At 28.8% G+C, this 57,357-nt stretch overlaps 1 protein-coding gene and 1 long non-coding RNA gene across 2 annotated transcripts; one reads left to right on the forward strand and one right to left on the reverse strand.

Annotated features, from left to right (window-relative positions):
* Positions 1-23,281: 23,281 nt before the first annotated feature.
* On the forward strand, positions 23,282-28,289 carry LOC129977482 (uncharacterized). Its single transcript, XR_008785216.1, has 3 exons — positions 23,282-23,431; positions 25,512-25,738; positions 28,097-28,289. It is a non-coding gene; the product is annotated as an uncharacterized LOC129977482 (long non-coding RNA).
* Positions 28,290-35,948: 7,659 nt separating this feature from the next.
* On the reverse strand, positions 35,949-45,339 carry LOC129966755 (barrier-to-autointegration factor-like). The gene is made up of 3 exons (XM_056081317.1): positions 45,245-45,339; positions 39,300-39,440; positions 35,949-37,686 (listed from the first exon to the last, which is right to left on the reverse strand). Exons 2-3 carry the CDS (start codon positions 39,423-39,425, stop codon positions 37,540-37,542), a joined length of 273 nt encoding a protein of 90 aa, XP_055937292.1. The 5' UTR covers positions 39,426-39,440; positions 45,245-45,339; the 3' UTR covers positions 35,949-37,539.
* Positions 45,340-57,357: the final 12,018 nt, after the last annotated feature.

Genomic DNA, 57,357 nt, shown 5'->3' on the forward strand with positions numbered 1-57,357 from the left:
GCACATTAACAATAAAGCTTTTTAAAGCTATAAAACAATTAAATAAAATGCCGTTTTATTTTTCTGGCACAAAATTCTGGAAGGGAATCAGCTACTAGAGAAACCGAGAAATAAATGCCTGAACGTACTAGCATTTAAAAGTTATTGCTTTAGCTAAAGAAAAATAAACTGGCAACAATGTCACTGAGACGAATTTTAAAAGGGAGAAAATCCCCAAATAAAAACTAAAAATTAGAGAAAAACGTCTTTCAATGACATGAAATAAGCATATTAAGATCTTAACCTATAAATTGAACAAACAAAAAATATTTCAGCCGATGTCTATTAAAGCCTATATAATCTTTAAAAATGTTTTGAACACTGTGTGCCCCCTTAATAAATTGGAGATAACTGTGAGCGCATTGAATTTAAATTCAATATACAAACAAATTAAAACGGCATCACAACATGCATTAATTTAGAAACCCACAGTCAAAGTTGTTTTTATCCAAATTTGGTTTCAAAAAATTACTTGTATATTCAACGTAAAAATGGAAAGTTTGAAGGAAGTAATGCTGCGAGTTTAGCTTGATTAAATAGCGTAATATGCAGAAAAAAATATTGGTCTTCTTACAAAAAGGTTTTATCGCTAAATCTTTAAATTATATTTTTTCCCCATCAAAAAATATAGCAGAAGTAATTCTCTTACGTACAGTATCAACAATAAGATAATACTATTACGCATTCTCTCAATATACTGATTCCTTCCACGATCCAAGTTTTTGTATTACTTCATTCAACTCACGATTATAACATTTTAATTTAAAATACCTTTAATAGGTATCCCGCACTCTCCAAACTACAGCGTTCCTTTTCTTTTCATTTAATATATACCTTCTATTCAAAAGAAAGATCATAAGGGCACCTTTTTCTTCTCGCCATCACAATTTACTCACTTCCCACACACACACACCTTACCACAGAAAACAAGCCACACTCTCACACTCCTTTCCCACACACACACACCCCTTACCACAGAAAACAAGCCACATTCTCACACTCCTTTCCCACACACACACACCCCTTACCACAGAAAACAAGCCACATTCTCACACTCCTTTCCCACACACACACACCCCTTACCACAGAAAACAAGCCACACTCTCACACTCCTTTCCCACACACACACCCCTTACCACAGAAAACAAGCCACACTCTCACACTCCTTTCCCACACACACACCTTACCACAGAAAACAAGCCACACTCTCACACTCCTTTCCCACACACACACCCCTTACCACAGAAAACAAGCCACACTCTCACACTCCTTTCCCACACACACACACCCCTTACCACAGAAAACAAGCCACACTCACACTCCTTTCCCACACACACACACCCCTTACCACAGAAAACAAGCCACACTCTCACACTCCTTTCCCACACACACACCCCTTACCACAGAAAACAAGCCACACTCTCACACTCCTTTCCCACACACACACCCCTTACCACAGAAAACAAGCCACACTCACACTCCTTTCCCACACACACCCCTTACCACAGAAAACAAGCCACACTCACACTCCTTTCCCACACACACCCCTTACCACAGAAAACAAGCCACACTCACACTCCTTTCCCACACACACCCCTTACCACAGAAAACAAGCCACACTCACACTCCTTTCCCACACACACACCCCTTACCACAGAAAACAAGCCACACTCACACTCCTTTCCCACACACCCCTTACCACAGAAAACAAGCCACACTCACACTCCTTTCCCACACACACCCCTTACCACAGAAAACAAGCCACACTCGCACTCCTTTCCCACACACACCCCTTACCACAGAAAACAAGCCACACTCGCACTCCTTTCCCACACACACACCCCTTACCACAGAAAACAAGCCACACTCGCACTCCTTTCCCACACACACACCTAACCACAGAAAACAAGCCACACTCGCACTCCTTTCCCACACACACTTTCCCCTTACCACAGAAAACAAGCCACACTCTCACACTCCTTTCCCACACACACACCCCTTACCACAGAAAACAAGCCACACTCTCACACTCCTTTCCCACACACACACCCCTTACCACAGAAAACAAGCCACACTCTCACACTCCTTTCCCACACACACCCCTTACCACAGAAAACAAGCCACACTCACACTCCTTTCCCACACACACCTTACCACAGAAACCAAGCCCCACACTCACACTCCTTTCCCACACACCCCTTACCACAGAAAACAAGCCACACTCACACTCCTTTCCCACACACCCCTTACCACAGAAAACAAGCCACACACTCACACTCGTTTCCCGCACCAGCATCACGACAACAAATCACTCATTTCCCACCACGACAAAAAAAAGCCAAAATCCTCATATTCATTTCCCACCACGACAAAAACAAAGCCAAAATCCTCACATTCATTTCCCACCACGACAAAAACAAAGCCAAAATCCTCACATTCATTTCCCACCACGACAAAAACAAAGCCAAAATCCTCACATTCATTTCCCACCACGACAAAAACAAAGCCAAAATCCTCACATTCATTTCCCACCACGACAAAAACAAAGCCAAAATCCTCACATTCATTTCCCATCACGACAAAAACAAAGCCAAAATCCTCACATTCATTTCCCATCACGACAAAAAAAGCCAAAATCCTCACATTCATTTCCCATCACGACAAAAACAAAGCCAAAATCCTCACATTCATTTCCCATCACGACAAAAAAAGCCAAAATCCTCACATTCATTTCCCATCACGACAAAAAAAGCCAAAATCCTCACATTCATTTCCCATCACGACAAAAAAAGCCAAAATCCTCACATTCATTTCCCATCACGACAAAAAAAAGCCAAAAGCGTCACTCATTTCCCAACTTTTCGCACACATTTCCTATCACCAGAAATTCATTATTGTAACACTTATATTACTAGTCGTGTTATCCCCCACAACCATGCCTATCCCTCAGGATTTTAATTCCTAACATTCATCATTCTTGCTTGTCAAAGTCTTCCTTCTCTCCAAACATTACAATTTTCCCACTTTCCAGTATTTTCTCTCTACCACATTATCCGTACTATAGATTTAGGTTTTATTGATATTTTCCAATCAAATCCTTGCGTAAAGTGGAACAACAGAGTTTTATGCATACATAATAAAGTTAGAATTTTGCCATATAAAGCAGTTCATACTTCAGCAAGATCAATGGGAGGCATTTCATTGCGCGTAGATTAGAAGTCGTCTTAGACAGCAAATATTTCATAATGAAATGAACAATCAAATAGGGAAAAGAAAGTATTATGAGGCCAGGATTATTTATTACTATTTTGACACCCTTCAACAGTTAGCTTTCCATATATCATGACTAGTACAACATCCAATGATTTAGCAATTTAAAACTCGATTTTTCCCAGATTTCATTACCAAACCAACAAGTTCCAAAATCATTTCATTGTCTGAAACTACTCGTTCAGCTTTGGTATATACACTGATTTATGCGATTCATCAATTATTAATGGATTAAATGCTGAAAAGAATAATTGCATCAAATAATGAGTACGCAATTTCATTTCAATAAATTTGAAAATCTATTTCGGATAAATATATTCAAGATTGCATCAAGATTTCTTCTAGAGAAGGATTTCCCAATTACACTAAACTTTCTTATGGTTTGGAATTTTAAAGCCTTGATTCTTTTTTCTTGGCCTTGTGGATTGTCAAATGGATAATACACAAAAAAAATTTTTACTGAGTTGTAAACATTGAAATTTAAGGGCAACCGAGTTCAAAATTTAACTCAAAGAAAAATTAATATACAATTACATGGAACTTTTCGATAAATGATTTCATTTGTCACAAAATCAGACTTTCAAGTTAATTTATGTTCTTTAAAGTCCTTAATGATTATAGTTGATTAAACTATGAATAATAATGAATTATTGCTTTTAAGTTAAAAGGATTTTCTGACTACCCCCCCCCAAAAAATAAGGCGTGCAGATGCCAGTCATAATTAAGATTTAGTACGAATATATTTATGGGAACACGAATAAAATATTTTGGTTTCCTAAATCTTAAGTAGAAACGACTCTTGTAGGCATTATGGAAATGAAATATTTCAACCTTGAAAATCTAAACTGAATTTAAGTGTTAAGCTTTTGAATGTGAAACCTTGAAAATGGCAATTTTGAAATTCTTAGATGAATGCAAAACCAAATAATTTTGTTTAAATTTCAAATTATGAAAAAAGAAATTTAAAGGCAATTTATGAAAGAATTTCAAACTAAAAATTATCTAAGAAATATACAGAAAACTTAAATTTCAAATAATAAAGGATTCTTTGATATAGAACTACAGTCAAATCCATCTACTCAAGTGTATAATTGCTGCACAAAGTAATATCATTAACGTGCAATTATAATAAGTTATTATATCTTTTGAAAGACATCGCATTTCATTAAGAATACTATAATATGCATAAATAAGCGAAATTCTTTACTTAGCAAAATTATCATGGTCAAAATACGCAAAATTTTATCCAATATGAAATTTGGTGGTAAATATTTAGAATTCCATAGAATGGTTAGTAATTTTTAAAACTTCCATAATTCCTTCTATCTTAATACGAATCCAACCCAATGAAATGCAGCATTGGAAAATGTGATTCATTTCAGTATGCGTGTAATCCAACTTCAAATTATCTGAAAATCAATGAATACGGATTTAACTTTTTAAACTCATAGTTACAGGTACGTTTGTTTAAAATTCCAATCTACTATGAGCATTTTAGCAAGATAATCGAACATTTTACAGTCGGTTTATTCTCTTTTTATAGTCTAGAATTTTATTTTTTAATCTATAAAGCAAAATTTAGATACTAGTAATTATAGGAATTTAGAACTAAGCCTATCTCGTGTAAAGAAACTATCTTTTATAACATGGGAAATCCGACCTCACGCAACATTAGTTGAGCATAAATATAATCTATATTTGAATATACGAGGTGATGCATATACCGTTTTCAGTAGGGAAGCTGAGCTTACTCGGAGATTCAATCTCACTCATAATTAGATAAAAGCTTCTAAAATATTTACGCTATAGACTGGGATTCGTCAAATATTAACTTGGATGTACAAGAATCAATGGCTTAAATTTAAAATATCAAATTTCTATCATATTTGAAAGAACTAAACATGACAGCATAGTTAGGAAGAAGTTTAAGAAATTGCAAATGCATTGGAAGGAACGTTCAAGATGGTTATAAGTATCCCGAAAAGAAATTTCACTTGACCTTAAAAAAACGATTTAGATAAAACTAATTATTCGATGAACTTATTCAACTCAAAAATTAGCAGCGACTTCCGTGACATCCAGAAATAAAATTGAAAAACACATCTTTATTTTAAAGTTAATTAATATTTAATTTATAAAATTATAAATGATTCGAATAAAATCAACAGATATTTAAATTTTTCTTTTCAGCTACAGCGGATTGAAAGGAATATTTCTTAATTTAAAAAATTCATTTAAATAAATGAAATCGATTTCTTTAAAAGCGTACCTCATTGAAAAGCTACTAAAATGCATTTGAATCTGAAACACTAGTTTCCAAATGAATACTGAAGAAATATTCATGATCTACGAACATTACAGATCTATGGCTATTGAGTGGCAAAAAAAGTTGAACTTTTATGAACGAACCTGTGCTAGTCCAACATGACAAAAGAAAACATCAAAAGATTGTCTTGCTTTCTGTCCAATAAATGGCCATCTTTTAGTGGTATAGAAAAGTTGATATTTTAAGACAATTTGCGTCTAGTACTGTACGTTGCATCGAAAGTTTGAGATTTTTTTCTTTTGAAGGCTTGAAATTGCATACTTAAAGGAGTATTGGACACAAGGATACTTTTCTAACCTTGCATTCCATATTGTTCTCCTGCGAAATGGAAAGAAAAATTTGATTTATTACAGCTCATATAAAAAGTGATTTGTTGCACATTTTCAGCTCCTAATTATGCAATAATCTTACAAAAAGCGAAGCAATTTGCATAACATAGATAACATATATAAGAATCTGTACTAGTTTTAGCCGCATTTTCAGTCGCAATGCACTTTTGTCTTAGTTAGGCAATTGGTATTTTAAAGCTAGAGAATGACATTTCAATCTTTTAATCCTTTAACCTTCCTATCATTTTTACAGTTGCAAGATTCTGAAAATCATTTTACACTGGCTTTGTAAACTTACAATGTATTGTTTTAAATAAAATCTCGAAGTGTATTTCGTAAACATGAGTACCTCCAAACTTTCATGTACTTATTTCTGTATTATACAACGGAAGGACTTACAAATTGGGACACCAAATTATAATTCACACAGACTACAAGGAATTTTTTTTCAGTAGTTTAAGTTTTTAAGAAAGTCTTTTATAGTTGAAAGTTGGATAATATGACTTGAAATCAAGTACCTTCTTTACATGATTGTGTACGCCATTAAACATATTCAGCAAATAACTGGAATAACTGTACTGGAATTACTGAAAAATTAGCTACTAGAATTACTAGATTAAGCGCAGTCATTTCCATAAACCTTCCCTTTCCTTTCTGAACACGCAGCTAAATAAACGTGCTAAAAATGAGAGTTTTATAAAACTTGATTTTTAATTCAAATTAAATGCAAATTGATGTTTTTCCTTATTAACATTAGTGATATTGCCTCCCTCCTCCCAAAAACGCATTTGTGCAGTACATTAAAATTCAAAAATTAACCTATATTGATACCAATTCAGAGACAGCTTTCATTTCCATAATTTTTTTTAATTAGTTGCAGACAATTTTAAGATACATTTTTAATATAATTGCTTGCAACGAAATAGAAAGATTTACAATAAATAGTGTTACTTTATTAGCCTTCTTGCGACTAAGCAAAAATAAATTTTCACTTAATTCTTTTATGTATTTCAAAATACTGGATATATTTAACATATATAAAATCGACATTCTGTGAATTGCACGATGCATCATTTGCTTCGCACAAAATGCTACGGCTGATACAATCAGGCTTAAGGAAGTCAGGAGATTCAAACTTGAAATATCAAGCTATAATGTTTGGAACTAGATTTGAAACTCCTGTGCATTTATGTGGCTTCAATCTATTTATTATCTGTTAATAAACGTAATATTTTTTTCTCAATGTCATGACTATTTGCGAACTTTTAGATCAACGATATGGAGATACTGTTTTGAGCTAGCAACTTAATAAGTAGGAACTGAAAGAATGACATTTGAAATCCCGACAAATAAACATTTGAAATCCAGTTTGGCTTAAATATCATATTAGTTAAATATTGCACATTAAAAATTAATTTTAATCTAAATCATAAAAAAGTCGCTTCTGTATACAAACTGAAATGCCTGTCAAAGATTCAATTAAAAAATATGAAAAATAGTTATCAAAAAAAGAAATAAAAATGAATTCTATATGCATTCAGATATTTTCAATGATTCATTGAGCGATAAATGAAGAACTCCGTTTAGGATTTCGGTTAATGAGGATTTTAGATTATCGGGCCTTTGAAAAACATTCCAAATTAAATTTCACGAGTAATATTTGGAAACTTTCATTTTCAAATTTCTAACCCTTATATCCTTCGAAACTCCTTACTTAACATATACTTTTACAGTCAGAATGGCTGATATTCTAGTCAATTAAATATAGATGTCTTAAGAAACAAAATTTTATCATGGTTTAGGCACTTATATGCAGATGAATTTCTTCAAATAAAAATATATAGTGTCGCGGAAGACACTTTGATAAAAACAGAAGTAAACAGTTTCGGAAAGTACTTGGAGAAATTAATGGTTTCGTTGTTAGTTCTGTAAAATATTCGTTCGAATAAAAGAAATTAATATTTAGTTATTAAAATAGGGCAAATTAATATTCAAACAAAAACATAACTTACATCAATCTAATTTTCTCTAATTTCTAATCAAATTTCCGTTAAAAGGAAGGTCCAAAATTAATTCTTTTCATAATTTATACCAATTGAATACATCCCTTAAATTCTTTTTTTAGTGACTCTTTTATTTGAATTAAAATTATACAAATCAAAACTGAAAAAAATAGAGTAGTTTTGCCTCTTTGAATTTATGACGCATTCTTCCAAAGCAAGCTTTACATGAAGTAGAAATGGTTTGAAGATATAATATTAAATTATAACCTTAATCCATTATTAATTCAACCATTTATAAAAGTATCCGCGAAATTATGATATTTGCATTTTTAAAGCAACTGAAATTTCCGTAACGATCAATTTCCTATTTCGGAAATGGTTCATTCAAACTTCTAGTAAGTGGGAAATATATATATTTTGCTAATGTTTTGCTCTCTAATAATCATACATAAAAGCAAAGAAATACGTTGTGTTTCTGAAGATGCATGCCGTCTAATATATTTTAAAGTACAATAACATTTTCAGACAAAAAGATTTATTGTTAAATATTTTATATGGCTAAATTGGTCATAATCTTTAAGAGATGAAAAAGGAATAAACTAATCAAAGTTAATCACTAAATTTATACAAACAAAATTATTTAATAACCAGTTATAAATGCTTACCAGTTCTTCATCTGTTTTCATGGATATCCAAAAACAAAACGGATATAATTTTGATGTACTAAATAACTTATCAGAAGCCAAAAAGTATAAAGTTAAGGCATATTCAAAGCAATGCAAAAAATCTTGCAAATCCTACAAAAAACTACGAAATGAAACGAGACTAAGATATGATTCTATCAAAATGTAAGGAACTGGAATTTTCTAGCAGATTGTTCTCTTCTTCAAAAGACTTTCAGCTGGCGCCACCTCAGTAGGCGGAAAAAATTTAAATTATATATTACACCATCACTTATACAGAATTTGAAGCCATAAATAACATACCAGAGCATGTACAACAATATTTAGGGCGAGAAATTTTAAAAATAAGGCTGATAGATATCGCAGAAAGCTAAAAATAATGGTCGGAAAATAAGCTCCTTTATTGAGTAAATGTAGTAAAAAAACCTGTACATTATCTCTGGGTACTTTTTATTTTTTTCTAAGAATTGGCAAGTAATGGTCCAACAACATAGAAGTTAATGAAGAAATACAATGAGAAAATTTGGATTCGATTCTTGACTAACCTTTGCTGGAACACATTATAATTTTGTTAGGCATTAATAAGAAAATAAGTAATGTAATTATCAATTTAATTTATTTTTATAATTATCACATACCCGTTTTCACTTTCTCGTCTACGTAGTATAAAAAACTGTATAGTAATCGTCAAAAAATTTAAACTCGAAATTTTGACGAATCACCACATTTTAGATCTCCCCAGAGTTCGAAAACACACTTTTGGGAAATCTAAGTCTGTGACGAAGATAACTCAAAAAGGCTTTGAGCTAGATAGTTGAAATTTGGCATACAATCTTTACACTAAATTTGTAGATTTCTATCAAATTTTGAGTAAAATGTATTCAAAGGCAATCCGCCTGTCGAGTTGTTCGAATATAAATTAACACGATAATTACTAAGCGAAGAGAGTTAGATATATAATATTCGGTGCACAGATTTAACATGCCAGGGATTAATCGCCAATTAACCCATCAATGATCAGACGATAAATTGAGCCAAAATGCAAAATCTGCACCAAAAGTGAGTATTTCGCAACTATTGTACGTCAATGCCATGCAAAGCGTTCTCAGGCATGACATATTAAAGAGTATGCGAGAAAAATTGGGGTTTGTTAACTTGCTTGTATACTTCTTTAATGAATGGCTTCGTAAGATCCTTGGCTTTTGAGATGAATGCCATTAATGACTTTTATATTAATTGTTGGAATCACCATTCTAATGTATTTTATCAAGCAGATGAACAGAAAAGCGTTTTTGCATGAGTGATCTTGAAAAATGGGGTACTGATCCACGTGTCACTATCTTTATAGAGTGATCTTTTTTTTGTGTGTGTGTGTTCTTTTTAAAATAATTCTTTGATTGTAAACTATATGCTAATCCTTAAGTGATGGTTAATTATTTTAAAAGCTAAAAATGCTCTTTTTGGAATTTTATAATTTATTAATACTTCTTCTATTAACATTAATTACGTTGAAATTTCCAGTCAAATATATTTTATGGTTTCATAAAAAAATTCGATCAAATTTTCCAGGTTAAATTATTCTTATTAACATGAGTTGAGACACAGGAAAATCAAAATCCAATTAATTCCTCGCTAATATACTTTGTAAAATATTTATTACCGTAGAAAAGAAAATTTGCTGCATTTAAATATTTTATTTTATACCAAAAGTATTATGCTTATTCATTGCCAGACCTAATTTCAAATATAGAATTTATGTTTTGTCATAATCTATATGTATTCTATATATTGTCCCACGGAGGGGCACCTCTTAATTGAGGATGAGAAGTTTACGGTATAGTGGTTGGTTCTAGCCACCCCTGTGGGTACACGAAAAGATGGGGATCTGGCTCCTTAGGGAAGGGTTGTACAGTGGCCGCTGATGCCCCTTAGGACTTAACCACGATTCCCGCCAGTGTTGCTTTTGCGGTAGTGCGGTCATTCAGTTTTTTTATCATTGTGTCTTCCGGCGGATCAGTTTGTGATATGGCATCTATAATTTTATGCTCTAAGATTATAAATTATTATGAAAATGAGAATAAAGCTTTTATATATGATTGAAAATATTTTCATAGATGCTAAAAATTTCAAACAATTATCTTTTTATATTTCTCCCTACATTGCATCAATCTTACTTATTATAAAGTTTTGGGAACTATCATAAAAGTAATAGGGTTGTGAAAATTAATGCATCATTGTAACTGAAATGTATTAAATTGTCGTTTTATAGTAATTGTTTATCACATGCTTGGTGTCAAAACATTTAAAAATTGTGAATAATTCATTACATTTTTTTCCAAATCGAATTGAAAAATGCTAAATAAAATTCTTATTTTTTTTTATCTTGAATGCATTTAATTTATATTATTTTTATTAAAAATTCGTATAACAATGCTGTTTCGTTTTGAAAATTAATTTTGAAATAAAGTAAACATGAGAAATGAAATATTCTCTGTCTATTAATCCGAGTGTTTACTGAATTGAGTACATATAATTACAAACACTAATAGGAAGAAATAAAATTATTTATTTATATGTTTAGGCACAGTTTATATAAAATATTTAATTTTTTTTTGAATTTTTCATCTGCCATCATTTTGTTTTTGCAAAATATATATTCGATTACATATCTTCATTCTACCCTTCTTCAAGCATCCCAGGAGATAGCCGCTGATCATTGTATACCTAATAAAAAGGAGAAACATATTATTAATAGCACGTCAATAATTCTAGTTTTAGAATTAAATCTGAATCTTATTACCAGCTTAAAGTTATTAAGCTGGTCATTTAAAAGTAATAGTAAAGTCATTAAAAGTAAAAGTAAGGTAAATTTATTAAGCTAATCATTTAATGACAAGAAAAAAAATTATCAAAAAAATTTCATTTTTGAGAAGCAAAATGAGGAATAGAAATGATAATTAGGATACTGAGAATAAATAGGATAAACAACAGTAATGCATTTCTAAATTTAATCATAAAATTTCAATAAAAACTTCCATTATGTCTATTCTATAAAAAAACCGTTATGTCTGTAAAATAAATTCCAGTTTGTGAACTAACAGAACCGTAATAAACATATCTATGTCAGATTGGCATGTATGTAATCTGAAATTATTAATCTTAAAGATTAATTTGAAATTTTTATGCATAATATATCTTATCTTAAAATAAATATTAAAACCATCCGCATAAAATTAATATTTCTGTTGATGACTTTCAACCAAGACGATAACACCATATAATATATAATAACACCATATTTGATATAACTTCTTCATGAATTTAAGCAAGAAATATTATATGTTCTTTTATGCCGTTGTGTAATTCTTGTTGATTTTATCTTCAGCTTATTTTATTGAAGTCATTATTGTATGATCATTGTAGACTATTAATAAAATAAGAAAAAAGAGTATTATTTCTTCTTTTTGTAAAGAGTCTTAATTCGTCAGATATATTCTGGGCAAAAAAATAACATTTTCTTTACGTGTTTTGAAGATTCGATGGAATTTATTCAAAAATGTTATCAGCTCGTATTAATATTATCACTGTGATATAAATGTCATATTTTTATTAAAAGTTATGATTAAAAATTACACAAAAAAAATTTTAGCATATGCATAGCAGGATTAAAATTTGTGTACCGTACCTTATCCATCTAAATCTGTTTATTTTGTAATTATCCTGTTAATTTATTCGAGCATCCGGACAGAAAGACTTCCACTGAACATATTTGACACAAAATTTGACAGAAATCTGCAACTTAGGTGTAAAGCCATATACCAAATTTCTATCGAATAGCTCAAGGCGTTTTTGAATTATCTATGACACAGACGGACATTTCCAAAAATGTGTTTTTCGAACTCAAGAAAGTCCAAACGAGGAGATTCGTCAAAATGTGGAGTTCAAATTTGTTTGCGATTATTATACTTTATATTTATACGAGGAAGTAAAAACTCATGATGATTAAAAGGGATCTCACCTGCGCATGCCGGATCATTAACTTTAGTTACACTAAGCATCATTCTGACACACTGACCGCACAATAACATGGGTTCATTAATGGCCATAGAATTGAGAGTCTTCGCACATCCAACTTCTGTAAACATCTGGAAGAACCGTTGGATTTCTCCCGCAAAAGCTGTGGCACTCAAAGTGAGCAAAAGCAGGAATGTCAAATACTTCATTTTGCTTCTTGTACTGTAAAGAAAAAGTTATAACTCATTCAGTAATCAGATAAAAAATATACAGGATGAGAACAAAACAAGGAAACTGATTTCAAAGTTTTCTATGGAATAAGCATCTATCGAATTTATATAAAACATACATTTTTAAAGGCCTTATTTACTTAAGTTTTCAATGCGAATTTCAAATATTTGAATATGATTTTCTTTTCTTACACCATATCTGAAGTCTGTAAATCCTTGTCAAACATTCTTTAGCATGTTTCATTCGATTCTGGCAAGAGATGATGTAATGCAGATCTATGATCTCTGGACATGGAGAATATTTTGTTTCAATCTGTAATCACTTCAGTGGATTAGTTATCGTTTTGAAAAACACAGAGGACTGCTAAATGGACTATTGAGATATCTAAACTGCTGCCCACGTGACTTTTTGTGGGATCTGCCTAAACTCTCTTGTATGTATCTCCATATTCAACTGGCATAGCTGATTTATAAAATGTTTGATTTTGCCATCCTCGGCAGAGACATGCTACAAAAGACTCAATAAGAATTACATTACAGAGTTCCTCTATCACGTTCAACAAATAAAGCTCATATTGTATGATTTTGATGCTTGCATTCAAATATTAAATATATTATCACTTGCAGAATGCATTTTTCAAATAGATATAACAGCTAACTGTTGTTAAATAAAGCTATGAAATCAGATTACGCATTCTGATTATTACCATTTCGTACTTTTAACACTAGAATTATTAATGCGAATGCTCAACGATGAATAGTAAATAATTTGCCAAACAGCGATAACTTAATTGAAGAGACTTTACTTTGCAGGCTGATAATTTTGTGTTAGAGGCTATATTCCGTATATATACAGTCTTCACAATTCAAACGTTTCACATTAAATTTGACAGTGGTCGGACATGCTTCCTCCAACCATACCTGAAAATTTGGAAAGTATCAAGAACAATCATGTCATCATAGGCTTGGTATAAGGCGTTTCTCGACTTTCGCCTTGGTTCAGTATATTAGCTTAAAGTGTAGTAATATATTGAAACCGAGAAGTCAACCAAATTAATAAAAGAAGAGGCTATTTGCTTAATGCTTTATGAAACATTTTTCCTTATAGAGTAAAAAAGAATTTTCTCTTGGGAACATCTTTATGTGCAATTATTGAATGAAATTTTATGATTTTTATCACAGACATAGAATATTAGAAAAGATGTTGAAAACTTATTAATTAATTACTTATTTTCTGCTTGAAAAAGATAAATATCTTAATAAACTCGTTTAATTAATTTGGAATACCATTTCAATTTGATTAAAATCAAAATGGAATGTAAATGAAATGGTCCGTAGAATGCTAAGAAAAAGAAATAAGAAAATGAATGTATAAGAAAGCTGGGAGTTTTTGAAAATCTGCTTTCACAATTTTGTTTCAAATAATTAAGATTTAATTTTTGTTCACTAACTGTTAAACGAAATAAGATTTTTAATCTTCCAACGAATACTAAAAATGATAGGAATTGTCATTTCGTAATATTACATCGAAATGTATTCAGTTAATATTTGACACCCTGCCTATGTTGTTGAGAAGATAGTCTCATGATAAAATGTTTTAAAGCTTCTTCACACTTCTCGCCATTTCATGCCAAACGAAGAATTAATGTAAGAGAATTTACAATAGTAAGAAAAATTATTAGAATATATAAATAATTTTCAATGCAATATTTGTGAAAATTTTATGTAATAATAGGAACATTTTGCATTGGAAGCAATCTGTAAACATTCGCTGGTAAATTAATCGTCTTTAAAAGAAATTAAAAATAAAGATGAATGAATTTCACAAAGCTTCAAACTTACCAGAAATCTCAGGTTACAGATCGTAGCTCTATACTTTTCGGCCGTATTGAAAACTATTAAATATGCCTAAATAAATATGAACAGTCAGTAACGGAACAGGTGTTTTTCGGACAATCATTTTCTCTCTTGCTGTCGAATAACTGCAAAGGCTATTGTTTTCACTTTAAAAGTCAAAGTGTTAAACAAAAAGGGTTTTGTAAATGACAGCCAAATCTGTTTAAAATATCAAGCACGTAATGTTGAATGACATTTTGAAAAGAGGTAGAAAGCTACGATAAGAATGAATTAAATGTTCTAAGTCAAAACTTTTAATATATATATGTATATGTACTAGCCGCCTTTGGCGACCAGCCGGTTCGCCAATCTTAATGTTCGTTAAAATTTTAATAATTAAATATTTTATGCAATTTCTACTTTAATAGCTTCTTCATCAAAATATTTTAAAACTTCAAATTTTGATTATCATATAATTCATTCATAATATTATAAAGGCCTTCAATTATAACGTAATATGTATCTCTCTCATTTTCTGTTAGCACCCGTAGAATTTATGCTTTAAATTAAAGTGGAAAGAATTTATTTTCAATTAATATAATAATATTTTTTACTAAAACAAAGCATTTTTTTATAATCTGATTACTGAAAATAGAGTCACTGAGCGTTTAAACTTTATGGGCACTAAAGAATATCTTTTTAAATTTATGTAATATCTCAAGAGTTGGTCAACAAAATTTTCTTAGATTCATTATGAGCAGATCAATTAATTAACAATGTTTAAATTTAAATGCATCAAACACTCAGAAAATAAAACGAATCGTTTAAAACAAACGGTTGAAAACGGTAGAATTTATGCTTTAAATTAAAGTGGAAAGAATTTATCTTCAATTAATATAATAATATTTTTTACTGAAACAAAGCATTTTTTTATAATCTGATTACTGAAAATAGAGTCACTCAGCGTTTAAACTTTATGGGCACTAAAGAATATATTTTTTAATTTATGTAATATCTCAAGAGTTGGTCAACAAAATTTATTTAGATTCATTATGAGCAGATCGATTAATAAACAATGTTTAAATTTAAATGCATCAAACACTAAGAAAATAAAACGAATCGTTTAAAATAAACGGTTGAAAACAGGTTTTAAAAAAACTACTTAAAAAACGATGTACTTAAAACTATAAGCATATACAAAAAATATATAAGTAACATAAATACAATTTACTTACAAAAGCATGCAACTAACCCAAAAATAATTTAAATCATCCATTGATAACGTTGTCATGGCAACAATCAGAACAGAATGCGCATGCGTGAATTTTCTTCGCCGGTTACGTAACGCAAATACGTGATTTTTTCTACGCCAGTTGGGGTAACGCTATGCGGATTAGAAATTTTTAATTTCCTTTATTCTGTTTTATTTTAATTCAAAAGTACTTCAGAATGAATCTGAAAGATTGATTCATTAACAATGTTTAATTTTAAATGCATCAAACATTAAGAAAATAAACAGAACCGATTGAAATAATCCGTCGAAAATTTTTAACCCTAGCCTCATTACTGTTGGGAGAAAAAAAAACTGAAGCCTTTCTCGTTTGGCGCTGGGGATAATGGAAGATTTTTTTGGCGGAAAAGTTGGCGGTGGGGAAAATGGAAGATATTTTTGGCGGGAAAGTTAGTTTTTAATTAATAATTAAAATTCTAATTAAAAATTTGAAAAAAGAAACCCCAGGTGCACATTCCCAACCTCCAAGGTATACATGTACCAAATTTGGTAGCTGTATGTCAAACGGTCTGGCCTGTAGAGCGCCAACACACACACACACACACACACACACACACATTGAGCTTTATTATAAGTATATAGATAACAGAGATATTCATTCATTCATAAAAAAAATACTTAATTGCTTTTAATAGATGTCCTGAAGTTATTAAAAACGGAGCAGCCTTTAACTTCAGATATTATTATAAATCTGCAATGTTATTTATCTGCATTATTAGTCTAGATATATTTATAAATAATTTTAATGGATGCCATATCAATGTACCCTCTCCATGGCAACAATTTTGTGAATCTAGCAACAAAATTAAAGATTCTTGAAAATAAAAAGTTTATGATAATACCTATCATGAGTCAATGTCTGCAGATCCTTCTAGGACAGCGGTTCTTAACCTATGGGTCGCGACCCAAAATTAGGTCGCGAAGCATATTTCTTGGGTCGCGACAGATGTAAGTAAAGATGCTCAACTCATGGTTTACGTGCGGTATCCAGGTTTAACAGATATACAGGAGGACATTTTATTTTGCAAACCAATGTCAACAACAACTAGAGGTGAAGATATTTTTCTTATGGTTGATTCGTTTTTTAAAGAAGAAGGATTAAATTGGAATCAGTGTTTCAGTATTTGCACCGACGGTGCAGCTGCCATGACAGCATCTAAAAAGGGATTTTCGACAAGAGCAAAACAAATGAATCCACAAATTATATCGATTCATTGTTACATAGACAAAATCTTGCTTCAAAAAAATTATCACCGAATTATGTATCGTTTTGGATGAAATTGTTGCGGTAGTCAATTTTATCAAATCAAGAGCTCTTAACTGTAGAATTTTCCGCGAACTGTGTTTCGAATTTGGTGCAGAATACGAACATTTATTATATTATTCTGAAGTTAGATGGCTGTCCCGGGGCAAAGTTGTTCAAAGAGTGTTATCATTACGGACAGAAGTCGAATTATTTTTGAGAGAAAAGAAACACCCATTAGCATCTATGTGCTAATCAAAATGTCAATTATTTTCAAAAAAGTTATAAATATATTTTAATTTGGTCAATAAAAATTATTAAAAACACTTGATTATTAATTAAATTTTCCTTGGATCGAAAAGTACTTTTGTTTATCTTTATTATTAAAAAAATAAATAAAAAATTTGTAAGTTAAAAAAAATCATCATCGTAGGATTGAAGATTTTTTAAAAATACAATCTAAAATAAAGCAATGAAAAAATTTTGACTTTTTCTCAAATATTTCTCAAATTTGGGTCGCGGCTTAAAAAGGTTAAGAACCACTGTTCTAGGAAATGATAAAAAAAACTGAATCGAAGATGCATTTAAGCTATTAAAAACGGAACATTCTTTAAATTCAGAGAGTGTTACAAATCTGCAATGTTATTTATCTGCATAATTAGTCTCATAGTTAAGAAAACATATTTAGAGATATTTTTAATGGATGTCATATCAGCGTCCCCTGACCATGGCAACAATTTTGTGAATCTAGCAACAAAAGTAACGATTCTTCAAATATAAGGTTTATGACGATACCTATTAGGAGTCAATGTCTGCTTTGATGTATAAGTGGAGATGCTCACTCAAGCATTCATCCTCAAATTTGGGTTGATTGCAGAGCGGGCTTCTAATTGTACACTCTGAAAGATATTGCTATTTTATTGTTAGATATTCATTATATGCTATGTTGTGAATTTTTACCAGCGCTGTTCGTGTGCACCTCGTTTGTATGTTTGTGTTTTCAGTGTTTTCTTGTCAAGTCTTCACTTACATAAAATGTTGAACTATGTCATACATGCAGTATGTTGTTTGTATTAGTCTTTCGACATACACACAGAAGATGGACAATACTCTTATAGCATAATCATGAGTGTTATATACATGAAATATACATACGCGGTCCTAATTTCCATGTAAGATTACTCAATGATATAACTGGAAACATTTTATCCTTATTTAACACTAGGCGCCTTTGGCAACTAGCCGGTTCGCCAATCTTAATGTTCGTTTAAATTTTAATAATTAAATAGGTTGAACCGGAGTTTAACGCGCCAAAACTGGCAATCTTTATTATGCACTATAATTGGACATCTGCTCCTTTGTTTTTGAACATTTCGCACGACCGTTGTTGGCTATTTTTAAAAATTGCTCCAAGCAGGGCTATTAAACTCCGGTTGTACCATTAAATATTTTACGCAATTCCAACTTTAATAGATTCTTCATCAAAATATTTTAAAATTTCAAATTTTGAGAGTGATATAATTCACTCATAATATTATAAAGGCCTTCAGTCGTAACGTAATATGTATCTCTCTAATTTTCTGTTACCTCTCGTAGAATTTATGCTTTAAACTAAAGTGTAAATGATTAATCTGCAATTAATATAATAATATTTTTTACTGAAACAAAGCATTTTTTTTAATAATATGATTACTGATAACAGAGTCACTGGGCGTTTAAACTTTATGGGAACTAAAGAATATCTTTCTTAATTTATGTAATATCTCAAGAATTTGTCGACAAAATTTTCTCAGATTCATCATGAACAGATCGATTCATTAACAATGTTTAATTTTAAATGCATCAAACACTAAGAAAATAAAATGAATCGTTTAGAATAATCGGTCGAAAACAGGTTTAAAAAAACTACTTAAAAAACGATGTACTTAAAATTATAAACATATACAAAAAAAATATATAACTAACATAAATACAATTTAATTACAAAAGCATGCAACTAACCTAAAAATAATTTAAATAATTTAAAACAGGTTTAAAAAAACTACTTAAAAAACGATGTACTTAAAACTATAAGCATATACAAAAAATATATATCTAACATAAATACAATTTACTTACAAAAGCATGCAACTAACCTAAAAATAATTTAAATCATCCGTTGGTTGCCATGTCAACAATCAGAACACAATGCGCATGCGTGAATTTTCTTAGCCAGTTACGTTAACGCAAATGCGTGAATTTTTCTACTCAAGTTGGGGTAATGCTATGCAGATTAGACATTTTTAATTTCCTTTATTCTGTGTTATTTTAATTCAAAAGTACTTCAGAATGAATCTGAAACATGGATTAATTAACAATGTTTAATTTTAAATGCCTAAAACATTAGGAAAATAAACAGAATCGTTTGAAATAATCGGACGAAAAATGTTAACCCTAGCCTCATTACTGTTGGGAGAAAAAAAAATTGAAGCCTTACTCATTTGGCGGTGGTGAAAATGGAAAACTTTTTTGGCGGAAAAGTTGGCGGTGGGGAAAATGGAAGATTTTTTTGGCGGGAAAGTTAGTTTTTAATTAATAATTAAAATTCTAATTAAAAATTCAAAAAAGGGACCCCAGGTGCACATTCCCGACCTCTAAGGTATACATGTACCAAATTTGGTAGCTGTATGTCAAATGACCTGGCCTGTAGAGCGCCAACACACACACACACACATTGAGCTTTATTTATAAGTATAGATTAATACATGCTGTAATTATAATGAAGTAATAACCGATTATTTGCAAAGTATTTTTTTATTTTATTTATTTATTTATTTTTAAGATTTAAGATCAATAGAAAATGTTTAGGAAAGAATAGAATAACAACTTCCTTGGTGGCTTCGCCTACCCCTCTTCCTAACCTTAAGAAACTATTATTGAAAATACCTCTCTTTACCGTAAGCAGTCCTCCACAAAGGATACAAAAGAAAATCGCTCAAAAGTTTGCATTTCCGGGAGGATAAAAGCTTTTTTTTTTTTTTTTTTTTTCCCCTTTTAAAATTTTCTATGTTTCACTAAAAATTTGAAATGTCAACTTCTCCTTACTCCCCTTTAAATAGAATGTGTAATTTTCTAAAACATTATTCAAAGGAAATTTTTTATGAGGAATCAGTTATTGTTATTTATTAATAATGAAAAACGGTGTCTGTTGCAGATCATTTATTGCACAGTTTATTTGATATTCGTTTTAAGACGAGCATTGCCGACAGCTGACTAGGTTGAAATGCAAGTATTTCAGCCCAGTTATGGCTAATGGGTAAGGTTCTATTTTTAATTGCAAAATTTTGATAAAAATTTTTGCATTTCTGTTCATTTCTGAGCTGTCGTGCCCTGCAGGTTGCTGGGCATCTTATTGTTATCCAAAATTAAGAACTTCGTCTTAAAATGACCTTCCTTTTGATTCCAACTGATGCGCAACTATTGAAATCACAAATATTCAGATTTTATAATTGACTTTACACAATTTTCTGACTTATTTTACTTCTAGAGATTTAGACCTAGAAACTTAAAGCACTTACTATAAGACTCTGCGATTCTGTTATGGCTTTTTGCTTTTTCGTAACGAATATATTAAAACTTTAGCTTAAATATATTCCATATTCATAATGAGAAAATGCGTATATTTTAATTGTATTAATAATTTTATTTTACACAGTTTTCATACCATATATTATGGCAAGTATTTGCCATCCCCAACACACACAAAATATCTCAAGAACAGTCTGTTCTTATTAAAACATTTGACGCATTCCGGGTACATGAAAAACTGCTATTTTCTTTTTCATAAATATGTTCATTCATGCCATAAAAAAATGATAATACCTGCTTAATGAGCAACTTTCAGCGATCAGCTGTTTGCCCACCGAACAGAATTAATTTAATAATGTTAAACAAATTTGATAAACTGTATCTTATTATACCAATTGTAAAAATTGCTTGAAATTATACATTCGCAATAAACACAAAGCTTCTGACTGTTAGCAATGCACGCAAAAGTGGAGAAATCGGTCCAGTTATTGAGGCAGGGAGCTGTGTCAATGTTTTGAGATATCTCTTGAAAGGAGGGGGGCGATCATTGATAAAGGTCATAAACTTTCATTTGAAATAAAAGTTGGCGAAATCGGTTCGGTACAGTGATGGGATTCTGAGACTCTGTGATGGCTTTTTGCTTTCTCGAAAACGAAATTTACGAAGAAAAGGTATTGTAATAATAAAAAATTTTGAACTCGACTTTTTGACGAATCTCCAGACGAATGTTCCAGGCCTTCTTGAATTCGAAAAATGCATTTTCGGCATTATATGTAACTGCCTGCAGATATAACGCTACAAGCGTTATATCTGTCTTACATTATTCTTCTATTGTTTTTTTTTTTGTATAAGATAAAAAAAATATTTGACAAAAAAATTGTAAAAAATATCGTAACATTAACAAAAATAAATTTGTAATTCACACAAAAAAAAATTGACATACAACAAAAATTAGAATTGACAAAATTGAAACTCAAAATTCACAACAAAAAAAAAAAAAAAAAAAGTTTATCGTACTCATGATCGTAATTGACAAAAAAAAAATCGAACTCGTGAGCATGACAAATCTACACCCTTTAGACATTCTTGAAACTGAAAAATATTCTTTTAGAATTATGAATGTCTGTAGGCAGGATAAAGCAAAACTGCTTTGTGTTAAAAGGATGAAATTTGGTGGGCGATCTTTACACCAAATATGTATATCAAATTTTGAACGAAATCCTTTCTGTGGAAATATGTCTGTCCGTTTTCCGAATATAAATTGATACGATAACTATTGCTACGGCCAGTATGACGAAACGGATACAATTTGGTACTTAAGTTTAATATCTAAAGTGTAGATATCTATCAAATTTGGAACCAAATCCGTCAAGGGTTTGCCCATCCGTTGATTTGTGCTTTCACAAACATGTAAATTCGGTAGCACAAAAATGCAAGGATTTAAAATATATGAAAAATTTTTGAGACTACATTTGCCAAATTTTGGTTTCATTCTATCTGGAAAAAAGTAGTCCAAATAACAAATTTGGTGTTATGGTTATTGTGTTCGTATTCCAGCAATAAATCGCCAAAACAAATAGCCAAAAATCGCAGCTAATAGGTTCTTTCATAACTAAAATCATCAACGTGCCAATACTTGGTGCTTGCTTATTATTAATTGCCAATGGCATCCAGTTCATTCGTGCTCCGAGTGAACTGTTATTATTAATTAAAACATTAATAAAAACGTCAAAAAAATCTCTCCGAGGTCCAGATTTCAAACTTATACAGTATGTATGTGTGAAATTTGGTAATTGTATGTGAATTTTGGTAGCTGTCGAGTCTGCAGAGCATCAACACACACACTCGAATTTTTAAGTAGTAGAGAATATTTTCATTCTTATTTATCCTTTTGATTTATTTAAATGTTCATGTATCTTGGTTTCAAGCATTCAATAATATAAATATGTATAATATTTAGAATTATAATTTGTAAAAAAAATTCAAAAATTTACTTTGATTTATTTTTGATGAAGTAGTTCAACGTGCGGTGCTTAATCCATCTTACATCCATTAAATTAGTGAAATTGACATTTGATTATAGGTACAGCAAGTGTAAAATGCGTATTTTCATAATAAATATGAAATTAAAGTTGTACTACTTGTATATAGATCAATAATTTTGTCAAATTCGTCATTGCATTTAGATTTGACTTAGAGTTAGATGGGCGGAAGGGAAAATAATAATAAATGTCTAAAATCTCAAAAATGAGACGACATTTATTTCATGGACGAGACAGGTAATGTCACTTATGCGATTATTAAGCAAATGTTTTTTGACAGCTTAATATAAAAATCGTTGCTTCATCAAAATATAAATTTTCCATTGTAAAAGTAACAAACAAAATTGTTCTGGAAACGATAGGTACTCAAGTTTTGATTTCGTTTGATTCCATTCCGTCAGTATCAAATATGCTTTCCGTCAGCTCGCCATCTGCTAGCGGAAAAACAAATGCTTAAGAACATCTGCTCTTTTATTGTTTTTGCATATATAAATAAGCATTATCACACTTTATAGGTATACCAAAGCATAACTAGTTACTTTTTCAAGAACTCTTCAGGTAAGTATAAAATGATTCTATTTTATATAATTTTCGTAAAAATTTATATTGTATTTTTTATAAAAAAATGTAAGCATTTTGATTTGCAGGAACGAGAATTTTAAAAAACTATAAAAATACAAATTTTAACTCAAATACTTAACATTTCTGCTTCTATAAATAAAATTTCCTTTTCCTAACATCTTCGAAAAAATGCATTCAGTAACTATTTCCAGCTTTCTGTTAGGAATTTTGTTTTTTATTATGTTAATATATATAAAATAATTGGCGCGAAAAATATAAAGTGTCTTTATATGAACAACTATCTATCAACGGCTCTTAATTAGATAGTATTGCAAATAAAATAATTGTGGTTGTAAGAGCTCTGCAACTAGTCCTTTATAACACATAGCTTAACATTTTACCTTTTCTAATTAATTTTGAATAATTAAATTATTAATCAATAGAATGTACCAAAAATATTTTTTACTTGACATAGCCATGCTTTTACAAATAAATTATAACTCTCTAGTTATAATTACGAATTTAGCTTACATTTTAGCTTATGTAACTATACATAAAAAGCTAACGTACGTGGCAAAGAAATCATTTTATTAATTATTGTTAAATGGCAACCATCAAATATAAACAAATCATTATACGAACGTTTCAAATTGATTCATTGAACGTTTTTACAGCTTAATTCAACACTTCGCAAATTAATAAAAAGGCAAAGTATTATTAGAAATCTTCAAGATAGTGCTCACCAAACACTCTATTTTCACCCAGAGAAAAGAAGATATAAAAAGAATCAAGAAATAGACGTCAAAGTTTAATAGGGCGCGGAAGTAGGCTTAACCATTTCCATATTTGTAATCGCTATGACTTACCTAAAGAAATTGGTGACTATAATTTCCAAACCTATTATCTCATAATAGTAGTTTTTGAACTAAAACTAAAACAAATTACCTTTTTAATGATGTTAATTTCTTTTCTGTATTCTGTTTTTTTTTTCTTTGTTCTTAATATTTCTGAAATGTAATACACAATTTGTAAAAATTAATCTTTAATATTATGAAATGCAAACTCGTCCATCAAAATATTCAATCAAATTTTGCTAAATTAAGATTTTTTTTTTTTTTTAATTCTTTCTTTGGACATGAATTCTCAAATATGATTTTCCTTTCCGCTTTTAATTCATAATATAACCATTATTTTATTTGCAAAATTTGTCATTTATTTTGAGTTATTCAATTCAATTCAAGCTCTTCAGTCTTATTGAACAACAGAGTGAAAATTTTAAAAAGTATATGCATTCCATATAAATATTTAACAGCCTAAAAAGTCATTAATCGCGGCGAACAAGCTGGTCACCACAGGCAACTAATTTTACTTAAAAAATAAACCTCAAAATGAATGTTTTCTATCATTTTCGCTACGTTCCTTATTTTTATTTAAGAAAATTTACTTGAATGCGATACAACAATAAAAATGTCGTGAAAGTGTAAGTTCAGAATAAATGTGCATGCAGGAATGTTACTTACTCATTTATTTACAAAGAAATTTAATTGCTCAATATTTTTGAGCAATTGTTATACATCAAAAATTATTCTTTCTTTTTAATTATATCTAAATTTTAAACTCTGGAAAAAAAAAGAGTTAACTGCAGAAAATATTTAAATCCCGCTCCTTCTTTTTCTGAAACTGAAAAGTTACTGCGTACTCGATTATCTGTTCCTGTCTATGGAGAGAATAAACGCATTTTACAATGAGCATACGCATCGGCTAACATCGGTCATGTTATTCTAATAACAACACTTTCTTCTTTCACAAACTGTGTAGCGGAAGTAACACATTTTTTTACAGCGCATGCATAGTGGCAGTAATAGTTATTATTGCTTTTACTCTCCACTGACGAGCATGCAGTTTTTTTTTCAGTTATATAGTAAGCCATAAAAAGAAAAGTTATCAAAGAAATCATTTACAAAATTAATTAAATTAGTGAGTATATTTATGCACTGAAAAAAAAGTATGCTTCCACAGTTCTGCGGTATCTATGTTTGAATCGCCCTTGCTATAGAAAATCATTTTTCCCTTCTAGCCGTAAGAGAAAAGGAAAAGCTATGAAGTACTTGGGATTTTTGGTAATCTTTGCCTTAATTGTATCCACATATGCTGGTATAGATACGACACAGTTTCTTGAGCATTTCATTAAGGTGGGATGTGCGAAGGACGCTTCTTCAGGAGCAGATATGCTGATGAAAATATGTGGAACATGCTTGCACTACACTGTCGATCTAAGGAAAATTGATCAGGGATCATGCGCAAGTAAATATTAATTTGACATTCCTTTCAATTCATTATTTTAAGAACAAATTATAATAAATTTACTTTAAACACATCAACAACATAAAAAGTTAAATTTATTTATTCCCAAAGCATTGTAACATCAAAAGTTTGTCCTTCAAAAGTTGTCGAAATCTCAATTATTTCATTATTTTTTGAAGAACAACTAAGTTATATTATTGCACACAAATAGTAATTAAATTAGTTACAAAGTATGTATACTCATCTTCAAGCTTTGAATATCAATAGAAATCAAAACATTAAGTGCAAGAAAGTGGAGAAAATTAGTCAGCTGGAAATTTAATGCAGTTAATTTGTTAAGCAATATAAACTATAGGTGAGTATAAATAATGATACAAAAGCGAAAAAAACATTTAATAAAACTTATCTATCCATTTTTTTAACTTTAAAAGGTACTTTGATATATAAAAATATCTGTATGAGAATAAATTTTTCATAAAAATTATCACACTTTTGTAAGAATTATATCATGTTTCTATATAACTTAAAAAATTATTTTTTTAATAATTGCTTCTTTATAATCCTCATCACTCACTGTACTCTCTTCAATACCTTTTGTAGCACATTGTAATACATTGTAATGAAACGGAAGTACATTATAATGCAATAATTATAGCACTTTATAATGCAACCGTAGATGTTCTTAAAATAGAATGTCTTTATCCTCGTGGGGAACATTACAATATCTATATCGTGTAACAAAGCGAAACTGTATGAGGTCACGTAGTAGATTTGGAATATTTTAATAGAATTTCGATAAATGAAGTCTCAAAATGATGCAATTAAATTAATCTGAAAATTTTTATTTTATGTTTTTCACTATAATAAGAGTAAATAGCATGTAAACGTCTTTCAAAGTCAAGCTTTTGCAGAAAATTTCGTTAAATAGAAAAAAAGTCGGTAACAGGAATTTCGTTCAATGAAGACACCTTTGAATATACCTATAAACAATTCATGTGTTAAAGAACAAAGCTGTCATTTAAATATAACAAAGAATCTCGGAAAGAAAACAAGACTACGGAATTTGAAATTAAGTACAATCAAAAGATAGAGAATAAATCAACACCAGCAGTCGCAGAACATTGCAGCTGTAATCTTTTTTTTTTTTTTTTTAGTAAAGTTTAAGAATTGTGCACTATTAAATATATTTTCACTAACTTTTTCCTTTTCATACTGTTTGCTAATATTTAGTCACTCCTAATAATGCACTTCCTAACTAATACATTTCTTAAATAATACTAATACTAATAGATATCTTGAATAAATCTGTCAATTCACTAATGTTCTGAAAAATATTCCTTTCCCAGTTATTTCATGAAAAGATAATTTTTCAATCTGATAATATTAAACTTTCTTGTTGATTCCACCAAAGAATATTTTAATTTATCAATCTATCATATTAATTCATGATAAGAATAAAGGATATTTAAAGATAAACATAGTAATAGCATAATGGAGAAAAAAAAGAGGAAACTTTGATATATATGTTATATAATCAAATTTACATTTTAATATTTTGATGAAAATCGAGGGAAACGTCAAAATTTTTCATCTTTCACTTAGACCTACAATCATAAAATAATTATCCTTTGCTTTGTGAAACAAATGTGAACAGATGGATTTTTATGAAATAACAATTTTACTGGAAAACAATGCATTATAAGCAAAATTCCACAATGGAATGTAGAAAGATCAATAAAAATAAAATTATCCCACTATTAATCAAATACGAATAAGAAAGAAATTACATATATAATATAAATACATAGATAAATTTATAAATATGTACATATTCTTTTTTTGTCCTGCAAGGGAGACTTTATAAAGCTAACAGAACCAATTGGTGATATAGAAACTGTTTATTGCAAATGGTATTTTGTAAACAGCAAAAGACATAGGGTATTTTGCTTCCCTTTTTTATACTCCTTTTAAAAGTAAAGTTTCTTGGTTTAGTTTTCCTTTAAATTTAATTTTAAATATGAAATTCTTAAATTTAAAAGACGATATAATTTTATCGGATGAATATGACATTCTAATAATATAATATAATTTTATCGGTTGAATAACAGAGTGGCTGGTTACCAATAATATTCTGTGAAATGTTTATAAACCACAAATTAAAAAAAAGAAAGAACTATGAATTTCTATGACCTTCAGCTATAATTTCAAAAAGTTTATTAATCTTTTTTTTTTTTTCCTGTTAGATATATCTGCTCAAAAATAATTTCAATTTTAACGACTGTTAGATACATATATATTCCAATATTATAAAAGACATACATGTACTAAATAATGCATCCTTTTCTTTTTCTTAACCAGATCTTCGAACCTAATTTCTGAGGTTTGAAACAGTCGCACGGAAGAACTACAAATGGATGAATGAATGCAAGGCAATCTTTCTAAGCAGGAGAAATGTTCATAAGATGAATGTATTAATTAATCTGTATTCAGTAAAATTATGATAAATTATTAATAATTCAAAAAATAATAAAATTACGAATTTTTCCTTTCATTATAATGATCTATATTTGATTAATTTCTCGTTAGAAATGCAGACAAACAAAAACTAAAAATAATTGACTTTATTTCACAAATAGAGTATTTGATATTGTCAAAGAGAAATAAACAAAAAAATGAATTGTTTATAAATAGTTTTTTTTTTTTTTTTTTGAAAATTAAATTAAAATAATACCAGCACCAGAGAGAAAGAAACCAGAGAATAAAGATAAATAAAAATGAATATCGCCTTTTAGAACTACTGAAAAATTATGAGATGACAGAAGAATCGTCTGTCATCAAGCATCCAATTAGTTAGAAACACTAAGAAATTCGGGAATGACTGAAGAATCGTTTGCCATCAAATCAGTTTCGAAGAATTAAAGAATTCTAAAATGACAGAAGAATCGACTACTATCCAATCAGTCTCCTTCTTTTAAATTAAGAATTCGTTCTTCGCACATTTATTTCATGCTTGAGACAACATTATTTTTAAAAAAAATTTCAGCACTTCTATATTATTTTATTTTTAATTTTGAGTTATTTGAATTAATGTCATTGATACAAACAAACATTCGGATTTATTTGGGAAAAAAGAAACACTGGAAATCTATTGAACAATGAAAGAGAATGCATCTTGAAACTCTAATTTCAATCTAAATATACGACAAATTCTGTCAGCTTCAAGAGGAATTTAACCTTATTACACTTACATTATTAAAGGATTTTAAAATTTTTAACCTAGAAACAAGAAAAGTTAAACAAAAAATTTTTTTTACCGTTTTCGTAAAATTGCCATCTTGAAATACCTTGGAAAAAGAGATTCCAATAACTTATACATATGAGGGGTGGAGGAACAAAAAGTTTTATATATTACCAAAAAAACTTAATTAACTTTCTTACTGTATAAAAATTTGTTCATCTATACTTATAATAAAACTCAATGTGTGTGTGTGTGTGTTGGCGCTCTACAGGCCAGACCGTTTGACATACAGCTACCAAATTTGGTACATGTATACCTTGGATGTTGGGAATGTGCACCTGGGGTTTCTTTTTTCGAATTTTTAATTAGAATTTTAATTATTAATTAAAAACTAACTTTCCCGCCAAAAATATCTTCCATTTTCCCCACCGCCAACTTTTCCGCCAAAAAAATCTTCCATTATCCCCAGCGCCAAACGAGAAAGGCTTCAGTTTTTTTTTCTCCCAACAGTAATGAGGCTAGGGTTAAAATTTTTCGGCGGATTATGTCAATCGGTTCTGTTTATTTTCTTAATGTTTGATGCATTTAAAATTAAACATTGTTAATGAATCAATCTTTCAGATTCATTCTGAAGTACTTTTGAATTAAAATAAAACAGAATAAAGGAAATTAAAAATCTCTAATCCGCATAGCGTTACCCCAACTGGCGTAGAAAAAAATCACGTATTTGCGTTACGTAACCGGCGAAGAAAATTCACGCATGCGCATTCTGTTCTGATTATTGCCATGACAACGTTATCAATGGATGATTTAAATTACTTTTGGGTTAGTTGCATGCTTTTGTAAGTAAATTGTATTTATGATAGTTATATATTTTTTGTATATGCTTATAGTTTTAAGTACATCGTTTTTTAAGTAGTTTTTTTAAAACCTCTTTTTCAACCGTTTATTTATTTTCTTAGTGTTTGATGCATTTAAATTTAAACATTGTTAATTAATCGATCTGCTCATAATGAATCTAAGAAAATTTTGTTGACCAACTCTTGAGATATTACATAAATTTAAAAAGATATTCTTTAGTGCCCATAAAGTTTAAACGCTGAGTGACTCTATTTTCAGTAATCAGATTATAAAAAAATGCTTTGTTTCAGTAAAAAATATTATTATATTAATTGAAGATAAATTCTTTCAACTTTAATTTAAAACATAAATTCTACGGGTGCTAACAGAAAATGAGAGAGATACATATTACGTTATGACTGAAGGCCTTTATAATATTATGAATGAATTATATGATAATCAAAATTTGATGTTTTAAAATATTTTGATAAAGAAGCTATTAAAGTAGAAATTGCATAAAATATTTAATTATTAAAATTTTAACGAACATTAAGATTGGCGAACCGGCTGGTCGCCAAAGGCGGCTAGTAGCAAATATAAGGATAAAAAATAGAATCAATCGACACAGAAGTTTTGTTTGTACAATAGAATGTGTTTTATAATGTACATAATAAAGGATTATTCAATGAAAATTTCACAGGAGAAAAAAAAAATCCGTTTACTACAATAGGGAAACAATTTTTAATCATAAAGAGTGATAATATATTTTTAAATATGTAATTATATTACAGGAATAAGTTACTATGCTTAAACTATGCTTACTATTCTTAAACACAGTCATAAAAAATTTATCATTGATTTTTTCATCTTACTGTAAGCATATTAAAGTTTCAAGAATTTAATAAAAGCAGGCTTTAAAAAAACAACCTACACAAAATGTAAAAGTAAGCCAATATTCGTACTTAGATCAATAACAATGAAAGAAAAATTTAAAATGAATCATTTGTAACAACAATGAAAATAATGCGATTTTCGTTAAAACCATGAATTATATTAGTGTTGTAAAATATATTTAAAAATACTTTTGAAAATAAATTAGAATTAGATTTTTAAAAAATGTATAGTAATTAAACTGGTATCCTTAAAAAGACATTTGTTGGAATTTTAAATTATAGTAAAATTTATTTTTGCACTATAATATTTTAGGAAGTTTTGGAGAAAAAAATCTTAAAACTAAACTTAAATCTTAATTAAATAAAAATTTTAAAAAATCACACTGAAATGCTTTTTCGAAAAATCAAGGCGAAGAGCATTCTTTTCTTTTTTTTCTCAAAAGAAAAGGTGGGAAAACACTTATTCTTTAAAACTAATTCGTAAAAGAAATTTTTGAAAATATATTTGTTATCCGTTTCTTATCTACAAGCAATAATCATTCGGATTTTGTTATTAATTTTAAATCAATTCTCGGCAATTTCTATATAGAGAAAGATTCTATTAGATAAATTTATAAAATTTCGAATGACTAAAACATTTCTGATGATATCATTTTGATACTGTGATTGAAATCACTATTATTTGCTTTATTGAGTTTATAGATATTTTTTTATACCAATTCGAAAGAAAAAAAAAAAAACGTTATAAAAATAAACTTAAGAATTATTTTTTTTTTCGTTACAATTGCTTTTCTAATACTTTCAGCAAAATTTAGTAATGTTTTTATTAAGGTTTAATTTGCATCAATTTGAAATGTATTAGTTTAAAACATGTCAGTGAAAAAGCAAAACATTTGAAATCATAAAAAACAATTCCAAAAAATCTTAATTTATCACGCGTAATTTTAAATTTACTGCAATATGTTTTCGAATTCAACATTATTTTAAGAAGCATCTAAATTATACAACGTGTGAAGATACACGTATTTTAGCAAATATTCAATACGTGTGTGCCCCAGAGAAGATATAAAAAAATGAACTGTGTTAGGTGAAATTAATCCTTTTGCTCGGGTAAAATACAGAATATAAAAAAATAATAAGATTTATCAAGCAAACAAAACTGTTAAATTGCATAACATTTCTTAAATTTTATTAAATCATTCGATGAAAATGAAATAGCATTCTGAATTATTTCTCTTCTGCTACCGTTATGACGCATTGCTTTCTTTAAAAATAATGCAAGCGAAGAAGGATATAGGAAATACGTTGCTTATTAATATAACACACAGATAAATATTGTTACGGATACTTCAATTCTACTAAGTCCGTAACGTCACCGGGTGCGCTTGTAGTGGGTGTATGGTGAAAACAATCAGCATGTTTTAATAATGAACGACGACTTTTATTAACACGAAGACGGCAAATATACAGCTGAGACAAACATAGGAAAAATGCAGCAACACACTACAACAAACAGTAGCCCACAAGTAGTAATCGGTAGTAATAATAACCGCAGTACACAAAGCGGCCAGACAGAATTCAGCAGAAGGAGGGAGTCTACGTAGCTTTACCCTACGGTCTCACCATACGTCTGCAATTCTACACTGTCTCCTTGCTTTAGCTATATCCAACTGCCGCTTCACTACTACACGACTGGTTTTTCCTCACAGAACTCGTTGCTGCTTCCACAATAAACACCAGGACTCGACACACAGCACAGTTCAGCAATCGCTAGAGTTCCACACAACGCTTGTTCTTCGCTGGACTATTCCGCCGTTGCTTCGCAATCCTCTAGACGACTCGTTTCACGACTATGACTGACTCCAGCTTGAGACTGCTGACCTTTTATAATTCGCGGGAGGCAGGCAGAAAAACTTCTGGACCAATCAGACGTATTTCGGTTCCCACTGGCTGAATCGCTAAAATTCTCGAAGTTCTCTTAGTGGACAAATTGTCATTTGCTTTGACTTGTCAGCACACGTTACATATAACGCAATAGTTAAATAAAATAACTGAAACTTATTTTCCTGCAATTCATAAGGAAAACGTTCTATTTAAAGATTATTGCGGTTTGTCAGAAGGATGTGTACAGACATTAGAGATTGCAGACCGTCATTATCCAAAGTAAGGACTAGTGACAATAGTGACAGATAACTCACGTGTCATCTTTTATTCAATATTATTGTAATCTTTTAATAAGATATGCATATAATTAATGCATTTCCACTATTTATATTCTTTTCTGAATGTATTTTACTAGTAAATAATACTCTTAAGCAAATGATTCAGTAGCCTAAATCTCTTGATTCATTAAAATTTTCAAAAGAAGAATTTTTATAGCTCACTAAGATGAAAAATAAAATTTAAAAGTTTAAAGCTTTTTCTATTCAATTCTGACATAACTTTTTCATTTACATTATGATATGCAACATCTTTACTTAATAAATTAACATTTAAAAGAATTTTATCACAGAAAACAGGGGGGGGGATTATTATGTGCTTGCTACATAACAAAAAAATAGGTTTAAATATTTTAATAAAAAAGTAGCAAATATTTATACACATCCCTCCGTTTTTAATTCTTCTAGATCCTAAATCAATAATTTTCGAGAATTTATAGTTTCTTGAATTACCTCGGAAGTGTATATTAAGGGATTACCAAATTGATTGGGACATAATGAAATTAAATTTAAGATGTTGGTAAAGTTGGCAAAAAGGAAGAACTGCATATTATTTTAAAGAAATGTTTATTTAATAATATCAATTAATAAACAAACATTTTTTCCTTTTTACTATAAACACAATTTTTTAAACCCTTTTCTTGTAAGAAGTAATCATTCAAAAATTGTGCATTATATTAACTATATTGATGTTTAAATCATGAAAAGAATGTCATATTAATTCATGAATAATGCATCTTCCCCGACTCACAATTAAATCTTCAAACATAATTCTTGCCGGCATCCTGGCCTAGGGAAAGCGCGTCTTCCCCGTGATCTACGCGTTTCGGGTTCGTGTCCTGGTTCGGGCATGGTTGTTCTCTTCCAAGTGTTCTCTATGTGAGATTCATGTATAAGCCCCCTGTAAAAAGGGGTTGTGCAAACGAGTGTGTGTGTGCTATCTTCATTTGAGCTAAAAGTCAGACTTCTGCCCTCGGATCCTCAGGGGTCTTTATCCTCAGAAGCTACTGCGCAAAAAATTTGGCTTAAAATAGTAACACGATAAAAAAAAAAAAAAAAAATCTTGAGATTTCAGGAAGAAATGCAAATAAATATAAAGCAACTTCTAGAAGCAGAGAGAATACTCAAAATAATATTGCATTAATTATAATTTTACAACCAATATTTTTTTTTTTTTTTTTCAGTACAACACTTAACTATATTCTGTTATTTATGCATACATCAATAAATTCACTAAATATTTTACTTTTTATTCATATTTTATTACAGTAAATCCAACCATTTTATCATGTTTTATTTTAATTTGGTTACATCTGAAAAATATTTTCTTAAGTGAGAACAAATATTTTGATGCAATAAAAATAAGCAATAGTTGTAATGGACCTATACTGAAATTCTAAAGCAAATTTCAATTATTCATTCAAGGGAATTTTTAAATAAAATTTTTATAGAATTTCAAATCGTTTAAGATAGAATATCCGATACTTGCTCATAAATTACATTAGTTACATATTGGATTTTTTTTTTTTTTTTTTACATATATAAATTGCAGCTTCCAATATATAAAGCAAACATATAGACACTAAAGAAATTAATGAATCATTTTGAAAGCTCATTATTTTGTGTAGTAATTATAGGAAACAACCAGTGGAAGTGGTTCTCCAAAACCTTTCTCACAACTAATACCTAATTAAGGTGTCATTCACCTCCTCTCCATAAGTGAGAATTACAACAGAAATTACTTTTAAAATGAGCTATTTAATAAGAGCTAAATTGGAAATTCATAACTGTCTAAAACAGGTAATCTTCAATTCTTCCTTCGCCAATTACTTCAATGATACTACAGCCCCCCCCCCTCTTATCTTCTATCCTGACTTCATGCAGAATACAGTGATTAGGGGTACATTGATTAGGGGTACAGCCATACCAATCCCTCATAAAAACTAGACTAGTTATAATATTCAAATTAATATCATTAAAAAGACCATTTCCCACATTTTAAAATGATGCAATATATATATATAGAAATCAATAATAAAACATTATGTAAAAACATTTTCTGGAACTGAAAATTTAATAGAAAATTATTCAAAGGCTGATCTAACCAAAATTTACCAAATTTGATAACTTTAGATCACAGATAGGCAATTTTTTTATTGTTTCAAAAAGTAAAGATAAGAAATTAAATAACTAAAGAAGGAAAAGAATATGTAGTCTATTTTTATATATTCATAAAAATTTCATCGAAAAAATCTATTTTAGTGCAATATGAAAAAATTAATAAAACTCACTTGCCTATCTATTCAGAGCTATTCAACTTATCAAAAACTAATTAGAATCAGAAATAATAATTTACCACTGAAGTAAACAATATTATTTCATTAAATATTATGGCATGAATAAAAAAAATTCAGCGACATTCAAAAAAAATCATTTTTAACAGCTTCTTTTATTTTTTCCCCCCTTCTTTAAATGGAAAATTTTTTTGACTAAACATTCCCAGGGAACAAAAAGAGTTTAATTCCAAGGTAATTGTTATTTTTTGTCATAATTGAAAAAAAAAATCAAACATGTTATATTGGTGAATTAATTACTGTGAAGATTCATATATTTTTATCATATTTGTGGATCAAGTTCCTTATCCCCTCTTCAAAGAACATTGTTGTCTACATTGCTAGATGTACTTTAACATTCCTTTAAAGCTTCTTATTAATCTGGAAGTTCTTGTAAGAAAAGAATAAGTGCAGAAATGTCTAAATCATAACCTTCCAAAATTGCAATATCAGCTTGATACTCCAGGCTAAAAAGATGTGATGTACATCAAACAGAATCTGTTGAGACAATTTTATGAATTTATCCCACATAAGATAATAATAAGAAAAAGTCTTGACTTTAATTTTCTAAAAGTTATTTATTTTAAATTTTAATACAAACACCAATAAAATATCAGCTGAAGTTAGTTAGAAACAGATTTTTCAAAAATAAAAATTCAGATGTAATAACTACTGAAACATTTTAAATGTATGGATATTCAAAAATTGGCAATGTTTATAGGTCATAAAAATTCAATTTAATATCTGAATTAAGAAACTATAACCATTGAAATGTAAAACATTATTTACATATTATGCATATACTATTCATTTGGCAATTCTTGCAAATTCCAATAAAAGTAGCTACTAGCATATCAAAATGGGATTGTTAAAAGAAATAATTCACTAACCTTAAACAACTATTTAATTAGATTTCAAATCTTAGCCGCTTAAAAACTGAAAACAAGGATAGAAATAAACCTGGACATTTTTTTTTTATAGTCTTGATCAAAAAGATCTATTCTAAATACTGAAAATTCACATATTAGTGAAAAAAAATACTTTTAGCTGAATTATCTGGAATATTCTAGAGAGATTAAAAGAAGTTATAATTTTATGTAATGTATTCAATACCTTTTATAAATAAAAAATACCTTTACCCAAAATTTACTAAAAATTCAAAAAAAAATATATAAACAGCATTAATACTTTAACTATGAACTTTATTATTTATTACATGGTCAAGTATACATTGGAAGGCCACTTTCAATAACTTATTATTGAAATAAACTACCAGATTAATACATATAGTAAAAGAAATAAAAGGCATAAATATCAGCAGCAGAGTTGAAATTTCTGCTAAATACAATTTTAAAAAGAGGCCAGCTGTAACTTAATTACAAATTATATACTGAGAAAGCTGCACAATCTAACAAATCATGAAAACAAACACTTGTATGTACACTGAAGTTTAAATCAGATTCAACTAGTAATTTCTCAATGGACTACAGTTTATCATTATTGTAAATGCATATCAAATGGAATTCACTATTTGCTAAGCAAAATATGATAATGTTAAAACATTACAAATTGGCAATACACAACCGTTCCATCACATAACTTGCAACTGTGAACAAACAAGCTATATTTCTTTAACTTTGTTTATTACAAAAATATAGAATATCAAAGGTGAAGAACCTTCCAACAGTATGCAATTAAAGCCCATCTTTACAAGCTAAACAAATTCTGAAACAATAACCCTGAACTCAAATATTACAAAAATTCAAAGAAATAAGAAAACACTTTCATAATAAATAAAACACAACATAGAACTATATGAAATATATCTCCTATTTTCAAATACCGGAATTTAAGTATTTTCTTTCTTTCTTCTATAATTTTTTGTCAGCTTGAATTCATATTCAGTGTCATATCAATAACTTAATAAAAATACAGATAAGAATATTTAAAATCAATTTTAAGAAAATGAACTGTTACTTCATTTTCTAAAATTTATTACTTTGAAAATATGCATTAAAAAAACATTATTTTTATACAGGCATCAAAATTACTGTCAACACCGACCTTCTATTAGTCTTAAAATATGAAATAAAAGCACCACACAATTGAAAAGGGAAAGAAATATTTAAATCTATAGTTAAAATTGATTAAAATACTCCACAGGAGGAAACTATGGCATGAAGCAGAACAAGGAACTAAACAGTAAAAAGAATGTACTGAAGAATGTTCATTATCAATGAAAACTTTGTACAGATGAAATTATTAAATAGCAAAATTTTTACAAAAATTCGTCACACCAATCAGAAATGCACTGATAACATTCAGAAGCTTGTTTAGAATTAGCTTGGCATATATCCTTCATCCAATCAATGAAGAGCTCTTTGTGCTTTTTCAAGACCAAGAATTGTCCAAGAACCACATAAGCCTGGAGAATTAATTAAAATTTGATTAAATTAATCAGAGGATAATCAAGCAGATAAAATGAAAAAGAATGCAATATGCACTTAAAACCTACATAAATGTTTTTAAAATTTCATAAATAATTATTATCCATTATTTTTTTAAATTCACATTACAACAAACAATTCAAAAGGAAAATGTCACCAATACAACTCTCCTTAAAACAGAAAAACATATTACAAAACAGTGGAGGGTTTATTATTAAATTATTGCAATATTTTTGATACTATAATGTAATAATTATAAATATTACATAAACAGTAACAAGCAACTACATACCTGTAACAAGAATTATTCATTATAAAATCCATATATCAAAATATGGGCATTAAAACAAATTTTTTTTAAATAAATTAATAAAAAAAATCTTGCTGTTTTCTATATGCTGGAATATATGAAAAATATTCATAAAAAAATAATCTTTCAACTCTTATCCTCCAGAATCAAAGAGCAGAAAAAATCAGTAACTTGAAGACTACGAAATTTAATTTTCTGTTTGCTTTTTTTTCCCGTACCAGAGAAAATATGCGTAGATTCAAGAACAACCACTTAAACAATAAAAAATAAGCAGTTTGTACACCATCTATTTTATGTTATCAACTAGGAATAAAATACAGAAAGTTTGAATGAATATAACTTTTTATAGAGCATTAGTAAATGTATTAACATTGAAATACACAGCATAATGATTGGCAGTTATAAGAAATAAAGCAACACCATACCACACCTCTTTCTAACCCCTCAACCTTTTTCAAACAAACTACTTTCTAGAATTCATAATTACAACCAGAAAAGGTTATATTTATAAAATTGTGATTCACTTTAAATCAAAATTTTGGGAATGTCCATCTTTAAGAGCAGAACAAGTTTCTTGTTTTCCTGCCTTACCTCCCACACCAAATATATATATATATATATATATATATATATGAAAATTATGCCCTTTTATTTACAAACACAGTAATTCCAAATTGAAGCAGATTAGAAATGAAAACTAGTAGGAGATCTTAATCCTAAAACTATGGACCTGTATAATTTTGAATCAAATCCATCAATAGGAATTCAAATGTCTGTAGTCCATGTGCATTTTCGTGTGATTTCAGTCATACAAACATTGAGAAAAAGCTGTTTATGTTTTTGCTTAAAATTAAACCAGAAAAGATATTTTACGAAATTTTTAGAAATCTAATAAATAATATCTCTATCCCTAAGTATATTTTTTGTATTTCAATTATACTTTTCAATGAATTTTCTTAACATACAATTGCAATTTAAATCTTCATAAATGAAAGTAAGTAATATATCAAATACAATAGAGAAAATTACTTTAAATTTTTAATAAAAATTAACTGAAAACTAATAATTAAAAAAGTTAAGTGTCATTCAGTCATTCAAAAAACCTAATAACAATTAAATATCAACAAATTATTAAATGACACAAAATTAATTGAAAATGGTTCATGTAGAAATCAACACTAAGGAATATAGAGTTTTGGTGATTTCACATGAGCAGTTGCTGGAAACATCTATAAATATTTTTTATTAAAACACACATACACACACAGATAAAAGAAATACCTTGTCAAAGCCTTTTGCTTCTAATCGTTTACTCAGTACTTCTCCTATACCAGCCAATTCATTGACACTTTTATCGCCCATAGGCTCAGAAACGAAGTTTTTATGTTTCTGTGATGTAGAAGACATGACTGCAGTTAAAAGCTGAAACAAAAACATTCATTCCATTTTCAATCATTTAGTCCCATAAAATTGAAATTACATAATTCATCATTGATATAATGAATTAACATCAACTATAGCAACATAAACTGGGAAAAGGAGCAAATTAAAGAGAATCATTAAAACTGGTTAAAATGTTCCTAAAATTTAAAAGAGCGCACAAGAAAAAAAAATATTGCAAGTGAAAAGAAAGCATTAAAGACAAAAACATAAATAAAGCATCATATTGCAAGAGAAAAAGAGAACATTTTTAAGCTTAAACAGCAGTAAAAATTTCAATCTTTGACAATTTTAATATATAATGCATAACTAATATATACATAGGCACAATAATTCCTTAAATCATAATTTCAATAAATAATTGATGTATACAAGAGAGAAATAAAAATTCCAAGTGAATAGTGAAATTTACATTCAGCCCTTCAAACTTTACAAGACAATTTATTATTATTAAACAAAGTAAAGATTAAAAAAAGTTTTAATTAAACACAATATAAGAAATAAGTTTTCAATTACAGGCCCTTATAATTTTATAAACTTCAAACACTGTGGACACAAGGTTTGGTTTTTTTTAATAATTCAAAAATAAATAAGTGCAAATTTTAATGTAGGCATCAAATTAACCAGAGTAAGTTTAAATATTTTTTAATGTTTTAATGATAAGGAAAATAGTAAATCAGAGGGGGGGGAATTCAAATTATAAATAAATTCTTAAAATACATTAATGAGTCAAATTCAACAGCATGATAAAATTTGGAGTCAAAAAGAGTTTAAACAAAAATTAGTTAATGCTCAGAATTATATTTGGCAAGTGATTTTTTTTTTTTTTTTTTTTTTTTTTTTTTTTTTTTACAATGTCAACTCAAATGAGCAAGCAGATTTCAAAGCTCTACAGGAAAGCATGCCAGGTTGGCAAATTTGAAAGTAGTGTTGATTATTCACTTTGATCCCTCAAAAAATGAGTAGTACAAAAGTAATGGGAGTAATTTAATACTACTGCAGTTCATTTACTTTTCATTCTTGGTTATTTTATTAAAGACAGGCAAATATAATTCAAAGCACTTATTTAATCAGTAAATTGCGACATTCCACTATTTAAGTCAAAATATTTTTCTTTGGCAAAAGAACTTTATGTTCTATTTTAGTGGTAATATTAAAGTGATCAAGTTTCAAAACAAGGTATACACGTTTATGAAATGCAGCGATAGCAAATAGATAACTAATTTGTAGCGAAGCAATTTGCAATCACAAATTTAGACTCCTATTACTTATTAAGTTAACCAAATCTCGCAGATTAGTTTTTGACTTTTTTAGCTTCATATATGATAAATCATAAAATATAACCTGTAGCACTTGGTAATTTGCATTAAAAAAATCCCTTTTTTTCTCTCCAAATTATTACAACAGCAATCCTTGGTAAGCTAAGAAAACAGAAACTAAATTGTACTGTTAATCTTTGAATATGCATCTCTGCAAATCATCTGACATGTATTAAGAAAAAAAGTACTACTTCATTAGGCAGGTCCTAATCAACACTAATTTTAAATGTTAGTATTATTCAATTAATAAGATATCAAAAGACTATACAAATTTTGTTTGCTAGCAAAACGATATGAAAATAAATCTAGAACAATGATTCTCAAAAAAAAAAAAAAAATGGTATAAGTTTAGAAAAATTTTAGTTTAGAAAAAAAGAAGAAAATAACATCAAAAATATTAAAAACTCAAATCAAAATACAGTAAAATATTAATAGGTAATGCAAGAATAAAATATCATAATTTACAAAAATCTATAGTTAGCCTTGTTATCATGCAAAAGAAAGAAATATAGAAAGTATTAAGAATTCGAAAAACTTAAAGAAAGGGAAGTAAAATGAAAATTGACATGGAAGATTTAGGCCCATTCCACGGTAATGTATGTGACAATCGGACTAAAAGATATGCATAAATATCTGATAAATTTATGTACAAATGTAGTGAAAGTCAAAAATTTAATTTTGTTAGACAATTAAAAAAGAGTTTTAATAAATGGTAATGAAAAATATATTTGTATTTAAATTTTGAGAGACCTTTTAAAATTTTTTTTAGATAGTCACGTATGTGACAAAAATTGGAACTGTGATTTGATAACACCAACTTTCTTTAAAAAAATCAGTGAATTATATGCATGAAACGTGCTTAAAAAAAGTTTCCCATAAGAAAAAGGTTTAATGAAGACAAACTAATAAATGCATTAAATATTTCTTTAATTTTTCAATTAAAAAAAAAATGTAACTTTACAGGTCATGTATGTGACAAGTAGTCATGTATGTGACATCGTTCAATTTCACATAACTGCATTTTGAAATATTACAGTATTGCGACCGTTAATTATAGGTGTTGGCAATACTCTAATTATGTCATCCCGCTGAATAACTCCTATATCATTCTCTTGATAAATGAAGTTGCATACGGATACCTGCTTTAGGAAAATAACATTGATTTCGGTGTTATCTAATGCAGACACCTGTGCTACATAAGGCTTCCAGGACTTTTTTCCAAACACTTTTACAAGTAAAAACTTGCCAAGTGAAATATATGCAGAAGTGTGATTTTGTGCAAGTAATGGAGTTCTTTTCAAACACTGTTCTGTATTTTTACAAAAGCATAGCTCTTGCACAGTTGTATCCAAATTTTGCTGACTTGTAAATAAACAAATGTGTTCATCCAAACATTTAATTATGTGGGCTTTTTTAATTCCTGGAACATCCTTAGCTAAATTCCAATCAATTTGAGTTTTATCTATATCCTTTTGCAGCATAGGAATGACAGTGATATTTTGTACTACTTTTGCAGCAACTGTAGCAAAATCAACTGCATTCTGTACTATAGCTCTTCTTGCCTTTACTTCCGCATAGACTCGGGACTTTGCAGTACCTCCTATCCCATCAACAACTCCCTTTCCATGGGAAGTTGCTGAATATTTCCATTCGAAACTAGAAAAATGCTTTTGTGTTTTGAATAAAATAAAGAGGAAGTAACAAATAAATTTGTTTTTAAACTCGCTGGATGGTCCATCGCTCCAAATTATTAATTTTGGTTTATTTGCCTGAAATTTAATAATTTCCAAAAGCTTCAAAATGAAAGCAGACACAGATAGCTTAGATTTATCTTTAGTATCACTTACAATAAGATAACTCTGTGTTTTATGATTCTTTTCAAATAATGCAGCGGTAAACAAAGTTACGTTTTCCCGGCTCCATAGTGCAGACTGTATTTCACTTTGCCACTCACATGAATAACTCATAGCAAAATCTACTTGCAATACAACAGTATTGCTTTGCTTTATATCAGATTGAAAGGCAGCAGCTTGGATTCGTTTAATTTTTACATGCTGCTTAAAACTTTGAAAATTTTCTAAAACATTATCAGTTAATTCAGCTATGCAACCTTCATTGGTTTCTTTATAGAAGCGCTTATTTTCTGACTTAACCCATTGGTGCCATTGTACATTAGAAGCATTATTTAATCCTTTTTTGCCAATAAAATCTAAAAGCAATTTTCCAGCATTACATTTATCACATTTTGTTTCCCAACACTTTGATTCCAAGTCTGAATTGCACAGCACTTCTTTCCAAAAATCATTGTTATAATCAATATTTAATCCTTTTAACAAAAGAATGAAATTCTCATGACTCTTGCATTTACACTGATCACTAGGTGTGTCTTTAAGAAGAAGAACATTTTTAGGTCTTAAACTGCAAAATTTTGAATATCCAATATTAATGCTTGGATTTTCTTCCTTAAACAAAGCATGTGCTTCTTTCATATACATTGTAAGAAAATGTTTACGAACACGTTTTTTAATGCCATTTTCCCAAATTATCATTTCATCATGCATTCCTGGAGCAGTGTAGACTATGTCTGCTCGGCACAAGAAGTCTGCCACAAGTTCTTTGTTTTGATTATTATCACTGATATTGGACTCTCTTTCCTTTTGCAGTTTTAAACCTACCTTTTCCACTAAATTGCTGACTACAGCCATTCGTTTTCGAGGTGAGGTTGGTAAGGCTTTCAAAGTTTTTTTAACTGCTTTGCCAAGTGTCTGGGGAACTGTATAAGGAGAACATTCTGGGGTAGTCGCAATAGAAGAATTCAAACTTGAAATTTTTGTAGAATTACTTATCTTTTTGGCTGCTCTGCATTTCCTCTGCCTTTCTCTAGCTGCTTGCTTTTGTTTCTTTTTCTCCTTTTTTGTCATAGTTGCTGCTTTTAAATCTCTTATTTTTTTCTGCCTTAGCTTTTCTTTCTCTTTAAAATCAGGATCATTTCTTTTTTTCTCATAATATCTCTTTTGTTTAGTAGCATTTTTTATTCTTTGTTCATCATCCATATTTTAAGCTTAAAATAGCAAAATAAGACTAAGATGCTTAAAGATAGCAAAATCTGACTTGCAGCATACTTCAAACACAGTGTGCTGTGAACCTTTGCTTAAAAACAAACATTAGGTTATAGCTGGAGAAGTAAAGGAATGTACTGCCATCTGGTGAGATGAATTTAAAATAACTGCTTTGGATTTTATAATTCAATGTCACATACATAACTGCTTGAAGTCACATACCTGACCATTGAAAATTATAAATTAATTATAATATTTTTTAAATTTTTAAATGCAGTTTCATCAAATAGTATGATTATATTTAGAAAATAAAAATTTAGAACTTTCTATTAATTTAATGATGCAAAAAATAAAAAAAAAGTTTTAATGGTCATGTATGTGACACTCCACAATCTTCATTAGCTTTGATTGTTAAAACAAAGCCAAAATAGACATTAATTTGTAATTTTTTGATATAGTATTACTAAAAACATATTAACAATTGAAAATTAAAATTCTATAGGCACCTTATGAAAGGTGAAATAATTATAGAAACCTTTAAAAAATATAATAATGAAACAGGCCATTTACAAATTCTCAGCCAAGGTTTTAAAAAATGCAATTTTTGATGAGATCTAATATTTTTACACAAAAATCAAGTCAACAACAAGCAAAATCAGATATTTTTCATTAAAATTATGTGTTATAACCATGATAATAGATTAAAAAAAAATTTGCCCCTTGGTTTCAAAATCCATGGAATGGGCCTTTATGCTATAAAATCTGAGATATTTAAAAACAGCATATTTTCAAACATTATACAATTTTTGCTATAGTATTTATGAATATGATACTATAACATTTCAATAAAACACTGGCAAAATTCTACATTAAAGACTGATATAAGTCAATAAGAAAAAAAAAAAAAAAAAAAGCATGGCAAACAGCATCAATAAAATCTCATTAGATTCGTTTTCTTCGATTAAAAACGCCATTCATTTAGCACATGCTATTAATAAATTCTTTTAATCGTAACTAATTCAAAAGAATGATTAGTGTTGAAGGTAAAGTCAAACATCTAATTTTATAAGATCACACTGCATATTAAAAGAAGAATGTAACGAACAAAATGTATTAATCATGCCTATATTACATTTCAAGCTTTCCTAACACCCACTCAAACTATCTATGCACATCTGTTTGATGCAATTAAATTAATATTATATTCAAATTCTGCATGGAAAATAGACAATCAAAATAATTTACACTCTTTCAAAGAGAACAAAAAAAATCGTTAAACTTTTCACTGAGTATATATGATTAAAATGTCAAAAACCATAAAAGAGGGTCAAAATAATTAATTCTTTTAATGCAGCATAATAAAAAACAATTTTTAATAAAATTCAAGCAGAAAGAATTTCCACATTACCTTCACTCAGATGCTATTTTTAAATATATGAACGGCTTTTTCCTTATGCGTACAAACGATTCAAATCAAAAGAATTTCAAAAGAACTCTGAGAATGACTTGTTGCCATTTGAATTTACAAATAAGAAAAAAAGATCAGTTTGCTATCTTTTTTTTTTTTTTTTTTTTTATGTATGGTATCTTTCCAAAATGCCAAGGCTGAAATTTGTAGTATTTCAAATGATAACTTATAAAAACATTTTGCTGCAAAGCATCCTAAACTTACCACTTGAACAAATTTCAAAATAACCGAATAATTTCTTATTTACCTCAGTAACCACTTTGCAAATTAGGTGACATATATTTCAATCGAAATTGATCGCTTCGTGAAATTCATTTAGAAAATAACTCATTTGCTGACTTCTCTACAATATGAAGAAATTAAAATATAGTACTATGGAAATACTGGGCAATTCTTTTTCATCTGGAAAGAAGTTGTACGGATGATCATATTGCTCTAGTAAGACTAGTTCCAAATGAAAATGAAAGCAGAACTGATGAAAGACTTTTATACTGGTTTTCAAGCAATGGTTAGGGCTATATCTCTTTCAGTACTAAAATATAAAGGCCGTGATTATTCACAATCCATAAAAATCAATTTCTTAGCAATAACCACATACAATGAAATTCTACCTTAAAACAACAAAGAGACAGCAGGGCTCTTTCAAGAAAGATATGATTATGTTTTAAGGCAGTAAATCTTTGACACACGAAAAACACGAAAGGACTAATCTTTACAAAGGAGAACGGAGAATCCCATGAATGAAATATAGAGTGAAAGCAGCAGAATCAGACGAAAATGCATGTCACAGTAGTGTTTATTAATTCATTGTAAAATTTTAAAAATTATGTAAATTCGAAGTTTTTTATTCTCAAAATATATTCTACATTTCCATGATATTTTATGGCACTGACAATGTTGGACAACATCAGTAAAAAATTCATAAAAATGTTGTTAGAAATTTCGGGTTATTAGAATGAGAAATGGGATTAGAATTAACATTTGTAACCTACCCGATTTTTGAGTTAATGATTCACTCAAAAATCTGTTCAGACTAAAATCAGATTTTACTATTGGTGCCCTCTATTGACAGAGAAGAGAATTAAAAACACGAACTATGAAAAAATAATAAATCGCAATGGCCCTTTTACATTGTTCTTTCTTACCACTTTCCGTAGAAATAAAATTTTGGAATGTAATTGATATAAAAGATATTGGAATATATATTTTAAAACAATAGTAAATTTTTATATTATAAAATCGTAAGTTATGCATCTTTACGTAAAAAAAGATTCTCAGTTAATTCGAATCACAGCGGTTGGTTCAGTTCCGCACAGCAAATATTGAACTTATAATAACAGAAAAAAAAATCTTGTAGCTTATATCCATAATAGAAATATGCTTCTATCAGTTTCATATAAAAAACAAAAAAATTCTATATCTCTAAATTTTAAAGAAATAGAACTAGACATCTTTTAAAATTCGAATGAAATATATTCATGCGCTCTTTTTCAATTCCGAGTTATTTTTTTCATACCCTTTTTTAAAAAGAAAACATTAAGTAAATTTTTATAATTTAGCTTGTAACTTCGACACCAAGTTGGGCGCGATTCGTTACTCGACGAATTTCAATAATTTTCAACAAAATTTGTCTTTCTCAATAATTACTTACAGCTGATCATATTTAAACCAAAAAAAAAACCATTGTAAGAATAACTTAAATCTTGAATATTAATTTATTTACAAAATATGCTGTTAAAGAGGCATCTCCAAATAGATGGTAAGTTTGGAGATTTAAAAAAACTATCCATTGCAGGACCGGATGATGAGTCTCAAAACTTTGATAAAATTGCTTTTATCTGCCTGCATCAATGCTTATTTCTGAAGGTTCAATGATCAAAGAGAAAATGCAACCTTCAGACTTACTTTTCTGGATAGAATTCAAACTAAAGAGTCCTTTCAATTCTTACTCGGATGAATTTTTTTCAAGTCCCCTGCTTCGTCTTGTTGAAACCCATCGGAAGAAAGGATGTGCGCTTTTTTCTCTGCCGATAATCAATGATACAGTACAAACAAATCTACTTCTTTCATGCAGGAACGACGATTGAGTGTTTAAAAGTATATCCGTTTCTTATAGAATAATTTAAAAAATAAATTTCATTCATTGGATCAAAACCATCATGATCGTCCTTGTCTCTCTCTCTCTTTCAAATTCCTTCAATTCTGCCTTGTTGCAAAACTTGGAAAAGAAGTCGAAATTTCTTCACCAACGTGAGTGAGTCTTTGTCTCGCAACGAGAAAATTTTGTCAGGTTATAGACCTTTTGAAGGAAATGAAAACGAACGGGTCGCTGTTAGTTTCGCAACAATTGTGGTATGACTTTTTTTTTTTTTTCGTTCTACTTTTGAGGCGATGGTTTCATTACAAGGTGTGAAAAAAGTTTTCTGTTCTGTTCTTTTTATTTTTTCCGTTCTGCTGTAAATACTTTTTACTGATCTCAAAATCTCCAGAAGTCTGTTTGAAAACATTAATAAATATGTGAAATATTTTGGATAAATATGCTTTGATAATTTGAAATTTGATATTCTTATTTCTGTAGTTTTGACCAAGAGAACTATAAGAAAGCAAATGTAGCAACAGTTCTATAAAAAAAAGGGGTTAAATTTAAATAAATATCTAAAACTATAAAAATAAAAAATTCAAATTTAACATTTTCAAAGGAACCTCAAACACTAACATCCAATTAAAAGACTTTAAATGCTATTCAACACCATCAAACACACTTTAAAAAATTTCTATATCATTTTTGGTAAAGTGCAAAACAAACTAACATTTGCTGAAAATAAATTTTAAAAAAATGCCTCATATTAATTTAAATTTTACTTAATGAAAATCCAAATAAAACTGAAACTTATATTTTAAAAAAACTGGGAAAAAAAGGATGATGACAGGTCTTACCATTTTTTGAAAGAAAAAAAAAAAAAAGATTAAGTATGTAATTTATTTCGTGATAAAATCATAGCTAAATATATCTGGCAACTGTTTATATCAGAAAATAAATATATTGTTTCAGCTGTTTATAAATCCTTAAAAATATCATCAAATAGTACGCAATACCTTATATATTTAAATACATTGAATTATTTTTATAATGTTGCAAGTATTTTATATTATCTTTAAAATATTGCACAACAACCTAATGTTTCGATAACTACTCTATAAAATAAAATTAATTATTTTATTTGTATTTATTTGAATATGAAGATGCGAAATAGCTCTTTTGACTGAAAATGATATATAATATTATTAGGTTGCCTTTATTATATTATAAATTATTACGAATATTAAAAAACAAAAATGTTATATAGTATATTTGTGTTACTATAGAGGGAGGAAAAACGGGTTTTGGAGAGCATTATCACAATATATTAAATGCAATTTCATCAAATTAATAGTATATTGAGAAAATGCTGATAATAAAATTATGATAAGAATTCTGAATGGATTTTTTTAATACCATTTGGAATATAACGGTAAATTTTTATATTAGCCTCTATTGTCACTAGAGATGCATAACCCACGATTTTTTTTAATAACAAATACTTTTGTTATTGTTATTTTTAAATATTTGTACCAAATACTTGTTATTTCAATTATACTTTTAATTTAAGATTATTACATAGTATTAATAATAAATTTTATTAATTGCAATTAATACTTAATTTATTAAGTAACGTATGATTGACTTTATTTATCTTTTTGAGCTTAATTTTTAATTTTGATTTTTTTCAAAACCATTTATTTATTTTATTTATTGGAGTAAAGTATTTTCTGAAAAAGTTGTAATTAAAAAAAAAGTATATCTTTAAAATTTTCACTTTAGTTCTATATTCTGTCAATAGATGGCGCCAGAAGAATAAATGCCAATAGAAAACCACATTACAGGTAATTATAAATCATCTTTCTGTTCTAGTGGAAAGTAACTGATATTGGAAAGACAAGAAATCACTGATACTATTGTATTCAGCAAGCAACTTACAAACCATTTCTGTGAATACAATTACAGTGATATGCGGTTTCAAATGATATCAATGGTTACCCAATATTTTTCCTTAATATATTCGTTGTGCTTAGTTTCATTGTCATTTAGTTCATTATTGTGTCATAACTCTTTTATTATTTAAGAATCCTAATTCCCAATATCACACAATATCGTGTAATGTTTAGCTACTTCACGATTTTGGATGTAACACAACGAATATCAGTGAAAGCAAACCATAATAACATAAGATAGATCTATAAAAAATAAACTAACAAATAAAATCAGTTTTTCGTGTTTACTTTACTTCATGATAATGATAACTTGTGCGGATAAAATTCGAAAGAAAAAAAGAACTAAAAAATGAAGGTACATTTAAAAAGGCAGACGATAATAATAAAATGCTGTTGCAGACAATGAAATTACAATTAAAATTGAGCAAAAATAATTTTCGTCGAACAAACAGTAATTTCGTTTCCTAAAATAGACTCGCGATTCAATTTTATTCATGAAATAAAAATTTCCCTCTTTGTTTAAAATAGCGAATACTCTAAATGGTATTGAAAATTTTGAATTAAACTCATCCAATGGAATGATATCAAATAGAATAAGATTTTAATAAGATTCATAAGAGTATCTTATGTAAAGCTCATAAAATGTTCAAGAAAGAAAACCAAATAAAATTTTAAATGATTTCAGACAATCCCAGTAGATTTCTAGACAATGGTAATTTAAATTCATACATATCAATCGAAAAAAAAAAAAAGAGATGAAGTTTTCAGATTGATCTTTTTAAATTTTGCAGCCATAAAATGTATATAGGACATATTTGATTTTTTTTTCAGGTTTTATTCATCAATTTTCATCAAATATGCACACTAAAACTGTAGTTCAAAACCACAAATTTTATTTTCAATCGGCCAGGTGGAAAAATGCATCCAAAATACGAGTTCAATTTTCTGATATCCATGTCAATGAGTAATCGCCAATGATGGCACGTTAGATCCAGCGAAAATGCTAGATTTACACCAAAGACCGATCGTGAATATCGTGATCAACGGTTAAAAGCGAGTAAAATGCTTTAAATGTTTCAATTACTGCCTTGAAAATTTAGAATTTAGAGAAAATTAGGATGTTTTTATTTGAAAATGTATTTTATCCGTTATCGTTTTAACATTCCACATAAGATTGTTTTATCATCACATTTAACGTTCCACATAAGATCGAGGGTTTAAAATAAAACATTTTTGTTATTCCAGTCAATTCTATTTTGATAGATTTTGAATGTTTGATTCTTTTGGACATTCCACTCTTTCCTGATATTTTGATGATGCTGATGTCGTGTCCGCGTTACCACGGAAAGAAGGTGCAGTAGCTTCTGAGGGTATAGACCCTTAAGCACCCGAGGGCAGAGGTCTGACTTCTAGCTCATATGAAGATCAAACACACACATTTGCTTGCACAACCTCTTTTTACAGGGGGGGGGACATTCACACACCTCACAAATAGAACACAGATGAAGTACAACCATGCCCGAACCGGGATTCGAACCCCGGACGCCCAGATCACGGGGCAGATGCGCTACCTCTATGCCAGGACGCCGCCCTTTAGATATTTTATTTGCATTTAAATGTCAAAAACTTTAAAAGAATCAACTGAATTGTGTAATTCACCCTACAGACGAGGCTTTCGCATATATTTGCTTTTAAACATAACCAATTGGATGGTCTTCCTCAAATTTTCTCTCATTCTCTCTAATAAATGTTCTTGTGTGTTATTAACCTATAGCATTGGCAAACAGAAATTTTGGAAGAATTTATAAGAATGCGATTTTTGGAGGTTAACTGCTACGTTGCAATTAATACGAAAATACTCGAACACCGAAAATACATTTTGGAGGAATTTTGATTCTATGACTGTAGTGACAAAATCACATACCAAATTTCAACTCAATGTGCATTTTTGAATTATTGCGTTTACATTCTCGTGGAAGTACAGACCGACAGATGGTAAAGCTCTTGATGGATTTAATTTCATATTTGATACATATCTCCATTTTAGATAGTAAAATTGTGCATTAAGTGTTATCCATCTAGCTATCTTCGTTTCATACTTATCATCTTAGCTGATATTCGGACGGCCAGACCGACAAACTGCCCCAAAATCAATTTCTCTCAAAATCTGATATAAATCTACAAATTTGGTGTGAAAGTCATATACGAAATTTCATTCACCTAGTTCAAAGCATTTTTGTGCTATTGTATTAGATAGATAAAAATGTTTCCAAAGATGTATTTTTCGGGTTCAAGGATATTTGAAACATGGAGAATCGTCATAATCTCGAACTCTTTTTTCTGACTGCAATATTTTGTTTTTGTATAAGGGAAATTAAAAAGGGAAAAGATTATGATAAATTCTTAAAAATTGAAATTTATTGAAGTAAATTCAAAATTGTCATGTGACAGTCTCAATTTTGATAGGACTTCAATTGAGCATATATTAACATGTTGAGTACAGTATCTGATAACCTTAAAAAAGTCTATCATGCAATGAAAACAATGAACTCTCCCTTCACTCAAAAAGTATATTTATTGCCCCAATAGCTCCGTTGCGAAGAAAACAGTGTAAAGTCAATACAATTTGATTTCGTGACAGGAAATATAACCCCCTTTTCTTTCTTTCTTTCTTTTTTTTTTTTTTTTTTCTTTTCCCCTATAAAACTGATTTTTTTTTTTTAATTTATTTATTTATTTATTTATTTATTTTGCTTTTTGATAGAATATTTTTATTTGCTAGGATATTATTGTTTTTTTTTTAAATTCTTAATCGACCAGTTTTATTTAAGGTAAGTGAAATTTGTAATTTGCTTTTAACCTAAGGTATTCAGTCGAGCGTTGTATATATAAGCTTTGTGGTGGAATGAAGATCATTATGTTCTGTACAGTGGAAGCAAGAGGACCCAGGTTTTCAAAAACATTTCTTTAATGATCACATTTCACACAAAACACGAAGACAAAACAAGACATTCATGCTTACAGAACAGCATCTCATCTCATTCTAACTACAATCGCAATGCACTATGGAATGCCTACATAATCAGATATCGCCATTTATTTTCCAAAAGAGAAGATAGTGTAATGCAACTGCTACAACCTTTTTTATAATTGAAATTCTGTACCTAACTTACAAAGTTGGACACTGAAATATATCATTAGTCATTGAAATTACTTAATCTGCAAATAGATTTTTAGCGTACTAATTCATCTATCTTGCATAAAAGCTTAATACATTTAAGCAAAAAAAAAATTGATTGTATCCATTTAAAAAGATTACTCAGATTTTGAAATTTTTAAAAAGTACCCACGAGGAATAACAGTATAACACATTAAGCAGAAATTAGTATCTAAATATATACTTTTTTTAAAATTTATTAAGGCACTTTAATAAAATAAAGTAATACCTACAATTATTTGATAAAGATGGCTAATTATCTTGAGGATTTTATTTAAAATTTGATGCATAATAAATTCAAGAAACCGATCGTAAAACTCGGCGTATCTTTTGGCTAACTTTTTGCCATAATATTGTACAGCCAATTTGGTTTCTTGAAATAAAACTTTGAATGACAATGAAGTGGTTAAAATAACAAATATAATAAATCTGGTAGTTACCCATGTCAGTCTTTTTATTGCTGACTAAATGTATTGCTTTTTTTAAAAAAAATTATTGCATTCTGTTACTTACTGTTATAAATTTATAAAATATGATTAAAAATATAAAAAAGTAATATATTAAATATGATTAAAAATATAAAAAATAATATATTAAAAATTAATGATATATAAATCATGACATCTTCTTATGTGCACTTTAACTTCCCTTAAATACTGTTTTACACAAATGGCCATATATTATTTTGAATATCTGAATCGTATACAACAATTTAAAGATTTAAGAGTTTACTAGCCTCAAATGTTTTAACAATATGTTATTGTTAATATCTAAAATCAAATTTATTAGTTAATCCTTTCTACTGTCTTATCAACCCATGCAGCTTTGAAATTTGGAAATGCGCATGTTTTTATGCTATAGATCATAAATTTAAATAAACACAATTCACTTTATTGATTTATCGATATCGGATATGCGTATAGTATTGTTGTTATTCTTTGTTCATTTCAAATCTTTCATATGATCAACGTAAGCGTTTTGAGGTCCCTTTTGTAGGCTGTCGTTTCCCTGTTTTTGTTCACTTCGGAGATTTAATGTCTGAATATCCGGATGACTTTAAAAAATTGCAGTGAAGCATATTTGTTCAGTTTCAAATGAAGAGATGCAATTGATCGTTGAATTTAGTGTTTGTTATCACATTAAACCAGGATTCAAGTAAAAATCTTTTTAAACAGTTTATGGACCAGAAAGATACGTAAGTGATTTTATTATTCTACGACTGTTTAAGCTTATATCATTAATTTATTTATGATTGTGTTTTTTTTTTTTTTGAAAATTAAAAAAATTACACATTTGAAATGCGAGATTTTGATAACTAAAAGTAAATAAGTCTTTATGAAGAAAGTTTTGTTAAGAAAATGTAAAGAATTTATGAGTCCAAGATTTTGGACAGAAAAAAATTAAAATGTTCATTAATGTTAAAATATATTATTAACTTCGTCGTATAAAAAATTTACTTTGAAAAAGTAGGAAATCTTTTTGGCATTTTTTGTTTAAGCCTAAATCATTTATTTATTTGCGATTTTTTGAAATAAAAATTATGCATTTGGAATGTAGATTTTGATAACTAAAAATTAAAAAAGACTTTATAAAGAAAATTTTGTTAAGAAAATTTAAAGAATTTATAAATAGGTCTAATATTCTGAGCAGAAAAAAATTAAAATGATCATTAATTTTGAAATTTGTTATTAATTTCGTAGTATAAAAAATATAGTTTGAAAAAGCAAAAAAATTTTTAAAAGAATTTATAATTTGCTGAATCAGCTTTAGTGAATTCAGTCTCACTTTACATATACAGATGAATATTGTTTATATATCTTTTATACATATCAATCTTTATGAAATCTTGCACACATACTCACAAGGTAAGAGTTAAAAAGACTTATCTTTTCAAAGTCCAAAAATCAATTAAAACATGCCAGTTAAGAATTAAACTTTTTGATGTTTCCCATTTATATTTTCCGAAATTTAGCATTACTTACTTTTAGCATTATTTTAAAATTTTTAAAAAATTGTGTTTTTAACGGTACTATTTTCATTTCCATAAAATGTTTTCACAATTATTTTTTTAAATTTTATTCGATATTCATTTCGTAACAATGTTTTTATAGTTATGATGAAATTACATGTTATGATGAAAGTACATGTCATTACATGCCATTACATGAAAGTACATGTCATGAAGTACATGTCATGTACAAAAAAAAAAAAAAAATCCCATTTTTATAGACCGTGAAATAGAATTTTTGAGAACAGTTAATCAAATCATTTCAATACACTTACAATAAAACATAACTGAGACTTTAATATTTTAAAAACAAATTAGAGACTTACGAATCTTATGAAAATTTTGTAATTGCAGCTTACTTATAAATAACAATACAATAATTCTTCTAATTATTGTATTGAATTATTAGTGAGGAAATAAAATTAATTCTAATTGCAGCTTACAATAATTCTTTGAAATTATTGGATTTTCTGAGCTAAAATATAATTTAGTGTATTTTTATATTTACATTTTTATATTTACATTTGAATGCTGCGAACTAACAAAAAAATATTTACCAGATAATAGAATAAATATACTATATTACGTGTATTGTTAATTAATTTTCTGCAACAGATACAAATTTTAAATGAATGTACTATTTTTTATATTTATCGTCCGGTACGGACTTGATTTCTTACACTTAAAAAAAATCGGTCAAGTTAGAATAATCATCCTATTTCTTCCGAACACTTTAACACATTGATTAAAATATAGTATAAAAATTATTTGATCTACTTCCGACCCACGTGTTTAAGTTATGTAATTAAACTAAAAGTTTCAAAACTATACTTTTTGCAAAAATTTAATCAATGCATTTAAAGATATTTAGCTATGGCGTTTCTTGGTAGGATACAAATGAAAACAATACGTACTCAAAGAATGAAGAGAATTAGACAAATATTTTAATAGCCGCTAGGTGGATACCAGTTCAATGATGACAAATTAGTCAACCATCTGACAATTTTGCATTTTTCAACGTTGGCGACAAAAACGAACTTCTCAAACCACTTGAATTTTACAAACCACTCCATTAGGTACGAAGATAGGATATCCTTCTAGAAACCTCTTTACTGAATCAGAAGGCTGTAAAAGCCCAAGAAACAGAGCTGAAATCAATGTGCAAGAAAAGAAGTAGTCGGCTGAATTTTTTCTTCAAAGTGTTGACCTCCAGAAAATTCTCCCTGAACACTTTATACTTTTGAGATAGTTAAATAACGATTTGCTGCTTGCTTGCCTGTTGCTGCCTCCCTTGCTACTTTGTGCATGTTTCGTCAATGCAAAACAGCACTTGTACTTTAGTAGATACACGCATACACATACATATTTTTACATATCTGGACCATTTATTACGGGGATCAAAATATTTTTTGATCTTAATTTTTTGTTTACAAATAAATATATATGACTTGACCGAAAACTTGAAACAGAATCTCCAGTTACAAACAATGGATTAACAAAAACAAACAGTGTCGCCCTTCAACCATGTTTTAATTCAGTCAGTGTAAGTATTTTGATTGAATATAGAAAATGGATTTAGATATTGAAAAGACTATCATATCATTCCCAAAATAATTTAAGTTTTGTTAATGAAATAAAAAAGGGGAAAAAAATAACTCTATCTAAACAGTTAGTAGTTTTATGCTCGGCAAATTGGAAATTATTACTTCACTCAGAATTAAATTTCAGAACCAGGAACTTCATCCTGTTATTTTAATTCTGATCAGAGAGTATGAAAAGATATAATAAATATTCTTCCCATCAGATTTTTAATTCAACATAGATAACTTCTTAAACATTTTAATCTCATGATCTGAGATTCATAGTTAAAAATACTTTCATCATTGTCAGTTATACTGTACGCAATGTTCGTTACATCTTTTTAAACAATAGTTATTTATTGCCTATTTGATTGTTGTGAGGATGAAATAGAAATTTCTGTGTAAAAGATTTTGATCCAGTGCTAAATGAAACGAATTTTTTAAAACATATTTGAATGAATGAATTAGCATGTTTATGTTCATATTCATGTTCTATCTATAAACATATTATTCCTAAATTATATTTGTAGGAACTTAGCACAAGAAATGGTTTAGGTGGTTACCATTATATTGTATTATTTTTTTTCACTCTCAGTGGCTTAGCGGATTTAAACGACATTCAAAGCATATCAATATTTTCACAATCTTTCATCACATTTGACTTTAGAAAGCGACTCAAATAGGATTCAAATTCTACATGCCATTCTTAAAATTGATGTTAACTTTTACTACTACTCTGATGATTGTAAGATACTCTTATAATCTTTTTCTAAAAATGACTGAATGATTGATTTTAAAAATTTTATGATGCATATGTAATAAGGCAGGAGACTTGACTAGATTCAATACAATTTTTTTTTTTTTTTGAATTCTGCTTCATTTATTACAACTGCTATTTAAGACAATAAAACATTGGCTTGAAATGAGTTACCCCAAATTTAGTTAATTTAAAAGTTAATGCAGTTTATATTTTATATTAGCTTTATTATGAGCCAGTCTTTACACATGTATTTTCACTTAATATAAAATTTCATTTTACTGCATTGTTTCTTTGTAGGTTGTACAAGGAACGGACCTGGGGATTGTCAAGCTATCTTGAAAAAATAAAAATGAAACGTTGTATCTTTCGGTGTTACCGCAATACTAATATGTTAAAGAATATTCTAATAAGCATTTTCATATTAATAATCATTATTGCCTTTTCTATAAATTTAGG

The sequence above is a fragment of the Argiope bruennichi genome, chromosome 1 (genome assembly GCF_947563725.1).
Source record: "Argiope bruennichi chromosome 1, qqArgBrue1.1, whole genome shotgun sequence".
NCBI lineage: Eukaryota > Metazoa > Arthropoda > Arachnida > Araneae > Araneidae > Argiope > Argiope bruennichi.

Coding starts and splice junctions, on each gene's coding strand:
- LOC129966755 (XM_056081317.1), bottom strand. CDS start 39,425: ATGTCTTCTACATCACAGAAACATAAAAACTTCGTTTCTGAGCCTATG. Junction 37,687..39,299: donor AAGCAAAAGGCTTTGACAAG/GTATTTCTTTTA, acceptor TTAATTCTCCAG/GCTTATGTGGTTCTTGGACA.